Raw genomic sequence first — 72089 nt, 5'->3', positions numbered from 1 at the left:
GAAAGGAAAAGAAAATGAAAGAAAATGCCAATTATGACATCACCATGTTGTCATTATACCATTTCCACCAATCACATTTAACCAAGCCCACTTAAAACAAATAAAAAGAGGTAAAAGGAGGTAAAAATAAACAAAAGCCATCTGTTTCTTCTTCTCAAACCCAGCCAGATGAAACCCTTCTCAAACCCCAACCTCCATGGAAGCTTAATGAAAGCTTCAAACCTCACCTCATCTCACCTTGAAACCACTATCTAGCTTCACAAAAATTGATCTTGCAACTTGAACATCCTCTAGCCAAAAGAGGAAGGAAAAAGGAAGTTTTTTTAGCTTGAAATTCAGCTCCAACAAGGTTAGTGTTCAAACTTTTTCTATTTTTGATTTAATTCATGTTTAATTGCATGAAGTAGGAAATGTAAGAAAACAAAATAAAAATGTGTGTGTATGCACCCTTATAATTTCGACAGCTAGGGTTGGTTAGGATTTGATGATTTTGCTTAATAGCAAAGTGGTTATGAGCTGCCCTTGGTATGAGATGAGTGATTGAATATGTTTGTGTAAGTGAAATGCAAGTGGAATGCATGAAAGAACTTGAAAAAAATGTGGACACTTGAACAACATTAGGGTTTGCTCATGTAATGGTATGTTAACCTTATAATGGTCAATTAGTAACCATTTGAATGTGTGTGAGGAGGAATTGAAGTGAGTAAGGATGTTGGAGTTGACCTTAGGCATGCTGCCATTGGTGACCTGCAGGACTGGGTGTGAGTCCAGCAGGTTTGGGCAGCTATAAATGGAGTTGTATAGGTTCAATTGGTGCAAGGATAATTGGACATGAAACTAGACATATAATGGCACAATTTTGGTGAAGAAACCCTTCCCAGAAAACCAAACCAAGTTGACCTACAAATTGCCCTAATCTGGGTGACTTGCATTCTGCCTGGGCAAAATGACTAAATGAACAGTATTTATTCATTTGGTCATAACTCAATGTAGAAAGGTCCAATTGACCTGAAATTTTACCAGCATACAGTTGAGAAATAGACCTACAACTTTCATGTGGAAACCAAACCCAAATTTTAATCATAACATGTTCAAAACCTAACTTGCAGTCAGTGTAGAAAACACTATAGAATTGGTTCTATCCAGAAAATCTGGAAATTTACAATCCGGCCAGTTATGGAGTTTAGCCCATAACTTGAGCTACAAAGCTCCAAATGGAGCGATTCAAAAAAAGAAATGTAACTAGACACAATAAGGAACAACTTTTATGAAGATAATTTTATCAAATTCCTACTGTGCAAATGACCAATAGAACAGTAAACTTAGTGCTTGAAATCTAAAAATTGTGAATAACTAACACTAAGCTTTGAAATTGTATTGGCAACCAATACTAACAACTTTAGAATGCAAAATATGGTATGTTGGGGATATTAGAACCAATGTACCTATTGTTTATGAAAAATTCAACATTTTAGTTGACTAATGAAATGAATAGTAACAATGAAACTTTAATTTCAAGATTTGTAAAATTTAAAAGTGTAATATGCCCTAGTACACCTAGTAAGATTGGTTTGGATAGGTTAGCATGCCAATAGGGTTCAGTTAGCAGTACTGCACATGGCATTATGCCATTCTATGATTTTATGGCTTTTAGCCATTCTAATATTATGATGATACTTAGCCCTATGCCTAATGTTTATTACAGCTTATCAGCTATTCTGTTACACACCGGGAGATACATATGTGACCGATGGTGTGACGGCCCGAGGTACTTGATACCTAGTGCCAGTTTACCCATTTATCCAGTCCAGTCATCCAGTATATGTTACTTGGGCAACCAAAAATGAAAGTTGATAAATTTAATGAGATAATGAATATAACAAGTACCAAATAAATAAGATTACAAATAATTACCAAAAATTTGTCTGCATGAGACATCAATACGTTCACTGCATATTTATTTCCTTTTAGTTCTTTTTATTTCATTATTGGCACCACTAAGTATTATTGCTTAGCGCGTTGCTTTTTATCACGCGTAGGTTCTAGAGAGACCGACAGAGAACCCAGTAGACCACAGAATGGGCGAGGCCATCCACAGTTCTGTATAGTATCCGTGTCACCTCACTGACTTTAGTGCATTGGTAGGACACTAGGTTTCATTTTGGTTTTTTGTAATTAACTTTTATTTTCTCATGTATAATTGAGACTTATGTAATATATTTTGGTATTAATGTAAATAGTGAAAATTTGTGTTTATAAATGAAAAATTAAGTATTTATTTATGACTTGTATATGAATATCATGTGAAATGAATGAATGAGAAATGAAAGTATTATTGAGAAATATTGAGACTTTGTTGATAAAATGGAGTTTGGAAATGATTGAAAACTTATTGGAAGTGTTTTTCACAGGTTCCGAAGAATTGTTTTCTCCATTTTTAGCGGGTACTCTGCCGGATTTTCTATAAAATTTGCGGAATCTCAAATAAATTTATGATTTCAATAAATGACTTAAATGAATTATACTTCACACATTGTACTTCATAACTATGAAAGAAATAAATAAGGAAGGATAAAAATAATTGAAATAAAATATGGTATTCTGGTACACTGTGTGGCATATCTTACTCGGCTACACTGTAGACGGGTAAGGGGTGTCACTGCAATTGAGTTATAAAAGTTGTAATTATAAATATGTGATATTTTGCTATAGACAGATGAGATTGCATGTGTTGCATAATACTTAGGGTTTAAAATTTTTAAAATTGCTATTTTTGTATCCTTTATGGTGTTTAACTTTCATCAACAAGCATGCAAATTTGAACCTTAATGACCTCAAATACATCCGTTCTTGGCCACTAAAGTATTTACTTACTCACAGCATCTTATGCTTAGCAACCACTTCAAGAAGATCTCTTAGACCAAATACACCATGCCTATGTTACCATAGCTGACAGTGCAAATGTCTAAAACTTCCTAAGTGATTACCTTAGTGGAGAGCCATGATATGGTTTTCAAAACAACACCACTATCAACTTAATTATTTTGGTCAAAAGATTCTTTGGCCGACTTAATTATCATTAGGTCTCACTTTGTATACATGCATATCTCATATATATTTAGTGAACATACATATCTCATACATACATTCATAATAATAATGTAAAAAGGATGATCATGGACTTTTCTATGGAACTCTAATCCCAGCCAAAAGGACTAGAGTTAAGTGCATCTTAAGTTATCATCCATCTAATACATGCACACACAAGTCTTCAAATCTTGATATCTTGTGCCCTTAATGATCTCATCAATGTGTTGGGCCTTCTTTCTTCTTGTAAACCTTGCCAATTTCTTCACATTTAGTATCAATGGCATGCCAAAGCGAGAATTACAAAAAAAAAAAAAAAAAGGTCATAGGCCCAAATAAATAAATATACAAACTAGTATGCGCTGTAGCAATTTATAATACAACCCATGGAAATAATAAATTAATTATTATAACTCCAAATAGAAAATAAGGAGATAAACACAATCGCATTAGTCTCTTAGTGTCCATGATCATACATCATGCATTTGCATACATCCAACAATAGAATGAAGAACTAGCATGGAACAATTCTTAGCATATAAGCATCTCATATTTATAATAAACTTTTGTAATCTCATCCCAAAAATATGTTATTTTTATTGAGAATCTAGTTAACTAATAAAAAAAAAACTTGATCTTAGCATCTTCATGCTGAAGAAAATAGTTACATGACCCCATGTAATTGCACACTTCGTTGCACTGCATTTACATGAGCAGACAACCCTGTTTACCAGGTCATGTAACTCTCTATTTTTAAGCCTCGTGTAACACTTACATGTACTCGTGTAATTGCACACTTCATTGGGTTGCATTCACATGAGCAATTACACGACCCCGTGTACCAGGTCACGTAACTCTTTGTTTTCTCAACACTTGAAATTCAAAATGCAAAACACGTGGGCCATTTCAAGAAAACACATACACAAGCCTGTGTAACATTTACACTAGGGATGTACAAAGAAACCGCTAAAATGATTAACTCGACCAATTCGAATAAATCTAAACCAAAATTAGTAGTTTTATATATTTAAATATTGGTTATGATTTGAAATTAATTATAAACTGCATTTTCGGTTTGGGTTTCGAGTTGACATAGTAAAAACCAAACTCCCATATATATATATATATATATATATATGTATGTATGTATGAGAAATACGTGAATAACTTTTTTTATTTTTTATTCTTATTTATTTTTACTGAATAATACATTATAAATTAATATTTTGTTTTTCAATTAATGTATGATAATATGTATATGGAAAAAGTTTAATAAGTGTTGAATTACAAAAGCCTAAAAAGTATTAAAACAAGTAAAAACTACCCAAATCGTACCCAACCCGACTAATGTGAAAACAGAACTATATGGTTTTGTAATTTAATTTGTTGGTTTCGGTTTGAATCCTATTAAAACTGACTTTTTCGGTTCTCTCCCAAATCGACCCATGTACACCCTTAATTTGCACCACCTCGTTTATTTGCACTTTTCACAATTTTTTGTTTCCAAAACATCACACAACCCGTGCAACTTTTGCACAACCTTGTGTATTTGTAATTTACAATAACATAGTCCCTTGTGTACTTTTTACACTACCTCATGTAATTGCATTTTTTAGTCACATAACTTTGTGTACATTTTACATAGGCATGTGTAATTGCACTTACCAGAAAAGTTACATTTTCAAAACTTGAAAATGCACAAATTTTGGATTCTTAGCCAACAATAAACATGCAACAACACTCCTAATAGCAAAATAGGTGGCTTTAATACCAATTAAAAGTGCAGTAAAAATGCAGGGTTGGGGATTAGGCAATTTTAATTTTAATTAACTTATGTATCATGCATCATATGCAACAATTTTTCATTTCTATGTTAACAATTAACATGCCCAACAAATGGCTACAACTCTTGTAGCCTAATTGGTCTTTTTAACCTATTTTGTCATTAGGAAGCTTAAAAAGAACAATCCTAACTAACTTAAACTTAGTTTTAGAGAATTTATCCAACAGGGCGTTGAATCAAATTCAACCACTAATCCAGGAAGCAGACCTCCAAAATATAGGTCCTCTAGTCCATCCACATGAACCGCCTCCAAATATCACCACCAAGCCATTAAGCCACATTTCTCTCATGGCTTTATAAGCCATGTAACTATATTAATTCTTCCCACATTACAATTTAGGAGAAAGTATAATTTAGTACCCTATGCTTTCGCGCATTTTCAATTCGAGGATTAAACTAAATTTCATTGCAAATTGAGGATTATATTATTGTGCCATTAGCACTTTAGGGATTAAGTGGCTAATAGCGTTAATTGTGGTGACATGGTGCTGATGTTAGCACTACATTTGACGTGGCATGCTAAAGTCAGCGACACATTTGAGGCAGCATGCTGACATCAGTGCCACGTTTGACATGGCATGTTGACGTAAGCACCACATTTGACACGGCATGCTAACGTCAGCATCATGTTTGATGAGGCATGTTGACATTAACGCCACATCCGCATCATATAAGCAAGCCCCTTAATTGCAAAAGGTTAAAAGTATAAGACCCTAACTTGAAAATAAAACAAAGTACTAACCCTAAATGTTGAAAGTGTGAAAATTTCAAAAGTACATGAAAAAATTAAGAAAGGGAGAGGAAATTAAAAAAAAAAGGTCAGGAAAGAAAGGATGGCATGGGGGAAGAGAGAGAGAGAAAGAGAGAGAGAGATACAATGAGTGAGTGAGAGAGAGAGGCATTAGAGAGTCACTCTGTATCTTTCTCCCTCTGCCTCCCTATCTTTCACTTTGTCACTCTCTCCCATGCCTTTTTATTTTCCTATTTACCTCTCTCTCTTTTTCTCCCTTCTCATCAAGTCACTCTATCTTTATCTCTCTTTCTTTCTCACTTTCTCTCCTAATTTTTTTTTATCTCATAATTAGTTGAAGTGAAAGAGAGGGGAGGAAAGTTGGATAAGAATCAATAGATAAAGAGAGAGAGAGAGAGAGAGAGAGAGAGAGAGAGAGGGAGGGAGAGATTAGAGAGAGAAAGAGAGAGAGATTGACTATCTCCCTTGCCTCTCTCCCTTTCTATCTCATTATGTCTCTCTTACTTCATATCTCTCTCAGTCTCTATCTCTCCCCCCCCCCCCAACCCATGCCACCTTCTTTTTCTAATTTTTTTTTTTAATCTCTCCCTCATCCTCCCTCTCTCTCTCTTTCCTAATTTTTTTCATGTAATTTTGAAATTTTTATGCTTTTAACACTCAGGTTAGAGGTTTGTTTTACTTGCAATTTAAAGACTTATACTTTCAACCTTCTGCAATTCAGGGATTGGCTTATGTGTGGCATTGATGTGGCACTACTTGATGATGTGGTGCTGATGTCAACATGCCACATCAGTGCCACGTTATAGCAATTAAAGATTTTACCCAACTTTTCCTCAATTTACTAATGACACGATAGTATAATCCTTGATTTGCAACGAAACTTAGCTCAATCGTGAAATTGAAAATGCGTAAAAGTACAGGCCACTAAAGTGTACTTTCCCCTATAATTTATTTCTAATATAAATTATATCATAATTAAACTCTTTTAATTATAAGCTAACATTTAACAACTAAATCTAAACGAATTTTCTTCTTATTACCCATTTCATTGAATTTAATTTCAAGTCATACTAGGGACTTTACAATCTTATTGCAAACTAAATTCATTAATTTACTTAATCACTTAAACTATCTAATTAATTAGATTAGATTAATATTGTCTTGATCACATTAGTTCTATTGTGTGTGACTTTTTAAGGTTCATGACTAATTGGCAATGAAAATATGATATTAGCTCTTTAATATCACTAAAACTCTTTCCATACCTAGAGTGAAATTTCTTTACTACTCTTAGTTCTTATAAATCATAGTTAACACCTAGTATAGCGTACCATAACTACCCAATTAGTGATGAATGACATTCATCCCATTCCTTAGAGCATTGATCATACATACCATCCACTAAAGTCTCTTCATTACAGAGTCTCAATCCTAGCTAGGATCATGATATATGTCAAACCCTAATTGCTTTGGATCATATGTCATCTTCTAAATTCTGATTCTTAACTAATAATCTCAAATCTAGTGAGCAACATCATGGAAGGGCTCAAATGAGGTCGATAGCATCACCTCAATCAACATGCAACTACAAGTAGAAGCCAAGAGCCTAAGAGCGACATGCATCATGGTAGGACTTAAAAGAGATGAGCGACATGGATCATGGCAAATAGGGAGACCTAGATGGGGAAACCCAAACAAAAATCATTTTTGGTAGACCCAGATGCCATATGGGGAGAAGATTCAACGGGCCTGTGTTTGTGGGGAAGAAGAAGAAGAAGAAGAAGAAGAAGAAGAAAAAGGGAGTGAGACACAAATGCTATTTAGGGAGGAGAGTTTGTGGAGAAGAAGACGAAGAAAAATAAAAAGATTAGAGAAGATTATGCGGTTTTGGTAACCCTAGACAAAGAGAGGACTAGGGAAAGAAGAAGATGGGTAAGGGTAGGAGAGCTAGTCTCGTGAGTGAGACTGAGAAGGTCTAGAGGGAATCGACATAGAACTAGAAAACGAGGAAAAAAAAAAAAGCAAAAAAAAGTATCAAATAAGCCTTTGTACTTTCAGTCAAGGGCTAAACAAGCCCAAAATTAAGTTTTAAGCTAAATAAATCTTTATACTTTCTAATTAGGCCACATAAATTCTCACCTAATAAAATATTATTTTTTTAATTTTAAATATTAAAAAAATTATGTATTATTTTAATTAAAATAAAATTTAAAGTGAAAAATAAATTGAAGAGCATGATGAACAAATTTATTTAATATTAAAATTACTATTTTTAATATTTTATTATTAAAAAATAATATTTTATTAGGTAAGGACTTATTTGGCATTAATTAGAAAATATGTGGGCATATTTGGCCCAAAACTTTATTTTGGGCATATTTGGCCCTTGATTGAAAGTGCAGGAGTTTATTTGATCTTTTTTCCAAAACAAAAAAGATTATATACGTATATACAAGAGTTCAAAATGACACAACATATGTAAGTTTGGTTCGATTCGATTTTTTGTTGATTTTTCGATTAAAAACCTGAACTGAACCACCGAACTTTGCTAAAATCCTACACCGAAATGAACTGATTAACTTAAAAAACCAAATCAAATCAATTTGGTTTGATTTTTTGCTTAATGAACATTGAATGCTCCCTCTAATTAAAAGGATAAATTATAAATTAGTCTTTAAGGTATGTCAAAAATTGCAAGTCAATCTATGCTTTGTTTATAAGTAATAATTTAGTTCCTGAGATTTGATTCCGTTAATATATTAATTCATGCTGTCTAAATTGATTGTTAAGTACATAACTTTTTTTTTTCAATTTGAAATAATTTAGTCCTTGAAGATTTGTTTTATGTCCTTACATCTAAATTTTATATTTAAATAATTATTTATTTAATTCTAAATAATTATATAGTTTTACAAAATTATTAAATATTTCTATAACTATAATTAATAAATAAATAATTAGTTAATAATATGTTTTTCAAAAAGTAATAACAAGTAACATATAAATTCTTAAAAAATTTACTTTTGTAAAAAGGTTATTTTATTTAGAATAATATTTTTCAATAATAAATAATTATTAAATTCATTAAAAATCATAAAAAAAAAATAAATTATCTAATATAATTTATTTTGATAATACATGATCGTTCATGAATCATTTAAAGTTATATTTTCTTTATAAATTATAAATATTTTAAAAAATTATATTTTAAATTAAATTTTCATTTAAAATATTTATAAGAAAAATTAAATAATTTGGTTGAAATGTAAATTTAATTTAAATATTAAAGAATTTTTTATCACAAACATTTGTTTTTGACAGTAGGATTTATTTTTATGTTGCATATTGGAATATTTGTTTTTATATAGAATAAGGATATGAACTACTAACATTGGGATTGTTGGTTGAGCAGAAAAAAACACAATTGAAGAATGTGGATAAAAGCTTGGAAGGTTCTATTATTCTTTTTTTTTTTTTTTTCTTAAGGAAACCTCACTATCCATTGATACTTCTTCTGGAATAAAACCTATTTCATGAATGACATTTTCTTGCTCAAGATAGAGATTCAACATCAGCATATTTAAGGTCTAAATGAGTGCTTTGATGAATTCGTTAAACCAACTTCACTGCTTACATTCATTTAAAAAATGTCTTTTTTTTTTCCACAAATAAAACATATATTAGATTTAGATATTTTTCTCTAAAAAGCTAACTTTTTTCGCTTCATCTTATATTGATGTGCCTCCAACAAGGTCAAGAATTTTCACTAACCCTACAACTTTGAAACAAGTTCATGAAAGTTGTAAGAAGCAAGTTCTCAGCCTAAAACATGGAAATTACAAGTTTAGAAACAATTTGAGCATCATTTACCATAAGCATAAAAGGTGGAAGCAAACATTGAGATCACATGACTTTGGCATGAGGCATACTAGATTTGGCAAGGGGCGTGCAAGAAGCAACATGGGGGATGCTAGGCATGTCATAGGGATTAATTCGGGCTAGGCTTATGCTAAGGAAATAAGCTTATCAGAGTTAAGAGAAAAAAAAAAAAAAAAAAAACTAAAAGAGACCCAATGTGGAGGTCCATGTTTAATTGGCTTGGTGGGCTTTGGAATAAAACATAGGGGACCAAAACTACTTTACTTGGCATGTGGTGTGTTGGTGGGGACAAGGGTGACATTTTTCAAGTTCTTATATACGTGGAAGAATTGAAGCTTAAGTGAGAGACAAATCCAAATTGCACAAGGAGTTGACTATCAACCTAGGTGGTATCTCCTTTCTCATTGACTGCCAAGAAGACCTAGTTTTCCTATTTCAATTATATTTTCTTATGTTTTCCTAGTTAGTTTATGTTTTCCTAATCCTAGTTGGTTTTCTTTGTAAAGCCTATAAATAGGCTTATGTGTTAAACATTGTTCAGATTTTGAGAGATTAATACAATTGAGCTTTGAGCTTGTTTACACTTATCTCTTCTAAGAGTGGCATGTGAGTCTGATCATCCAAGTGGGTATGGTGACAAACTATTGTGTGTTCTTCTTTTTGGTGCTTTGCTTATCAAAGAATAGCATACAAGATCTCATTGTAATCTTGGTGGCATGTGTACCTAGAATTCAAGTTATTTTTTAGTTTATTCTTCCTTTCTTTCCAGTAGATTTCATAGTTCTTTCTTAACCATTCCATTCAGCCAACTTAATCCAAAAACACCAAATTTTTCCATTCTATCCAGATCTTTTCCTAGCCATTATTTTCATCAAAACTAAACTAAAAGTACACCAAATAACTTGCTTTAGCTTCTAGAAACGTTATCTTCCAATCCAAACTCTAGTTTTCCTCAAAACGAATTTTAAGGTTGTTTAGTGAATCTTAACCAAACCTTCCCAGATGTAGCATCCACCATTTTCTGATGTCGAAATTCCTATTGTTAATGGGAAATTCCGGTGAAACTTAGGGTTTCACGAACAGTAGAAGCGACGTATGTGTTTTATGTGCCAAGTGTGAGGCTAGTAAGTCAAATATAAGGTTTTATCTTGGGCAATATAAACTTCAGCAACCGAAGGTTGGACTTTCAACAGCCAAAGGTTAAACTTTTCCAAGGATTTCTTCTGGGCAGTATGGACTCCAGAAACATTCTTTGGCATAATTTCGGCGACACAAAGGAGAGAAAAAGGGATTTTTCTTTTTGATTCCATATTTGTGTTTTTTCTTGGTGTGATTTTGGTCCTGTCAATGTGCTTTCATTAGGCGTTTTATTCTCTACAATTTATGTTGGAATTATCTCCAATCCAAGTACATAAACTGTGAATTTTATGTTTAATTCATAGGTAACATGTGATTAAATATGGACTAGTGATTCCAAATCTATTTAAAACTTTGTCAAATCTTTTCAAACCCTTAGTTTAATCTTTAATATCATTATTTCATTGTTAAATAACCTTAAATTAGCCTTAGACCAATTTCATAATTTGATTTTTATTTCATTTTTTTGTTTTCTTTTCCTTTCTTCTTTCTTTACTCATTTTTAATTAATTTTTTATCAATATTTATTCACATTTTAGGTTATATAATTCACGTACTTAAATGGATATGTCGGTCAAAAATCATCTCTGAAGGCAAAATTACAAAAATGCCCTTCATTTGGCTTAACGAGCTAAAATCATATGTACCGATTGATAAAATTTTTTTAAGTATTTTCTTGGCATTCTAATGCCATCAAAACCTCAGTAACTACTCTCTGGAATCCCAAAAATTATTTCACGGAATTTCCCTCGGGTTTATGGCTATTAGCTGTGAAAACAATAACTTCCTGTTAGGTTACCCATCACCAAGACACCGGCTCATTTAACTTTATTGTATTTCATAGCTTAAATTTTTCTAAATTTTTCCTTATCATTATTTAGTTTATTTATGACTCCTCACTCTAGTTTACATATAGTTCCAGACATTCCGACTGTCCGGACTGACATTAATCATCGGAACAGTCGAATGCATAGAATAGCTAAATTGAGGGTGTTAAAATTCTTTCCCTCTAACAAAAATTTCGCCCCCGAAATTTACCTAGTGTAAATAGTAGAGGAGCTGCTACCTCCTTATTTCTTCACCTTACCAAAGAAAACAGATATGCAATAGTGTCACCTCGACTCATATGAATGCAATGCATGTTATGCACATAATTGTATTCTATCTATCGATGCCTAGGAACGCCTAAACCATGCTCTGATACCACTAAATGTGACACCCCTTACCTAACTACAGTGTAGCCGAGCAAAGCGTGTCACACTCGGTGCCGGAGCACCCTATTTTGTCTTACTTTATTCCTTTAAAAATTTTGTTCTCGCTATATTTTAATATCAATTATTTTTCTATGGAGAATCCAATAGAGTTTTTCCTATTTTATATAGCGTATTTTACTATTCACCTGCTTGAAATTTTCAATAATATTTTACAATAAAAATCTCATCCATTATTCTCATAATCATCTCATATTTCAAATATCATCCATTTATTTTAATTTCATATTCATTTTCATGCATTTCCATTTATGTACAATTTATATATATAAATTCTCAAGTTTCATTAATTTACATGATTTACAGACTGATTATATAAATTCATAATTTACATCAGGTGCATATTATATACAATTTTCTAATTTTCATTACAACATAATAAATAATTATAATTTACAAATTACATAATACGACTAATGTGAGCCCTATCTACATGCATTGCTGAGAAGGTGACAACCATAAGCACTTCTGACATTTATACAGATCTGGACTCCAAAAATCCTAGTCAATATCTACTGGGCTTTATCTTCAGTACCTACGCGAGAAAACAAATCCATCGCGCTAAGCATTGCTGCCTAGTGGTGCGATAATATAACAAAGAAAATAATATACAAATAAAGAAAGAAATGGATTATACTTTGAATATTCTAGAATTTAATCTAATTTAATATAATACTTCTAGTATCAGCTATCTTTCGTTCTAATTTATTTCTCTTAAGAAGCAATTTATTCCTAAATTCACAATAGTAATATACTTATATCTCTTTTTCAAATCTTTTTATAATTTCATTCAATACTTTTTAGGTTATCGCAGATTATTTCATAATAATTAAATTTTAATATCATTCTAATTCATTTCAATTCTTTCTACTAAATAATTAATCTAATTTATTTTAAATATTCTTACTCATTTATTTAATTGCTAATATTTTCAGTTGCTAATATTCTTAACTCATTTCGATAAATTTCACTGCTCAAGTAACCTATGACAGGCTAACTAAACTGGATAATGGGTCGTTAGCACTAGACACCGCGGTGCCTCGGGCCGTCATACCATGGGACGCGGAACGTCAACCACGTATGCAATCAGTATGGCTAAAAAGCGATAATAACATATAATTAGGCATAAAAGCCATGAGTGCGAGCATAAAGCCTTACGCAATACTGCTAAAATAATACCCTATTGGCATGCCAATCTATCCAATCTAACACATGTGTCTAGGCAATATATGGGCACATAGTACCATTAAATGTTAATACATTACGTTTTATGACTTCATTATTTCATGACAAATTCCAATTATAATTTATACATTCATTTGATCATTTATATGATCGTAATTCACATCAATTATCTTTCTATACCATTGTACTCAAAGTATTAGTCCTTTTCACAATAATGAGAACTAATGTCTCATCATACATTAATATGATTCATTTATTCATTCATTATGTCATTCATATGATCACAATTTATAACAATTATTTCATTATATATTCCATTATATATATTTGTTGTAACATTCTAAACTTTATTTCGTAGTAGAAATGCAATATCTAGACTCATTTTCATCTAATGTATATATTCATGAATATCATTTATATAATTCACAATTTATTAATTATATCCTATATTTTTCCTTTCTAATTCTTTATCTAATTTATTATATCATTTTACATGTCCCTAGGTTCAACATTTTCATTTATGTTGATTTCCAAACCACATTTCAAAATATATTAACAATGTCTCCTAAGTTCTATTTGTGATGAGAATACAATTCACATCTACCTATTCTCATAATTTAGGTATATATTAAGTCCTTTAAGTGGGGTACCATTGATCCCATTAGCAACTTATGTTTTTGGTAGTTACTATTCACTTGACCATTTCCCTTTAAAGGTTGACTTTTTAATTCATAATATGTACACAAATGTGTGATACATATTTATACCACATTTTGGGTTCTAAGTTTGTTGGCATTGATTGCCAATTGCAATTCAAAGCCTCCTAAAAGTATTTTCAAAAATTCAGTTTTTGTGTCCTATGTTTACTATTTCATTGGTCTAATCTACAGTGAGAATTTGACAAACGTTTCTTCATCAAAGTTGTTCCTTTGTGTGTCTTATTTAATTCCCTTTTTGAATCACTCCATTTGGAGTTTTTTAGCTCAAGTTATGGACATTTTACCATAACTGGCCGGATTGACCTGTACCCAGAATTTCTGGGCAATTTGGTTCTGCTAGATTTGGTGTCCTAACTTGAACTAGCAATTTGAATTGGTTAGCTTTAGAATTTGAGTTTGTGTTCCACATGAAGGTTCTTTTAAATTGTCTAAGCTTTCCATTGATATAAATTTCAGGTCAATTGGACATTTTTATACTGAGTTATGAGCAAATGAACAAACACTGTTCATTTAGCCACTTTTACCAGGTCCAAAATTAGTTACCCAGATTTTGCCAATTTTTAGGTCATTCTAATTTTGTTTTCTGGGCAAGGTTGCTTCATCAAAGTTGTGTCAAATTTTCTTAGGTTTCATCTCCAATTGGTTTCACACCAATTGGAGTAACACAACTCTACTTATGGCCCAAAAACCATACTAGACTCAAGGTCCAGAAAATCCTGCATAAACACAACACTCCCAATACCACTATTCTACACTACTACCAACCTCAAATCACATTCCATGCACTTCAAATAGTCCATAATTGATCTCAACAACATAAATTTTTTAACATATCATCAAATTCCCAATTTCCATACTAAACCCTAACTTATAACTTTTGTAAATCTCATGCAACACATATACAACATCATCTAACTCAATATACACATCAATTAACATTAATCTATAAATTTAATTGAAACTAAACCTTCAAAACCCTAACCCTCTCATGGCTGCCAAAAATGGGGAGTAGCCCTAATATGCACATATTTGTTCAATTTCTCAATTTCCTAGCATAATTCATGATACTAACGCAAAATCTAAAGAAAAGAAGAAGGATTAGACACTAACCCTTGTGTGAGCAGAATTTTTCCTCATCCAATCTTAAATTTTCCTTCACTTTCTTGGCTTTTCTTGGCTGCCAAACACCTTCCCAAGATGAGTGGACAAGTTTTAATGAAGAGAAGAAGCGATTTTATGGTGGGGAGTGAAGGGAATCAAGCTTGAGACAAGAGCTTCAATGGGGGATTCTAGAGAGAGGATTCGGCCTAATGGAAAAGAGGAAGAAGATGAAAAATTCTAATTTAATTTAAGGTCTTTTGGCTTTTATTTTTATGCTTGGTTAAATATGATTGGTTGATATTGTGTTAATTACATCATCCGATGTCATAATTTGATTTTTATTTCATTTTTTTGTTTTCTTTTCCTTTCTTCTTTCTTTACTCATTTTTAATTAATTTTTTATCAATATTTATTCACATTTTAGGTTATATAATTCACGTACTTAAATGGACATGTCGGTCAAAAATCATCTCTGAAGGCAAAATTACCAAAATGTCCTTCGTTTGGCTTAATGAGCTAAAATCATCTGTACCGATTGATAAAATTTTGTAAGCATTTTCTTGGCATTCTAATGCCATCGAAACCTCAGTAACTACTCTTTGGAATCGCAAAAATTATTTCACGGAATTTTCCTAGGGTTTAGGGCTATTAGCTGTGAAAACAATAACTTCCCGTTAGGTCACCCATCACCGGGACACCGGCTCATTTAACTTTATTATATTTCATAGCTTAAATTTTTCTAAATTTTTCCTTATCATTATTTAGTTTATTTATGACTCCTCACTCTAGTTTATATATAGTTCCAGACATTCCGACTGTCCGGACTGATATTAATCACCAGAACAGTCGAATGCATGGACTAGCTAAAGTAAGGGTGTTACAATTCTTCCCCTCTAACAAAAATTTCGTCCCTGAAATTTACCCCGTGTAAATAGTAGAGGAGCTGCTACCTCCTTATTTCTTCACCTTACCAAAGAAAACAGATCTGCATTAGTGTTACCTCGACTCATATGAATGCAATGCATGTTATGCACACAATCGTATTCTATCTATCGATGCCTACGAACGCCTAAATCGTGCTCTGATACCACTAAATGTGACACCCCTCACCCGACTACAGTGTATCCGAGCAAGGCATGTCACGCTCGGTGCCGGAGCATCCTATTTTATCTTACTTTATTCCTTTAAAAATTTTGTTCTCATTATATTTTAATATCAATTATTTTTCTACGGAGAAACTAGCGAAGTTTTCCCTATTTTATATGACGTATTTTACTATTCACCTGCTTGAAATTTTCAATAATATTTTACAACAAAAATCTCATCCATTATTCTCATAATCATCTCATATTTCAAATATCATCCATGTATTTCAATTTCATATTCATTTTCATGCATTTCTATTTTTGCACAATTTATATATATAAATTCTCAAGTTTCATTAATTTACATGATTTACAGACTAATTATATAAATTCATAATTTACATCAGTGCATATTATATACAATTCCTTAATTTTCATTACAACATAATAAATAATTATAATTCACAAATTAAATAATACGACTAATGTGAGCCCTATCTACATGCATTGCTGAGGAGGTGACAACCTTGAGCACTTCCGACACTTCTACAGATCTGGACTCCAAAAATCCCAGCCAATATCCACTGGGTTTTATCTTCAGTACTTACGCGAGGAAACAAATCCATCGCGCTAAGCATTGCTGCTTAGTGGTGCGATAATATAACAAAGAAAATAATATACAAATAAAGAAAGAAATGGATTATACTTTGGATATTCTGGAATTTAATCTAATTTAATATAATACTTCTAGTATCAGCTATCTTTCATTCCAATTTATTCCTCTTAAGAAGCAATTTATTCCTAAATTCATAATAATAATATACTTATATCTCTTTTGCAAATCTTTTTATAATTTCATTCAATACTTTCTAGGTTATCGCAGATTATTTCATAATAATTAAATTTTAATATCGTTCCAACTCATTTCAATTCTTTCTACTAAATAACTAATCTAATTTATTTTAAATATTCTTACTCATTTATTTAATTGCTAATATTTTCAGTTGCTAATATTCTTAACTCATTTCGATAAATTTCACTGCCCAAGTAACCTATGACAGGCTGACTAAACTGGATAACGGATCGTTAACACTGGACACCGCGATGCCTCGGGCCGTCATACCATGGGACGCGGAACGTCAACCACATATGCAGTCAGTATGGCTAAAATATAACACCCCTAAGTTCGGTAGTGTGTTCTACTGTTCCGGTAACCAGTGTTGTCCGGACAGCTAGAATGCCTAGAACTACACTTCGATATGAGTGAGGAGACATTAAATAATGAAATATAAGAAAAGAAAATACAAGAAAAATAAAGGAAAAATAATAGTAAAGAAATGCAACTAAGTTAAGCGAGCCGAGAACCCTAGCGATGGTGATCGCCAGGAAGTCACGGCGTGGACCGTTGACTAGCTCTCGGACCATGGGAACCACGAAAAATATTTTAGGACTATAATAAATATTTATTGAAGTATAAATATCATTAGAAATATCAAAGAAAAATTAAATAATTAGTACAAAGAAAAGTGAGAAATCGAAAAACGGACAAAACCCGGTGTTACCGAAAAATCGGCAATGCAACCCGAACAGGGGCATTGTGGTCATTTGACATCCCGAATTGTCTTTTGACCTAAATTTCCATTAAAAATAAATGATATTACACTTGGAAAATATAATGAAAAATTAATTTAGGGGTACCTAATGTAAATAGCAAAAATGGAGAGTAAATGGTGTAATTATCAATTAAAACATATAATATAGTTTAATTAAGGTGAGTGGACCACTATGGATTAAATTAAATACTCAATGGGCAGGTGTAAATCCACTAACCAATCTGCAAGTCATCTTCTTCAATTTAAAAGTTCCATTACCGCATGAAAGCTTTCAAACCCTCCCATGGCCACCCACCTTCAAACCATAACAACTCCATGATCAAGCCATCTTTTCCCACACTTGTCTTCATTAAAGTTTATCCCCACATTAGAAGGAAGAGTTTGATACCAAAATCAAGAAGTTTAGTGAAGATTTGAGAAGTCTCATCCATAAGTAAGTTTGAGTTTTTGAATATTGCTTTGTTAAAGTTTGTAAGCATGTTATGGGTGTTTGATTTATGAAGGAATTTTTGAGTTTTGATGTTGAATGGGAATGTGCACTTTTGGCAGCCATGGAAGCATCTTGAAGGCAGTTTAATTGTGCTTGTAAATGGTGAATTAAATGATTGATTAAATGTATATTGTGTAGGAAATTGTTTAGGTGATGTATACTTAGTATATGTAAAGGTAAAATGAAATTTAAAGCTTGGAAAGTAATGGAATGTAAGTGTACCATTGTGGCAGTTTGCTAACCCTTGAAGAATGCTGGAATTCATGCTTGGTTTATGGAATAATGATGTTAAAATGTGTTGGTTGTTATGGCAGTTTGAGTATGTGTAAGATGGTGTGAAGTGGGACATGTAAATGAGCATAAAATGGTGATTGAATTGTTGTAAATTGGATTGAAAAATTCTGCACTTGTTGTTGTATGTTGAATGTAATTGTAAGCTGCCAAAATGACCTATAATGTGTTGTGAATTATGTTTAGGTTGTGGTACAACCAGAATTGGTTTGAATGTTAAGTTTGGTGAGTGTTAAAAGTGATGCTTGATGTGTATGCAAGAATTTCAATAAGGCAGTTTGAGTTTTAGGCCTATAACTTTAAGTGTGTGGCTCCAATTGGTATGAGACCAATTGGAGGTGAAACTAGGCACAAAATGTGCTAACTTTTATGAAGGAAGCTTGCCAAAATTCTGTTTGCAAGGTAGCTTGAAAAATGACCAAATCTGGATTAAGTGCAAATGAGACCTGAAAATTGACCATTTGGGCAGCAGTTAGTGTTTAGGTCATAACTCACTCAAAACAGGTCCAATTGACCTGAAATTTTAACCATGAATAGTTACAACCCATATCTACAAGTCTTATGAAGACACCAAAGCCCAGAAATGACCATAAGTAAGTCAAACAGCTTGCACAAGTTCGGGTCCAAAAACTGGCCAAACCTAAAGTGACCTAAAGTGACCAATTTTGGTGCAATTTGACCAGCAATAGTAAAATGACCATAACTTGGTCTACATAACTCAGAATGACCTGAAATTTTGCCACGCGTGCAATAAGACATAGATCTACAAGTTTGTAGTTTTGACCGAAACCTGAAAACCGAGGGAACTAGGTGGTCCGGCTAAGTCAAACTAGTATCCCAGAATCCAGCAAATCGCAAGAAAATGCAGTATACACGGAAATGAATTTGGTAACATGTACCAACCCTAAAAGACTATCGAATGTGACATATTAATGATATTAAAACCTAAATTACCTAGAATGTACCAAGGGTCGACATAGTAGGTTGACTAAGCGAATAAATGAATTCAGTGAATTAATTATCAAGCATTATCGTTAGAGACAGTTTAAATGAGTACTGAAACACTTCAAATTGTGTTTCTCAGTTAGCAAAGACTCAGGGAGGGGAAGGAAACACTGAGTCAGAGCCAAGAGACAGTTATCAGAGGTTTGTGCACAATAAGTATTTCTTTTGAATTTTTCAATTGAAATAAATTACGATTATTTATATGTTATTGTTTTAAATTGTGTTTGTGCACAATATTTATTTCTTTTGAATTTTTCAATTGAAATAAATTATGATTATTTGTACGTTATTGTTTTAAATTGTGTTTGTGCATAATATTTATTTCTTTTGAATTTTTCAATTGAAATAAATTATGATTATTTGTACGTTATTGTTTTAAATTGTGTTTGTGCACAATAAGTTTGACTTCTCATTTTCTACTTAAAAATGAGTTATGAATAATTTTTTATTGCTTTGGTTTTGGGAATATTATTTGGAAATTATTGTGTTGCCAACTTTGCAAATGGAAATTTTGAGATAAAATGTGATTTATAGTTTGTATGAAATATTATGATTTGAAATTGTTTTAATTCACACTTGGCATGACACTATTACTATGTTCCTCCTCCATTTATGGGGTGAGTGTGATATATTCCTCCCTCTTTGACTTATCAGTCTGGGGTGAGTGTGATTATGTTCCTCCCTCTTTGACTTCCCAGTCTGAGGTGAGTGTGGATGAGTACTCATTATTCAGCTAGCTTCCTCCCTCATTGATTTTGATTATTGGGGTGAGTGTGTCTTGTCGTGGTGTACAACACGGCATGTGTGGAAAAAATTGTGTCATGGCCTAAATTATGTTATCGATTGGCAACATTGTGTTACTCAGTTATTTGATCAAATTTGTGTTAGATGAATTTTGTAAATTGTAAAATGGAATTGTGAATCATTTGATTTGTGAACTGCCAATAAAAGATTTATATATCGCATTTCAAATTGTTATTGTGCACCACTGAGTAAATTTTACTCAGCGATAGCTTTTCATTGTTGTCGCAGGTAGACAGACTGACAGGGCAGCAGACTAGGCTGCTAGTACTACATTGAGAGATCATCGGGTATATTGAGTATATCATATTCTGCATTTTATATTGTAATGTATGTTCACTGTATGTATATAGTGTTCTTGGTTTTGAGCAGTTGTAAATTAAAATTGTACATTAAAGTTGTAAAGTAAATTATGAGTTATTTTGACTTGTAAAAAAAATTGTATTATATTTCTTGTATCTCAGTCTTTGAAAAATTACTATGGATTTGAGTTGAGAAAAATATTGTGTTGAGAAACATGTTGGAGTTGAGATTTGGAAATATATATTGAAGTTCTTTTTACAGGTTTTTCTGAAGAACTGTTTTATCCAAAATATAAATGGCACTCTGCCAAAATTTTTATAGAAATTCCAAATAATTCAAATGTGTTAGTTCTGTCACTTCAGTTTAAAAAGGTTTTTAACACCTGTAAATAGTGCTCACCACTGTAAAAGAAGTAAGAAAAGTTTTTAAAATCCCTTGTAGTGTATTTAATGGGTTATCAGTAGACGGAGTTGGTAATTCATTAGGTACACTACGGGATCATGTTATGCCTTACAGAGGGGTAGGGTGTGACATAAAAAGTGATGATAATACATAATTAGGCATAAAAGCCATGAGTGCAGGCATAAAGCGATGAATACAGGCATAAAGCCTTACGCAGTACTGCTAAAACAATACCCTATTGACATGCCAAGCTATCCAATCTGACACACGTGTCTAAGCAATACATGGACACATAGTACCATTAAATGTTAATACATTATGTTTTATGACTTTATTATTTCATGACTAATTTCAATTATAATTTATACATTCATTTGATCATTCATATGATCGCAATTCACATCAATTATCCTTCTATACCATTGTACTCAAAGTATTAGTCCTTTTCACAATAATGAGAACTAATATCTTATTCATACATTAATATGATTCATTTATTCATTCATTATGTCATTCATATGATCACAATTTATAACAATTATTTCACTATATATTCTATTATATATATATTTGTTGTAACATTCTAAACTTTATTTCCTAGTGAAAATACAATATCTAGACTCATTTTGATCTAATGCATATATTTATGAATATCATTTATATAATTTACAATTTATCAATTATATCCTCTATTTTTCCTTTCTAATTCCTTATCTAATTTATTACATCATTTTACATGTCCCTAGGTTCAACATTTTCATTTATGTTGATTTCCAAACCACATTTCAAAATATATTAACAATGTCTCCTAAGTTCTATTTATGATGAGAATACAATTTCCATCCACCTATTCTCATAATTTAGGTATACATTAAGTCTTTTAAGTAGGGTACCATTGACCCCATTAGCAACTTAAGTTTTTGGTAGTTACTATTCACTTGACCATTTCCCTTTAAAGGTTGACTTTTTAATTCATAATACGTACACAAATGTTTGATACATATTTATACCACATTTTGGATTCTAAGTTTGTTGGCATTGATTGTCAATTGCAATTCAAAGACTCCCGAAAGTATTTTCAAAAATTCAGCTTTTGTGTCCTATGTTTACTATTCCATTGGTCTAAGCTACAGTGAGAATTTGGCAAACTTTTCTTCACCAAAGTTGTTCCTTTATGTGTCTTCTTTAATTCCCTTTATGAATCACTCCATTTGGAGTTTAGTAACTCAAGTTATGGCCATTTTACCATAACTGGCCGGATTAACCTGCACCAAAATTCCTGGGCAATTTTGTTCTGCCAGATTTGGTGTCCTAACTTGAACTAGCAATTTGAATTGGTTAGCTTCAGAATTTGAGTTTGTGTTCTACATGAAGGTTGTTCTAAATTGTCTAAGCTTTCCATTGATATAAATTTTAGGTCAATTGGACATTTCTACAGTGAGTTATGAGCAAATTCATTTGGTCATTTTTACCAAGTCCTGAATTGGTTATCCGGATTTTGTCAATTTTTAGGTCATCCTAAGTTTGTTTTTTGGGTAAGGTTGCTTCATCAAAGTTGTGTCAAATTGTCTTAGGTTTCATCTTCAATTGGTCTCACACCAATTGGAGTAACAAAACTCTACTTATGGCCCAAAAACCACACTGGACTCAAGGTCCAGAAAATCCAGCATAAACACAACACTCCCAATACCACAATTCCACACTACTACCAACCTCAAATCACATTCTATGCACTTCAAATAGTTCATAATTGATCTCAGCAACATCAATTTATTAACATATCATCAAATTCTCAATTTTCATACTAAACCCTAACTTATAACTTTTGTAAATCCCATGCAACACATACACATCAATTAACATTAATCTACAAATTTAATTGAAACTAAACCTTTAAAACCCTAACCCTCTCATGGCTGCCAAAAATGGAGAGTTGCCCTAACATGCACATATTTGTTCAATTTCTCAATTCTCTAGCACAATTCATGAGACTAACACAAAATCTAAAGAAAAGAAGGATTAGGCACCTACCCTTGTGTGAGCAGAATTTTCCCTCATCCAATCTTAAATTTTCCTTCACTTTCTTGGCTTTTTTTGGCTTCCAAACATCTTTCTAAGATGAGTGGACAAGTTTTAATGAAGAGAAGAAGGGATTTTATGGTGGGGAGTGAAGGGAATCAAGTTTGAGACAAGAGCTTCAATGAGGGATTCTCTAGAGAGGATTCGGCCTAATGGAAATGAGGAAGAAGATAAAAAAATTCTGATTTAATTTAAGCTCTTTTGGCTTTTACTTTTATGCTTGGTTAAATATGATTGGTTGATATTGTGTTAATTACATCATCCTATGTCATAATTTAATTTTTATTTCATTTTTTGTTTTATTTTCCTTTCTTCACTCATTTTTAATTAATGTTTTATTAATATTTATTTACATTTTGGGTTATATAATTCACGTACTTAAATGGACATGTCGGTCAAAAATCATCTCTAAAAGCAAAATGACCAAAATGCCCTTCGTTTGGCTTAACGAACTAAAATCATCTGTACCGATTGATAAAATTTTATATGCATTTTCTTGGCATTCTGATGCCATCGAGTTTAGGGCTATTAGTTGTGAAGACAACAACTTCCCGTTAGGTCACCCATCACTGGGGCACCGGCTCATTTAACTTTATTGTATTTCATAACTTAAATTTTTTTAAATTTTTTCTTATCATTATTTGGTTTATTTATGACTCCTCACTCTAGTTTACATATAGTTCCAGACATTCCGACTGTCCGGAGCGATATTAATCACCGAAACAGTCGAATGCACGGATTAGCTAAAGTGAAGGTGTTACCCCTTCTAAACGTGTCATAGGGATTATTTTGGGCTAAGCTTATGCTAAGGAAATAAACTTATTCAAATTTGAAAGAATAAGACCTAAAAGAGGCCCAATGTAGAGGTCCATGTTTAGTTAGCTTAGTGGGCATTGGAATAATAAATGGGGCCCAAAACTATTTTAATTGGTGTGTGGTATGTTGGTGGAGATAAGGGTGATGTTTTGCAAGTCCTAATACAATTGGGAGAATTGAAGCTTATGTGAGAGACAAATTCAAGTTGCGCATGGAGTTGACTATTCAACCTGGGTGGTGCTCCTTTCTCATTAAATACCAAAAAGACTTAGTTTTCCTATTTCAATTATATTTTCTTATGTTTTCCTAGTTAATTTATGTTTTCCTAGTTAGCTTATGTTTTCCTAATTCTAGTTGGTTTTCTCTGTAAAGCCTATAAATAGGTCTTTGTGTTAAATATGTAACACCCCTATTTGTATAGCTTGGTATATTTTACTATTTCGGTGACCGGTGTCGATCCAAAAAATTAAGGGGATTAGAACCACATCTAAGACAACTAGATAAGCTCTGAGAACAAATAATTAGTTAACTATAAATAAGAAAAACAGAACATAAGAGGTTAAATAAGCCGAGAGTGACAGCGATGGATGACCTTCTCGGGAAGGATTGTGAAGTCGATTTAAATTCAAATTTTGAACTGTAAAATGTGACACCGCGGTCCTTAGGACTATTGCGAACACAGTGAAAAAGAGAAAATCATGAAAAAGAAATGTTAAGCCAATCAAATAATTAGGTCAGGGATCCATAAGAAATATTGAATTAATTACAAACCAGGTAGAACCAGCGAGGGGCAATTTGGTCAATTGACCCCTGGATCTGACTCCTGACATAACTGTCAAATAAAATCGGAGAAAAGAAAATTTCAGAGTCGGGAATTAAATTAAAGAACTAATGGAAAAATACATAGAAAAAAAAAAAGAAAAAGAAAAAGTGGAAAGTGATGACATCATGCATGACATCATGCATGATGCAATAAATATTATAATTAAAAAAATTAATTTTGGATAATTGTGGCTTCCATAAGGATAAAAATTCATAAAAGAAAGAAAAAAAAAACAAACAAAAAGCCATCTTCTTCATCTTGTTGCCGTGACTTCTCTCTCTCACCCTCTCTCTCACCCTCACCAAAACTCCATTAAAGCTCACTTTTGAGCTTAAAGAACTAAAAACCTCACCATAGAAAATTGTCCTACCATGGTTTAATTTTGTTTGGGCAACTAGAAGAGAAGATTCAAGGGAAAGAAAGAAGAAAAAAATTGAAGGAAGGAAGAAAGAAAATTCTGCATAAGGTTAGTAATTCAAACTTCAAACTTTTAGTTTAATTATGTATTTATAGCTTAATGAACTTAGAAATATGCTTAAAATGAAATGAAAATATCTTTGGAAGACTAGGTATGGATTTTGGCCAGTTAGGGTTTGAGTGGAAAATGCATGTGTTTTCATTGAATTAAAAGTGTATGTGAACTTGAATGAGTTAAGAAATGGTGATAGTATGCTTTGAATTAGTTAAATGTAACAAAAATGTTAATTAGGGTTTGGACCTAGGGTTTTGGAAGACAAAACTTTGAGAATTGGTCAAAGGGTGTGTTTGACCTTGTTTGAGCTGAAAAATGATCATTTGTGACCAAGTGTCATATGTTGGAAGTGTTGGAATTGAGTGGAGATTCGGATTGGATGTGGGCAATATGCAAGCAGCAGGGCCAAGGTCCCTTTCAGAGACCAAAACTAAAAATTTACAAGTCCAATTGGTGTGAGGCCAATTAGGAATGAAACTAGACACAAAATGACACATTTTTCATTTAGGAATTATGCCCAAAAAGTGACCATAGCATTGTGAACAAATTGGCCAAATCCGGATGTGAGTGTTCTGTCCTGTACAAAAATGACCATTTATTCATTTGGCCATAACTTGGGCTAGGCACGTCTAAATGACCTGAAATTTTATCAGTAGAAAGCTGAGATATAAACCTAAAACTTTCATGAAGAACACAAACCCAAATTATGCCCTTAACCAAGTCATTTAGCCACCCAAAGTTGATAACCTAAAACTGCCAGAACCAGTTTTGGTGCCCAGAAAATCTGAGTTAGACCAGTCTGGCAGCCATGATTCAAATGGCTATAACTTGAGCTACAAAACTCCAATTGGAGTGATTCAAAAAGGAGAATAAAGTTAAGACAATAAGAAACAATTTCTATGAAGAAAACTTAGCCAAATTCTAACAGCAACATGACCAATGGAAGAGTGCAACATAGGACACCAAAACTGAAAATTTGAAATTTTGCCTAAAAGACTTAAGTTTTGAGAAAACAACCAAAACCAACAAATTAGGTAACCAAAATGTGGTATGTGGGTGAAATTAGAATTCTCATACCTATTAAGCATTAGAAAGTCAACAAACTAACTTAAATAGTATAGTGAATAGTAACTCCGAAACACAAATTTTAAAGAACGCCAAGTTTAGCATATTAAAGCTAGGTAAAAGTAAATTTGAATTTATTTTTGGATTTATAATAAGTTATGATGCTGAAACACTATAAAACTATGTGTTTTAATTGAAAAGAATACCGGAAAAGAGCCCAAGGGATCGAGTCAAGGCCAAGAGGCGACTCGTATAAGGTTTATGCACAACATAGAATTTCTGTAAATTGTCTTCTGCACATCATTTTGAATGAATTGAAATATTGAATTGTGATATCATTGTCTTGAAATGTTTATTATGCTTTTAATTTAAATTGTTGAAAGTTTAATTGTATATATTTGAAATGACATCAAATGTTTAGTAAATTGTTATGATAGTTTTGAAACCACAGTGTCATGACCATATATTTGAATACCTCACTAGCATGACTAGTGGGGGAAATCAGTTTCGAATTTTGATTCCTTCTCTGGCTGAAGTGTCGAGGTGTGTGCCAGTAGTAGAAGAAAAAGAATGGGTTCCCATATATTTGAGCTAGCTAGTCTTGTGATGTGACTTCTCCTTAGCCTCTGGCTATTGAGATGATATTTGTTTCGAATGGCATGATATAACTGTGTGTTTTTATGAAATGTGTTTTGAGACTTATGAAATAAAATTGTTTGGATTAAAATTTTATAAGTCATGTTTTGAATATATTGCTCATGTTCAATTTAAATTTTGAATAAATATGATTTAAATTCCGCATAAAGTTTATTTTAGTATGTTGTACACCATTGAGTCCTAGTACTTATCGATGGCTGTTATTGCTGTCGCAGATATAGAGACTAGAGGAGCAGCAGAGTGAGCTACTGAAGATTGTGGAGCAACCTTCCCTGAAGTTTATCAGGTATATATTATACCCTGATTGTAAAAATTAATTTGATGTATGTAATATATGTAAATATAGAAAATGGTCATGAGCAGTTGTATAGAGTTATATAAAGCTTGTAATAAATTTTGGTTTGGATTTTTCTTAATGTAAATCTTTGTAATGGTGTATATAAATTATTTTATCTTTAATGAAATATAAATGGAAATATTTGTTTTAATTAGAATAAAATTGGATTTTAGTATTTTGATAATGTTGAATTTTGAAAATTGAGAAATGATATTGAAATTGGTTGGGATGGATGTTGAATTGAAGAAGTTGTTGAGATAAATCTTTGGAAGTGCTTTTTACAGGTATTTGAAGAACTGTTTTTTCAAAATACAGACGACACTCTGACGAAATTTTTATAAAATTTACAGAAAATAAAATGGGACAAAAATCTTAACTAGTTTTCAAATTCTAATTAAATGTTTTAATACCTATTAGAAAATGCTCACCACTTATAAATAGTAAGAAAATGATTTTAAAATCCCTTGTAGGGTACTTAATGAGTTATCGGTAGGTGAAGTTTGATAGTTTATTAGGTATTCTATGGGATCATGTTATGCCTTATAGAGGGGTAAGGTGTGACATGTTTTAGTGGTATCAGAGTAAATTTTTAAAGTATGTTTTAACTTGTGAATTTATGTTTTTTCTTTGATAAGTACAACTGCTCAATGTCCTTATTTGTTACATACAGTGCATTACATCATAAATATGAACTAACGGAGGGAAATCTCCTTGTGTTATTTGTTCAGGAGATATCCTAACTTCATACTGAAATGGAAGAAGGGGATCGCTTAGTTGAGCAATCTGTTGAAGCTGAGGCACAAGGGGAAGACCCAGCTCTACAAAATGTCAGTGGGTCAGTGGCACCAGCCTCACAAATGCCGCAGTTTCCTGCACAGTTCGCACAGCAGATGGCGGCAATGTTTCAACAGATGGTTGGGGGTATGCCTGCTCAAACTCCGCCCCAGGCTTCTATGGTGCAACCCCAAGCTCCAGTCAGACAATATGATAAGTTATTGAAGTATGGGGCCACGGAATTTAAGGGCATAGTAGACCCACTAGAGGCAGAGTAATGGCTAGAGAGAATGGACAAAGTGTTCAAGAAGCTACACTGCCCTGATGAGCTGAAATTTGAATACTCAGTATTGCTACTGCAAGGGGATGCGTATGATTGGTGGAAGACCATCCCCCATAGCTTAGTTGAACCACCAGTACTGACCTAGGATGAATTCATCAAAGAATTCCAACAGAAATACGTCCGAGATGCATATGTTGATCAGAAACTACAAAAATTTTTGAGTTTGAAACAATACAACAGAAAAGTGGCAGAATATGAGAGAGAGTTCTCCCGCTTAAGCCACTATGCTTGGAGTCTCCTTTCTACCAGCAAGGAAAGGCGCAAGAGATTTGAGATTAGTTTGAAGCCCAGTTTGAGGATGCAAGTAGTGGGATTCAGACACAGTAATTTTTCAGAGCTCATTTCTCAAGCACTTGAGTTGGAAAGAATTGAATCAAAAGCGACCCCAGCAAAAGAAAAATTAGAGAAAGTTGAGAAATCAGAGAAATATAAAGGGGAAAAATCAGTTGAACAAAGTCCTAGTGGTACTTCTAGCAAGAAGAAGAAATTTGGTGGATCTAGCAGAGGTTGAGGTGGAAGGTTTGGAAGGGGCAGATTCTCTGGACAAAGACCCCCTAGGTCTGGTCAGCAGTCGAGCGAGGGTTCACAACCTCCCCGCCCCTGTGAGACTTGTGGCAAGATTCATGGGAGAAAATGCTATTGGGCAACAGGAGCCGGAGGCAAGGGTCATATTGCAAAAGATTGTATTAGTGCTTCTAGATTCGGTCCAGCTCCTACTATTGCAGAAGGATCTATTCAGAGTCCTGCTCCCAGAGGTTCAGAACCGGTTGGCAGAGGAAGAGGCAGAGGTAGAGGCAATGCTTCAGGCAATCAGGGTACTATTGGTCAGTCAGCACAAGGAAGTGCTTCAGCCAGAGTTTACACGATGAGACAGTGAGAAGAGGCTGAGACTTCCGATGTGGTAGCCAGTACATTCTCTATCTTTGATCAAGAAGTATTTGTGTTGTTTGATTCAGGTTCAACCCACTCGTATGTTAGTGCTAGCATAGTCAGTTCACTTGCTATTCCGTGTGTCCAAATGGGTTTTGAAGTACTAGTAACTAGTCCATTAGGACAAGAGGTTCAGGTTAACAAAATCTATAGAGACTGTCCTTTGGTGATCCAAGGACATATTTTTCTGTCAGATTTGATTGAAATGCCCTTCAGAGATTATGATATCATCTTGGGCATGGATTGGTTAGCCAGGCATCACGCCATGAATAACTGTAGACTGAAGACAGTCACTTTTGGTCTCCCTCTGTACGGTGATGTGGTAACACATGGGGAGAGGCATTTACAGCCATCAAATATCATTTCGACTGCACTAGCCAGAAGGATGATCAGAAAGAGGTGTGAAGCATACTTAGCACATGTGATAGACACCCAAGTGGGGAGTCCAGCACTAAGGGACATCCCTACGATATGTGACTTTCCGGATGTGTTTCCTAATGAATTACTAGGATTACCTCCTGAAAGAGAAGTGCAGTTTGAGATTGATGTTATGCCTGGTGTGGACCCGATCTCTATAACACCATATAGAATGGCACCTGCAGAATTGAAGGAATTGAAAGTGCAGTTGCAAGAGCTACTTGACAAGGGCTTTATCCGCCCTTAAGAAGAAGGATGGCACTGTCCGCTTATGTATTGATTATCGGCAGTTGAATAAGGTGACAATAAAGAATAGATATCCATTGCCCTGCATTGATGACTTGTTTGATCAGTTGAGGGGTGCGGCTGTGTTCTCCAAAATTGACCTGAGATCAGGTTATTATCAGCTGAAAGTACAAGAGCAGAGTATTTCTAAAACTGCCTTTAGAACCCGTTATGGCCATTATGAGTTCTTGGTCATGCCATTCGGGTTAACTAATGCTCCGGCTGCTTTTATGGATCTGATGAACACTATCTTCATATCATACCTCGATCAGTTTGTTGTGGTATTTATAGATGATATATTGGTCTATTCGAGGAGTGCAGAAGAGCATGATAGACATCTGCGGATTGTACTGCAGACTTTGAGGGAAAAAACAGCTATACGCCAAATTGTCGAAGTGTGAATTTTGGCTAAAGGAAATATCCTTCTTGGGGCATGTAGTATCAATAGAGGGCATTAAGGTAGATCCAAGTAAGATAGAAGCTGTCCTTAATTGGAGGCCACCCAGAATATCACGGAGATTCGCAGTTTTCTGGGTTTAGCTGGATACTACCGTCGATTTGTGAAGGGATTCTCCATGTTGGCATCTCCATTGACCAAATTACTTCAAAAAGATGTGAAATTTCAGTGGACCGACAAATGCCAGCAGAGTTTTGATGAATTGAAGAAATGTTTGACTGAAGCTCCAGTTCTTACTTTACCTACCCCGGGTAAAGAGTATACTGTTTACAGTGATGCTTCTCATAATGGGTTAGGCTGTGTATTGATGCAAGATTGAAATGTCATTGCCTATGCATGCATGAGAGGAATTATCCAACACATGACTTAGAGCTTGCAGCTATTGTGGTCGCTCTTAAGATCTGGAGACATTATTTGTATGGGGAAAAATGTTACATCTACACAGATCATAAGAGTTTGAAGTATCTATGCACTCAGAAAGAGTTGAATTTGAGATAGAAGAGATGGTTAGAGTTGATAAAAGACTATGATTGTCTGATAGACTATCAGCCAGGGAAAGTTAATGTAGTGGTTGACGCCTTAAGTCGCAAGACTATGGCAAGTCTACGGGTTACTCCTTTGTCTATGGTACATGAGTTGAGATCATTACATGCCAGCTTAGAGATTGATAATGAGGGGCAGACAGCAGTTGCATGGCATGTACAGCCAGTGTTGATTGATCATATCAGAATGGCTACTCAAAATGATCAGAAGTATCAGAAGCTGTTGGAAGAAGTCCGGCAGGGCAAAAAACCAGAATTCTTAATTAGAGATAATGGTCTACTGCTACACCAGGGCAGAATGTGTATTCCTAATGATGTTGATTTGAGAAAGATCATTTTGAAGGAAGCACATGAGTCTTCTTTTGCCATGCACCCTGGTGGCACAAAAATGTATAGAGGGCTAAAGGAGCATTACTGGTGGATGAGTATGAAAAGAGATATGGCAAAATTTGTTTTCAAATGCCTAACTTGTCAGCAAGTGAAGGCAGAGCATCAAGTACCCGCTGAGTTGTTACATCCACTACCAGTACCGGAATGAAAATGGGAGAGAATAACTATGGATTTTGTGATGAGACTTCCGAGGATACAGAAGAATCATGATGCAGTTTGGGTCATTGTTGACTGATTAAACAAGTCTGCTCATTTTTTACTAGTTCAGATGGACTACAGTTTAAAAAGATTGGCCAATTTGTACATTGATGAGATAGTAAGACTGCATGGAGTGCCAGTATCTATCGTATCTGACAGATATCCTAGGTTCACTTCTAGATTCTGGGGTAGCCTTCAGAGAGCCCTAGGAACTAGATTGAACTTTAGCACGGCATTCCACCCACAGACAGATGGTCAGTCTGAAAGGGTAATTCAGATCTTGGAGGACATGCTACGGGCTTGTGTGATCAAGTTTGAGGGGCAGTTGGGACATACACTTGCCTTTGATTGAGTTTGCTTACAACAAGAGCTACCAATCAAGCATTGGGATGCCTCCATATGAAGCTTTGTATGGGAGAAAATGTAGAACCCCATTGTGTTGGGATAAGGTAGTTGAAAGAAAGATGATTGGGCCAGAAATTGTTCAGCAAACCAAGGAGAAGATCAGGGTGATTAGAGATTGACTTAAGACTGCATCAGACCATCTGAAGTCCTATATTGATTTAAAGAGAAGAGATATTGAGAATACAGTGGATGAGAAAGTATTCCTCAAGTTTTCCCCTTAGAAGAAAATTATGAGATTCGGCAGAAAGGGGAAACTGGGTCCTCGTTTCATCGGGCCATACGAGGTTCTGGAAAGAGTAGGTCCTTTGGCATATCATTTGGCACTACCTCCAGAATTAGAGAAGATACATAATGTCTTCCATGTGTCCATGTTGAGGAGGTATCGATCAGACCCATCTCATGGTAGCTACCAGTAGAAGAAATTGAAGTGAATCAAGACCTCACATATGAGGAAGAACCCATAGAGTTTTTGGCTTATTAGGTAAAGCAGCTACGGAATAAGCAGATACCGTTAGTGAAAGTGCTATGGAACCATCATTCAAGCCAAGAAGCTACTTGGGAACGAGAGGAGGACATGAGGAGACAGCACCCACAGCTATTTAGAGACTAATTACCAGGTAAAATTTCGAGACGAAATTTATTTTAAGGGGGGGAGAATTGTAACACCCCTATTTGTATAGCCTGTTATATTTTACTATTTCGGTGACCGGTGTCGGTCCGAAAAATTAAGGGGATTAGAATCACATCTAAGACAACTAGATAAGCTCTGAAAACAAATAATTAGTAATTGTCAATTAATTAAGTATAAATAAGAAAAACAGAACATAAGAGGTTAAATGAGCCGAGAGTCATAGCGATAGGTGACCTTCTCGGGAAGGATTGCTAAGTCGATTTAAACTCAAATTTCGAACCGTAAAATATAACGCCGCAGTCCTTAGGACTATTGCGAACACAGTGGAAAAGAGAAAATCACGAAAAAGAAATGTTAAGCTGGTCAAATAATTAGGTCAATGATCCAAAAGAAATATTAAATTAATTGTAAACCGGGTCAAACCGGCGAGGGGCAATTTTGTCAATTGACCCCTAGAGCTGACTCCTAATCTAACTGTCAAATAAAATCAGAGAAAAGAAAATTTCAGGGTCGGGAATTAAATTAAAGAACTAATGGAAAAATAAATAGAAAAAAAAAAAGAAAAAGAAAAAGTGAAAAGTGATGACATCATGCATAACATCATGCATGATGTAATAAATATTATAATTAAAAAATTAATTTTGGATAATTGTTGTCTTCCATAAGGATAAAAATTCATAAAAGAAAGAAAAAACAAATAAACAAAAAGTCATCTTCTTCATCTTGTTGCCGTGACTTCTCTCTCTCACCCTCTCCCTCACCAAAACTCCATTAAAGCTCACTTTTGAGCTTAAAGAACCAAAACCTCACCAGAAGAGAAGATTCAAGGGAAAGAAAGAAGAAAAAAATTGAAGGAAGGAAGAAAGAAAATTCTGCATAAGGTTAGTAATTCAAACTTCAAACTTTTAGTTTAATTATTGTATTTATAGCTTAATGAACTTAGAAATATGCTTAAAATAAAATGAAAACATCTTTGGAAGACTAGGTATGGATTTCGGCCAGCTAGGGTTTGAGTGGAAAATGCATGCGTTTTGATTGAATTAAAAATATATGTGAACTTGAATGAGTTAAGAAATGGTGATGGTATGCTTTGAATTAGTTAAATGCAACAAAAATGGGAATTAGGGTTTGGACCTAGGGTTTTGAAAGACAAAACTTTGAGAATTGGTCAAATGGTGTGTTTGATCTTGTTTGAGTTGAAAAATGGTCATTTGTGATCAAGTGTGGTATGTTGGAAGTGTTGGAATTGAGTGGAGATTCGGATTGGATGTGGGCAGTATGCAGGCAGCAGGACCAAGGTCCCTTTCAAGGACCAAAACTGAAAATTTACAAGCCCAATTGGTGTGAGATCAATTGGGAATGAAACTAGACACAAAATGACACATTTTTCATTTAGGAATCATGCCCAAAAAGTGACCATAGCATAGTGAACAAATTGACCAAATCCGAATGTGATTGTTCTGCCCTGTACAAAAATGACCAAATGAACAGTGTTCGTTCATTTGGCCATAACTTGGGCTAGACAGGTCTAAATGACCTGAAATTTTACTAGTTGAAAGCTGAGATATAAACCTAAAACTTTCATGAAGAACACAAACTCAAATTATGCCCTTAACCAAGTTATTTAGCCACCCAAATTTTGTGACCTAAAACTGTCATAACCAATTTTGGTGCCCAGAAAATCTGGGTTAGACCAATCCGGCAGCCATGATTCAAATGGCTATAACTTGAGCTACAAAACTCCAATTGGAGTGATTCAAAAAGAAGAATAAAGTTAAGATAATAAGGAACAATTTTTATGAAGAAAACTTAGTCAAATTCTAACAGTAACATGACTAATGGAACAGTGCAACATAGGACACCAAAACTGAAAATTTGAAATTTTGCCTAAAGGACTTAAGTTTTGAGAAAATAACCAAAACCAACAAATTAGGTAACCAAAATGTGGTATGTGGATAAAATACCTATTAAGCATTAGAAAGTCAACAAATTGACTTAAATAGTGTAGTAAATAGTAACCCCGAAACACAAATTTTAAAGAACGCCAAGTTTAGCATATTAAAGCTAGGTAAAAGTAAATTTGAATTTATTTTTGGATTTATGATAAGTTATGATATGGAAACACTGTGAAACTGTATGTTTCAGTTGAAAAGAATACCGGAAAAGAACCCGAGGGATCGAGTCAAGGCCAAGAGATGACTCGTATAAGGTTTGTGCACAACATAGAATTTATGTAAATTGTCTTCTGCACATCGTTTTGAATGAATTGAAATATTGAATTGAGATATTATTGTCTTGAAATGTTTATTATGCTTTTAATTTAAATTGTTGAAAGTTTAATTGTATATATTTGAAATGGCATCAAATATTTAGTAAATTATTAAGATAGTTTTGAAACCACAGCGTTGTGACCATATATTTGAATACCTCACTAGCATGACTAGTGGGGGAAATCAGTTTCGAATTTTGATTCCTTCTCTGGCTGAAGTGTTGAGGTGTGTGCCAGTAGAAGAAGAAAAATAATGGATTCCCATATATTTGAGCTAGCTAGCCTTGTGCTAGCTAGCCTTGTGATGTGACTTCTCCTTAGCCTCTAGCTATTGAGATGATATTTGTTTCGAATGGCATGATATAACTGTGTGTTTTTATGAAATGTGTTTTGAGACTTATGAAATTGTTTTGATTAAAATTTTATAAGTCATGTTTTGAATGTATTGCTCATGTTCAATTTAAATTTTGAATAAATATGATTTAAATTCCGCATAAAGTTTATTTTAGTATGTTGTGCACCACTCAGTGATGGTTGTTATTGCTGTCGCAGATATAGAGACTAGAGGAGCAGCAAAGTGAGCTACTGAGGATTGTGGAGCGACCTTCCCTGAAGTTTATCAGGTATATTTTATACCCTAATTATAAAAATTAATTTGATGTATATAATGTATGTAAATATAAAAAATGGTTATGAGTAGTTGTATAGAGTTGTATAAAGCTTCTAATAAATTTTGGTTTGGATTTTTCTTAATGTAAATCTTTGTAATGATGTATATAAATTGTTTTATCTTTAATGAAATATGAATAGAAGTATTTGTTTTAATTTGAATAAAATTGAATTTTAGTATTTTGATGATGTTGAATTTTGGAAATTGAGAAATGATGTTGAAATTGGTTGGGATAGATGTTGAATTGAAGAAGTTGTTGAGATAAATCTTTGGAAGTGCTTTTTACAAGTATTTGAAGAACTGTTTTCTCAAAATACAGACGCACTCTGCCGAAATTTTTATAAAATTTGGGGAAAAATAAAATGAGACAAAAATCTTAACTAGTTTTCAAACTCTAATTAAATGTTTTAATACCTATTAGAAAATGCTCATCACTTATAAATAGTAAGAAAATGATTTTAAAATCCCTTGTAGGGTACTTAATGAGTTATCAGTAGGTGAAGTTCGATAGTTCATTAGGTATTCTACGGGATCATGTTATACCTTACAGAGAGGTAAGGTATGACAAAATATAATTCAGATTTTGGGAGATTAATACAAATAACCTTTAAGCTTGTTTTCTTTTACACTTATCTCTTCTAAGAGTGGCATGTGAGTCTAATCATCCTTATAGGTGTGGCAACAAACTATTGTGTGTTCTTATTTTTGGTGCTTTGCTTATTAAAGAATAGCATACAAGATCTTTGTTGTGTTCTTTCAATGTGCATACTTATCTAAGAAGACTTCAAGTTATTTTTCTGTTAATTCTACAATTCTTTTCATCAAATTTCATAGTTCTTTCTTAACAATTCCATTCTACTTGGTCCAAAAAACCAAAATTTTCCATTCTGCCTAAATCTTTTCCTAACCATTATTCTCATCAAAACCAATCTTAAAGTACTCCAAATAACTTGTTTTAACTTCTGGAAATATGACCTCAAATCCAAATCATAGTTTTCCTCAAAACGTATTTTAAGTGTCGTTTTAGTGAACATTAACCAAACATGCCCAGAATTTATTCTAGCTTTAGGATCACCTTAGATACATCCCATATAGACCCCATATTAAATTTCATGTTAAAATTATATCATTTTCCAGCTGATCTAAAATCTCACCTCAAATCATCCCAATTGAAACTCTAATACCAAATTTGTTTAAAATTTTGTCAAATCTTTCCAAACCCTTGGTTTAATCTTTAATATCATTATTTTATTGTTAAATAATCCTAAATTAACCTTAGACGATTTCATCCTTCATTGGTGGTTTGCTTCCAAAGCGGTCCATCTTTTATGTTCCTTTAGAAACATCATAAATTTGCCATTCTTGAGCTTGTTTTGCTTCTTGCGGAACTTCTTTTTATTACAACATGTGCAACTTTGATCCACATTTGATAGTGAGATAAGAACTCTTTTTTTTTTTTTTTGCAAATTTTGTAAATATTTAGTGTTGTCCATCATGTCTTTGAAGAATTTTCGTTGATTACAAAGTTTGTCTAGAGTTATAAGAGTCATCTAATAAATTTCTCCTAAAGAAATTTGTGATATATCTTTTAGCATTGCCTAAATAGCCTTTTGCAATTCATGTTGCAGTTGTTTAAGAAGATCTGAGATATAAGTGTAACTCATTTTCTAGTCATTATAATAGTTGAGAATATAATACCTTCAAGACATCCTTTGATAGTGAAATTATGTCTTTCCTCTTTTATGAGCAACATTTTATATTGAAATACTCGTCTCATTGTTTGTCAATGAGAGAAAGATTACTAATGAACTCAATTTGAATTATTTCAAAGATAATGCTAGCTCATGCACTTGAGAGAATTGAATTCTTACATTTTACAAACTTTAGAACCATTCTTAAGCACATATGTGATATCTACAAAATTCTTTTCAAAATCATAGTTGAATGAAAATTATTCCTCATTTGAAGATCCATGTTCCAATTGCCTAGCATGGGTAGCCATTTATTATGAAGGTGGGTTTAAGGTGTACAAGATTGTTTGTCCTTTTTAGGTTTTGGTAAATATTTTTTCTCTTCCATGAATTCGAAGGATAAAATACTTTTGGTTGGCTAAGTTTTTTATGGAAGAGGTTGTGACTTTATTTTGGGTTATTCTTGGAAAATCTCATGAACCATCTTGAATTGGTCATAAGATGGAGATTTGGTTGTCTGAAGTGATGGCTGGTAAAAAGGTTTATAAGTGAAAAAGGGAGAAAAAGAATGAAACATGTTTTCTTCTAGTACTGTTTGTATTTGGGAGTTAAGTTTGCTTCAATTTAACAATCTGATATTTCAATCTTTTTATCTTTGATTCCTTTTGTTGAAATTCCTAACCAAACTTTTTTTATGAATTAAAGCTTTGAGATTTATATCAAGATGAGTGATTCTTAATTAAAGATCTTGATAGAGATTATGGATTTGGCCAAACAAGGCATCAACCTTTGTTACCGTAAGCTCAGCCTAGTAAGCTATTCTATAAATTTCAGAATCTATTTCTTCTAGAATACTATTTTGAGCTATGGCATTTTGTATCTACCAATTGAAAACTTCCTCAACCTGGCTTAAGGTTTTGGATTGTCCTTCTTGTCCAATCATGGATGGTTGGATAAAAGGCTAAAAAATGACTTTGAGGATAGGATAAATGTTATGTCTGAATGCATGAAATTCATCTTCATGAGTATCCTAAAAAGGAGAGAACATCATGCATGGAGCTACCAAAAGCAAAAATAAAGGAGGGGATAGTTTGGACTCGTTTACTTGTTCACATCTTAAGATTTTTAAAGCCCTTCCATAAAGTGGCAAGGGCTTTTTCACTTAAAACCATTTATGAATATCACTCCAAGGACTATAGTATCGTGAAGAACCTTGTCTCAGAACGTAGCTATTGCATAGACTTATTCTTCATTGTGCTCTTTGATCTATGGCTGAAACTTCATCAAAGTCACTATCTTTTTCATCTTCACAATTACACCTTTGATCACACATGGGCGATCCTAGATCATCCCAAATAAAGTGACCATTGACCTTATTTGTGTAGATGTGAATGCATAAACTAGAATATTCTTTTCTCTTTTCATTGAGACGAGCAATCACGCACGAGTTGAAGATAGCTATCTGGGAAAAGCTTTCGAGATTCTTAAATACCGTTCTGATGGTTCCATCAAACAATTTATGGAAAGTGGGATATGTTACTTGAATTAGATGTGTGGTGCTGTGAAGCTTCTCATAGTTAGTTAGCTATTCTATGGGGACAAATTTTACGAACTCTTCCCTGGATAATTGTCTAGGAATCTGGACAATTGTTAAGAGTTCTCTACTTATCAAAAGATGTATAAAGCATTAAAAGATACTCCAAGTTAAGTTATATCAACAATATAATCATGTAGCTTGTAGATGATCTAATGGTGTAAAATTACTGCTATGGATGTCACTGTCTATTCAACACCTACAAGTTGGACTTGTACCTTTAATTTTATTGGAAGATAAGGATCTTGGAGAGAAGTGTGGTAACTAAGGAAAAAAAAAGTGAGAACTACACTTCTAGCATGAAGTGTAGTTAAGGTAATTCCTATTATAACATATTCATGCTAAAGGAATCTTATGTCAAGTAAAGAGAGTTTGGCAGTCACTGAAAATCGTCTTCCATGAAGTGTTAGAACCAATCGAACAACTCCAAAAAAAGTATATATGTGTATCCCTATCTTTTCTATTAAGAATTAGAATGAATTTCATGAGTCACATATGCATTGATCTCATCGAGTTTGCACATATTCCTTAATAATTCATCTTATGAAAGAAATAAGAGAGCAATTGCTTCTAGTGATGGATCCAAATCGTCTATAAATATTGTACGGGCTTAGAGGTCAAAGAATTGATTCTTCTAGTTAAGTACCTTCAACCACTTGAGAAATTTCTACAGTATTGTTTATTTTTGAAGCTATGATTTTTCTATATAAAGGAGGAAGAGATAAAGGAAGATAGATTAACAAAGCTTGATGAAGCCGAGAATGAGGATGAAGTTGGAGGAGTGAGAATGCTCATGTTGAAAATGGTTTCTTTAGTTTTAACCTTAATTAAATAATGATCAAAATCACAAAAACACCATTAAGACAATATTGTAAAAGTCGAAGAAAGGCGTCGAGCTAGGCAAGGCGAGCCATCGGAGAAGAGTTAGCCACCCCATACTAGCGAGGGGCATTGAGGCACCGCCTTGTCAAACTAACAGAAAATTTTTTATTTTAATTTTTTCTTAACAGCATAAAACAAAAAGAACCCTAAACTATCTCAACTTAATGCCACCAACAGAGCAAATTGTAAGGAGAAACAAAGCAGTTCTTCCTTCTTCTTCTTCTTCTTCTTCTTCTTCTTCTTCTTCTCTCTCTCTCTCTCTCTCTCTCATCTTCACATTCTTTCCCCTCTCTCTCCTTTAATCTTCTTCTACCTTCTTCTCCTCTCACTCTCACACTATGCAACCTGTGACCCAGATCCAGAAATTTTTTTTATATATATTTTTTTTTCTTTTGTCTCCTCCTCTTATTCTGTTGAATCTATTCACGGCTTCATCACGTTGCACAACCAACCATTACTAGTCCAGCACTTTATTTTTTTTTGTTAAATTTGTTAAATATTTAGTGTGATATATTTTTGTTATTAAATGGGTATTGTTGTGATATGTTTTTTTATTAAATGGGTACAGTGTTTGTGATATGCTTTTGTTATTAAATGGGCATTGTTGTGATATGGGTATCATGATTGTGATATATTTTTATTAAATGGGTATTAATGCTCTTGCTATGATGTGTAAATTGTAATTGAGCAAATTATTGAAAAAAATATGTTGTTTAATAATTTAATTTCTTATTTGCTTGAATTGGAAGTCTAGAGGACATGGACCTGGACCACCCTCAAAAGAGAGATGGTGGTAGAATGAGAAAGTACAAAAGGTAGTGAAGAGAAAGAGGGAATGATATAAGAAATTACCTAAGTGTGATAATAATGAGGCATATGAACAATACAAAATAGCAAAGAAAAAGACAAAAAAGGCAGTTAGTCAAGTAAGAGCGCAGGCCCTTGAAAAGTTGTATGAAAAACTTGGAACTAAAGAAAAGTTAGCCATCCCATACAAGCGAAGGGCGTTGAGGTACCGCCTCGTCAAACTAATGGAAACTTTTTTATTTTAATTTTTTCTTAACAGCATAAAACAAAAAGAACCCTAAACTATCTCAACTTAACGCCACCAACAGAGAAAATTGTAAGGAGAAACAAAGCAGTTCTTCCTTCTTCTCTCTCTCTCTCTCTCTCTCTCTCTCTCTCTCACATCTTCACATTCTTTCCCCTCTCTCTCCTTTAATCTTCTTCTACCTTCTTCTCCTCTCACTCTCACACTGCACAACCTGCAACCCAGATCCAGCGATTTTTTTATTTTTTTTTTCTTTTGTTTCCTCCTCTTCTTTTTCTGTTGAATCTATTCACGGCTTCATAACGTTGCACAACCAACCACTACTAGTCCAACACTTTTTTTTTAATTTTTTTGTTGAATTTGTTAAATATTTAGTGTGATGTATTATTTTTATTAAATGGGTATTGTTGTAATATACTTTTATTAAATGGGTATTGTGTTTGTGATATGCTTTTCTTATTAAATGCGCATTGTTGTGATATGTTTTTTATTAAATGGGTATCATGATTGTGATATATTTTTATTAAATGGGTCTTGATACTCTTGCTATGATGTGTAAATTGTAATTGAGCAAATTATTGAAAAAAATACTTTGTTTAATAATTTAATTTCTTATTTGCTTGAATTGGAAGTCTAGAGGACATAGACCTGGACCACCCTCAAAAGAGATATGATGGTGGAATGAGAAAATACAAAAGGCAATGAAGAGAAAGAGGAAATGGTATAAGAAATTATCTAAGTGTGATAATAATGAGGCATATGAACAGTACAAGATAGCAAAGAAATGGGCAAAAAAGGCAGTTAGTCAAGCAAGAGCGTACCCTTTTGAAAAGTTACATGACAAACTTGAAACTAAAGAAGAGTTAGCCACCCCATACTAGCAAGGGGCATTGAGGCACCGCCTCGTCAAACTAACGAAAACTTTTTTATTTTAATTTTTTCTTAACGGCATAAAACAAAAAGAACCCTAAACTATCTCAACTTAACGCCACCAAAAAAGCAAATTGTAAGGAGAAACAAAGTAGTTCTTCCTTCTTCTTCTTCTTCTTCTTCTCTCTCTCTCTCTCTCTCTCTCTCTCACACACACACACACACACACATCTTCACATTCTTTCCCCTCTCTCTCCTTTAATCTTCTTCTACCTTCTTCTCCTCTCACTCTCACACTGCGTGATTTTTTTTTATATATATTTTTTCTTTTGTCTCCTCCTCCTCTTATTCTGTTGAATCTATTCAGGGCTTCATCACGTTGCACAATCAACCACTAATAGTCTAGCACTTTTTTTTTTAATTTTTTTGTTAAATTTGTTAAATATTTAGTGTGATGTATTTTTGTTATTAAATGGGTATTGTTGTGATATGCTTTTCATTAAATGGGTATTGTGTTTGTGATATGCTTTTTATTAAATGGATATCATGATTGTGATATATTTTTATTAAATGGGTATTGATGCTCTTGCTATGATGTGTAAATTGTAATTGAGCAAATTATTAAAAAAAATATGTTGTTTAATAATTTAATTTCTTATTTGCTTGAATTGGAAGTCTAGAGGACATAGACTTGGACCACCCTCAAAAGAGAGATGGTGGTGAAATGAGAAAGCACAAAGGCAATGAAGAAAAAGAGAGAATAGTATAAGAAATTACCTAAGTGTGATAAACAGTACAAGATAGCAAAGAAAGAGGTAAAAAAAATAATTAGTCAAGTAAGAGCGCAGGCCTTTGAAAAGTTATATGAGAAACTTGAAACTAAAGAAGGAGAGAGAGATATTTATAGATTAGCAAGGAGGAGAGAAAAAAATGTAAAGATCTCAATCAAGTTAGGTGCATTAAGGATAAAAAAGGAAAAGTGTTGGTGAAAAATGAAGACATTAAAGAAAGATGGAGAAATTATTTTGATGATCTCTTTAATAATAGTCAAAGTGATAATTGCGTAAATATAGACTACAGAGCAATAGAAAAGAATATGAATTATACTAGAAGGATTAGATCTTTAGAAGTAAAGAAAGTACTTAAAAGAATGAAAGTGGATAAAGCCTGTGGACCCGATGGAATACCAATTGAAGTGTGAAAATGTTTAGGAGATATGGGAGTGGCATGGTTAACTAAATTGTTTAATAAGATTTTAAACTCAAGATTTTCCTATCTCGATTGGATTACACCAAGGTTCAACTGTAAGCCCTTACCTTTTTACATTAGTTTTAAATGAACTGACGAAACATATACAAGAGAGTATCTCTTGGTGCATGATGTTCGCGGATGATATAATTCTGGTAGATGAAACAAGAGAAGGAGTCAATAGAAAGCTAGAACTTTAGAGAAGTACTCTAGAGTCAAAGGGCTTTAAGTTAAGTAGAACAAAGACAGAATACATGGATTGCAAGTTCAGTGAAGGCCGAACTAGTAATAGGAAAGGAGTTAGTTTGGATGGAGTAGTACTGCCCCAAAGTAATCACTTTAAATATCTTGACTCAATCCTTCAAGTAGATGGGGGATGTGAGGAGGATGTAGCCATAGGATTAAAGCCGGATGGTTGAACTAGAGACATGCCACGGGAGTTTATGTGATCGCAAGATTCCCAAAGTTAAAAGGAAAATTTTACCATACAGTCATACGACCGGCCATGTTATATGGTAGTGAGTACTGGGCACTGAAAGAGTCATATGTGTCTAAGATAAAAGTTGTAGAGATGAGAATATTAAGGTGGATGAGTGACCATACTAGACTAGATAAAGTCTGTAACGAGAGTATTAAAGAAAAGGTAAGAGTGGTGCCAATTGAGGATAAGTTGAAAAATGAAAATTGAGGTGATTTAATCATATGAAGCGTAAACATATGGAGGCTCCAGTTAGACAAGTAGAGCACATTAGGTTAGAGGATAGAAAAAAAAAAAAACGGGTAGGCCTAAACTAACTTGAAGGAGAGTAATACAACATGACCTAGAAGCATTACACTTTTCCGAGGTTTTAACCCAAAATCGTTTAGAGTGGAGAAAGAGAGTCTATATAGCTGACCCCAAATTTTTTGGATAAAGGCTTAGTTGAATTGAGTTGAGTTGTATAATTTTCTTCTATATGTTGCATTGTTGCTAGTATTGTAAATGCTTTCTAAATACACCATAATGCATAATTGTGCAAATTAATGAAAAAAAATAATTGTTTAATACTTTAATTTATTATTTGCTTGAATTGATAGTTGTTGCTTTAATTTTTTATTTTCTTATATTTGTTGCTTTTGTTGCTACTATTAAATCGAGATAGCACAACCTTTATAGTATTGCTTTTTTGCTTTCTAATTATGTTGCTTTTTTTTTTTTGTTAGATTGTGATAAGTGTAATACAGCTGAATCTTTTACAAGCAGTGGAAGAACGAACCCAGGATGGACATATGTGATTCAAGTAAATGAAAATAATAGCAATAATCTTCAATGCAGCTATTGTATAAGAGTTCATAAAAGGGGAGTTAATAGAATCAAGTAACGCCTTGTTGGAGTTACAAAAATGTGGTTCGCTGTCCAAAATATCCAGAAGATGTAAGGAGTCAAATTCAAAAATTTATTAGTAAAAAAAAAGAGAGCAAAAATTAGTTATGAATATGGAAAGACTGCTTGAATTTGAGGATATTGAAACACTAAGAATTGATGAAAATGAGGAAGATGATATGATCGAGAAACTGACAGTGGAAAATGAAGGGAAGCAATTCATGGTAATGATACTAGTGTTTCCATATAACCAAAAGTTCCACAACCATAAAGCAGTAGAGGGCTTATTGATACTTATTTTTCTCCTAAACTGACTGTTATGAGAAAAAAGTATGAGGCAACTTCTATTGATGAAAATAGTCCAAATAAGAAGGAGTTTGCCATAGCACGGTGGATGTATGATGCAGGAATAGCTTTTAATGTTGTAAATTCTGATAGTTTTAGGGAAATGATTAGAAAAATTGGAAATTATGGGAGGGAAATGAAATCTTCGTGTTATCATGAGGTTAGATACTAAATAAGGAAGTGCAGATCACAAATAATCTTCTTGAGTCTCATAAAGAAGAATGGGCAAATTATGAATATACATTGATGTGTGATGGATAGACGAATAGAAAAGGGAGAATCTTGATTAATTTCTTGGTTAATAGCTCAAAGGGAAGCGTGTTTATTAAATTAGTTGATGCAAGTGATGAATAAAAAATAGTTGCATTGTTGACTAGTTTAATTGAGAAAGAATTAATGCAAATTAGTCCTGAAAAAGTTGTTCAAATGGTTGCAGATAATGCATCAAATAGTAATGGAGCAAGTAAAGTTTTATTTAACATTTTCTATTAATGAAATATAATTAAAAAGAAAAAATTATTTGTTTATTTATTTTTATTATTAATGAAATGAATTATCTATTTTTTATGACAAGAAGAATGTTGGAAGTATATTTTCTTCATCTATACTGAACTCTATGTGCAGCCCATTGTATAGATTTGATGTGGAAGGTGTTTTTAAGATAAGGATTTTCAAAGAAACATTCTGCAAAGCTATTGAGCTTACTGGTTTCACATATGGCTCTTTAGGAGTTTGATTATGTTGCGGAAGTTTATTAAAAGAGTAGAATTGCTAAGGTCAAGGCAAACTAGATTTGTTATTGCTTTCATTACATTGAGAATGATTCATCTTCAAAAGGCCAATATTAGAAAAATGTTTACTTCGAAAAGCTGTACAACTAATAAATGGGCTAAAGAAGTGAAAGACAAAAAATGTGAAAGAACGATTTTAAGTTCTGCCTTCTAGAATCATGTTATCTATACTTTTAAAATTTCTAGTCCTCTTGTTCGTGACTAGTTAATAATGAAAAAAAAGTCAAGGGATATATTTATGAAGCTATGAATAGAGCCAAAGAAATCATTGTAGAAATCATTGTCAACTAATCTCGTTATGAATCAAGATTGGTTGCAAAATCAACACCAATTGAAACTCCATCATTTTGAGGGTCTCGTTCAATGAGAGGTGCATCCTCTTTGCAAGTTGATAATAATGAAGAGGAGGAAGAATTTGTGATAGAGGCTATTGAAAATGAAAATAATTTTTGAAATCTTAATGATAAGTATTCTTAATTTTAAGTTTTTTTTTTTATGCATTTGTTGCATTTGGATTGTTATGACTTATTTCTATTTATTAAAATTTGAACTTTTAAAATTTATATATGCTATTCAATGATTTAACAACTCTATTATTATTAGTATTGTTACTTATGCTATGAATTCTAATTTTATAGCCTCAATTGTACTTAAGTTAAAAATGCAAGTGTGCACTATATATATATATATATATATATATATATATATATATATATATATATATATATATATATATATTATTACTTATGTTATAAATTTTAATTTTATAGTCTTACTTTTATCTTCTACTTAAGTTGAAAATGTAAGTATGATATAATATATATAATTTTTTTTCTTTTTTATATGTAATTTTTTATTTATCAAACTAGTTAAAAGTATAAAATTTTATATTAAAGTACACACACACATATACGCGCACACCCCCACATATACAACACATACACATACACATACAATTTAGATTATGACACGTTACTTTAAAAAAGTTTTCGCCTCATCTCGCCTCTCATCTCTCATCTAACCATAAGTTTTCATATCATCTTAATATCGCCTTTCGCCTTGATAACACTTCCCACACTTCCCTCAGGTTAGGATATATTTATTACAAGATCCTTATCATCTAAATTCGTAATTATTAAATCTTTAAATTTTAAAAATGATTTATAAATTTCATTGATATATTATATTATATTAAACATATACACATAAATAAAAAATATCATATTGTATAATTTATTAATTTAATTAGCATAATATTTATTAGTAATATTTTATTATAAACTATAAAAATTTCATAATAAAATTATTTTTAACTCTAATTGTAAATATATCTGATCATATTCACATATGTTTTGGGTCTATAAATCGATACGAGAACAAAATACATTTTCAACACGATAAAGATATTTAAACACAATTATTCTTAAATTTTAAAACACGTCATATAGATAATATATTAATAAAAAAACATATTTACTATAATTTTAATATATAAAATATAATAATTTAAATATAATCACTTAATTATTTCAAATGGCGAGAAAACAAAAATCTGAAACTGAAAAAACTTATGATTTTTAATATACCTGCCAATTAACTTATAAGTTAACATAGTTGAGTAATTATTAGAATCCTTACCCACGGATTACTCTAAATCAATTGAACCAAATTCAATTTTATTTAATTAAGAATTGGTAGTACAAATGATTCCAATTAAAGCTACGTTTTTATAGTCCATGATATGCATCGGCCAAACCATTGCAATATCTTCTCTGAAGTCTGAACTCATCATCAAAAATATGCAACTCTTCCATTTGGGGAAAAATATATCTACTCACATGGGATCTATAATTTCCATTAAGGTTGATAGTATGAAATTAACTATCTCATATTTAAAATTAATTTCTTGAAAAATCTAAAACCGATTTGATTTGAAATTATAATATAAACTTTTATTTTAATACATTACAGCCACAAAAATTATAGATAATAATGTAGCAAAAGAAAAAATCATTGGCATTACGCTGCTGAATTCATTTGTAAGAGTAATTAGTTTCCCCACTTACATATTAATTGTACATGTAATTAAATGAATTTAGATAACTAATTATTCATTAAAAACTTCAAGGAATGCAGAGAATTTTGCAGCATAAGATTTTTAAAAATAGCAAGGAATCAACAGAGATAACAGCTTTATGCTTTATAAACTACAACCACCATTAGAACAATCAGTGCACTGTTAACAAATACAAGGAGGATTCTCTAATCCCTGTGCAAATCAAAGGAATAAAACCGATATTTTCGATATGTCAATGAGAAATCGAGAAGATAAAATTGAAGGAAAACACCAACCTGGAAATGAAACTTTCCAAGAGACAACAGCTAGGTCTTGTATCTGTTTCACAGATGAAATTGGTGTCAACAAACTGCGCATTACCAAACTATGAAGAATAATATGAAGAGAAACAAACCATCTATCTTCATCCATAAGCATTACAAGACAGCAGTTCTGAAAACTGACATTTACTTGACTTAGTGACATGTAAACTTTTGCAAGACAAAACAATATATATATATATATATATATATATATATATATATATATATATATACACATTTCCAGTCATAATTCATTCAATGATGCTTAACAAACTAAACAATTTTTTATGAAAACTCAAAATGGGCAAAACCTAGGTACAATAACACCGTACATTTATGTTCATAATATTATAGAAACTTTCAACAGCCAACATATAGTATCTATCCACAAGATAGTCATGTTATATTCAAAAAGAGAAATTGGAGACTTTTAAGAATTGGCCCTTGCAGGGAACCCCCTTTTTGTGCTTCTTAAATCTTTTGCATCAAGGGCTTCTAGAAAGTTAACTGTAGCTGCAATCTATACAATTGAAGGGCTTCACTTTGTTAATTTTATAATATTCATATCCTTCTCATCCTTGCATATATGCACATGTGAGCACATGCACTCGTGTCAAATAATAATAAATAAAAATCCGTTAGTATTATGCCATCATCAGGACCCATACTAAGCCCTTGCTAGAAATTCTCATGTTAAGGACCTATGTAGTAATTTCTACAATAACATTTTTCACTTTCTTCCTTGACAAGTAACACTGCTGTACTTCATTCCAAAACCTAAAAAGATTTCCATGTACGAGATGTGAAATGAATGCGCAAAAAGATTACTTCAATGAAACAAGAAAAACAACCAAGTTGGTTGCGTCCAAGGCTAGAGGCAGGCAACGAGAAAAGGAATGCCAAAGGCCAAACTGACTTAAGGTAACATTGGTGAATGGGCAGCTCAATTACTAAACAATCTAATCTAGTCTACTTCAATATGCATGCAAGCACTTGTGAGCTTAGTCTTGAGAAAAACATGTTTAGAACTAAAGAAAAAAGAGGAATAGAAAACTAATGCAAGTCTCTATCAAAAATATTCAGAGAAAGCCAACTATTCTCAAGAGAAAACCACCCAGCAGTTGACTCGAGGAATTACATGGGAAACAGAATAATATATAAAAGACTACAAATTACATATTTAGCACAAATGAGCCACTCCAGTGTAACACACAGCATCCCCGATAGGTAGTTACATGCTCCACACATTTATCTTCCCATAACATTACATGCATATCAATAAATAGTACATCATATATACCCGTACACACTCTTGGTACTACTACTCATTTCAATACCTATTCCACCGGCTTAAAACATCTAAGTTTACCATATTAAATAGCTTCTCATCATTTCTTCTTATTTTATTTGCGGACAACAAGAGCTCAAACTAAAACCCAGAAGGAAATCTTGAACTGCAACCATTCTACTTCACACAGCAGAGTGAAGCGTCACCTTGTCATAACAATTAGATTCCTCATCTTCTCTTTCATCAAGATTTCTCTTCATCTCATGAGTTGCCTCATTATAACTATTTCTCAAATTCTCATGAACTTCTCTCAAGTCTTCAAGATCATATTTCATTTCCTAAAAAGCTCGAATCCTTCATCATTCAAATCTTTGATGACAACATCATCAAAACCTTTTAAGTGCCCAAGTAATCACAAAGCAACTTTATTTTCTGCATCCTTCCTATAGGCTTTAAATATTATATTACGTTTTCTGTCCAAATCATGTATATTATAAAATTGGGAAAAGAATTATTTGCGTTAAATTTTTCACGAGTAAATTGTCAGCAACAAATTTGGTTTTTAACTAACTCCTTGAGAATCATGAATAGAATCGTCACAACAATTGGCGCTACACCTATGGTCTTCAAAACACTTGGTTGTTATTGACGCCTTTGTGTCTCTTGATAGGAAGTTTTCTACACAATCTCAATTTATCAAAGCACTTGGCCTTTTTTGCCATCTTCAAAAGACCTCTCATCCATTCATCAATCTCTATATAGTCTCACACCTTAGGACTTACACCTTTCCAATGGGTTTTCTACTCTTCCATGGATGTAAAGAATTCTCACACGTAGGATATAAAGCTGTTTTGAAGGAAACTCTCTTTTGGTGGGGAATTTAAGGATATTAAACTCAAAAGTAGAGAAAGTAACATTAATAAAATATATAAATAAATAAATAAAAACTGTTTGTATATTATATAAAGTGATATTAGAGCAATAGAGCTTAAATTTTTCAACCAACTGATATCAGAGTGTAACTCAATCATAAAGGCACCTTTTTAATGAAACTCTCTGTTTACAGTGATTTTGCATGTTTGTAGAAGGAACCCATTGAGAGGGTTATTTGAAATCAAATCAAGAGCACAAAGAATCTTACAACAGGTCTGTTGAGAAGATGAGTCCTAAACTGAAACTCAACAAGGAGAAGAGTAGCATAGACAAGATTTTCTAAGAAAGTGAAAAAGGTGAAGTCAAAAGTGCCTTGACAAAGTGCGGTTCTGCAGAAAATCTGCAACACTAATAGAGAGGCGCAAAGGTGTTAGCAACAACAAAGTATTTGAAGACTATGGACAGTATTCCATCAATGGTAGTGAGGATTCCATTCAAGATGGTTGTCAAAAAGCTAACACTAGGAGGAAAAAAAAAAACAACAACAACTAATTTTTCCAACCAGTAGCTTACTCATGCGTGAAATCCAGTCCATATCATTTTCTAAATACTATATAGCATGTATAAACTTTGAACATATATTTGGAAGGAAAACATAGAATGGGTTTAAAGCGTATACAAACAAGGCAATAGAAAATGAAACTGCTTTGAAAAAGTGATTAGGTTAGGCACTTGAAAAGTCTTTATGCTATTGTCATCAAAGATGTGAATAATGGAGATTATGTGAAGTTGAGTACAATCTTCAAGACTTAAGAACAGATCATGAGAATTTGAGAAACAACTATGATGAGGCAATTCATATGTTGAAGGGAAACTTGGGGAGAGAGAGTGCTACATATCAGACCTGCACAATTACTGAAATAGAGAAATAGGGAGAGAGAGATAGAAAAGGACTAGGTGAGCAGAGAAATAGACTGGGTGAGAAGAGAATAGAAAGGGATGAGATTAGAATTAGAGAAGAAGAGAGAAAGAAGAATTCTGCATTTGTTATTGATGATAGAATGCCCAATTACAACTATTCTTCCCCTATTTATTCTAACCCCTACAAAATACCAGAATTTTGCCTGGTATATTACATACAGTCCACCAGCCCACCTAAGTCAACTTAACCAGCCCAGTCAACTCATCTAGCTCATCCCATCCCTTGGTCATTACAGAGAGGCCGAGGAATTTGGCAATAATGATGGGATGATGCAAACCTAGCCTGTTTGAACGAAAATGATTGCAGTTGACGGTTTTGATGAAACCACAGTGACAAAATCAAAGAACTGCAATAGTTAAAAGCTGCTTAGTCAACTTATTATTAATTATATTTTATTAATAATTTAGACTTACAAGGACTTCACAATAACTTACAGAACAAAGACACGGCAATTCAACGTCATGAGGAAAAACCATAGTCCATTTATCATTGACCCACACGCCATTCCCTATTGGTAATAACCAATAAACACATGAAAACTAACAATTTGATATATAATGTCATCATACAACAACAAGTGCTAAATACAGAATGCAATGTCGCCATCAATCAATAAGTCTTCAGTGCTTTAGAAAGCGTTAAATCTAAAACTCAGTGAATACAACTAAAACGCAGTACTTCTCCGAAAATAGCTAAATTTGAATACTTAACATCAAAGAGTCCCCATACTTGTATCAAAGATTACATATGTAGAAACTTACAAATGATGCCATTTCTTCATCATTTGGCGCCCCTTAGTCATCCAAGTTCTCCATCTGAATGCTGCTTTTCAAAGGGACATATTCTCCAAGGTAGCCACCAAGATGATCATGTAAAACACTCTTATCGATTCCTTGGTGGTGATAGCTCTTGCAAACATAGTAAAAAACACTCTGCACCAACAAACCCACCAGATTTACAATCACCAACACCCCCACGAAAAACCCACCAACAACAATTCTCGTAAAAACACCATATTTGTCTCCTCCATGCACCACCACAGACCCAAAAATCCCTCCAATGACCCCACAAATTGCCAAATACCCAAACACAAGCACCGCAGCCATACGAGCCCTTCCCTTTAGCAACTCATAGCTCTTCTTCATTGCGGCAATCCCATAAATGGGCTCAAGCACAGAAACCACACTAGCCAAGTGCCATAAAGCAGTTATATACACATGGACAACCAAGAAGAACACGAAAATCACCACCAGAGATAAAAAGAGCAAAACGACGTTCTGGGTATCGACGGCAATAACGAAAATGACCAAGAAGATAAGGATTACAGAGTTATAAAGCAACATCAACAAAGACACCCACAAAAACGTAATAAACAAGCGCTTGAAAACCCTGGGTATAGCAGAAATGGTAGAAGAGAAAGTCACAGGCTTGGATGTGTAAAGAGAGGCAACAGTGAAAACAACAGCAGCTGTTGAGAGCAGAGAGAAAGCAAAAAGAAAGATTAGATAACAGAACTGGAAGATCATGAGAAGGGTCCATTCATGGCGGGTTTGATTGGGATCAGCTGATGGGTGGTCTTCAAGTTGAGCCAAGAGAGGGTGAGTAAAGAGAGAATGGGCTAAGATGGCAAAAGAAAGAGGGAAAATTAGGGTTAGGGTTATGAGGTAGAAGGTTTTTGGAGAACGTTTGGGGATTGCAATTGATTCCCTCAAAATTTCTGGTATGGTTAAGAATTGGAGCTCTTCCGGTTCAAGATCCATGGCGTGAAAGGGTGTTCTGGCTGGAAAACAGAATGCAAGAAAAGTCGGTGGAGTGAGAAGCGATTTTATCAAGATTCTGGAGAGAAATAGATAGATCAGTGACCCAATGAATAAGGTAAGAACTGACAAGGGACAAAGAAGATAGAATGGAAGGCTAGTAAAGAGTTTGGGCTTTTTATTCTGTCTTTTGGGCCGGTTTTTCTTTCAATTATAAGGATTTTCTAATTAGCCCAAATTAAAAAACAAATTAAACTACTTTAATTACTTATATCAATTTTTTATTAAATCTTATCATAATTAATAAATTCTATAATAATAAATACAAATAAATTTAAATAATTATTCCGTGATTAATTCCTTGAAGACATTCATTAGAAATAATAATTAAAATTTTAATGCTATTTTTTGCTATTATTTTTTTAAAAATTTTTTTAATATTATACTATATTATCATAATATTATAAATATTATGTTTAATTATTTAAATTAAAATATTAATTTTAATGTCATTTTAATTAATTATATAAATAAAATATTTATTAATTTAAAATTATTTTTTATTTGATTATATTTTCATGAAAGCTATATGCTATGCTATTAATATATAATATTAACTTAATTATAAAATTAAATGTAATATAATAAAAAAATATTTAATAACAATTTTTAAAAATATAAATTAAATACAAAGAGTTAATTTATATTTATTATTAATTTTTAAATATTTGCATATATTTTATTTTAATTTTTTTTATAATTTATAATAATGTAAACTTGCATAATGAAATTGCATATCTAGGTTAATGTGAAAGAAAATTATTTGTAAAACTAAAAAAAAAAGGAATAATTTGAAACAAATTTTGGCTATTTAGTACATTATCATTATAAAATTTTTATTTTTATTATAATGATATCTTGAAATTTGATATTGTCATCTTATTTAATAAAAAAAATTTTAAAATTTATTTAATATATTAATTATTTAATATATTTAGTAAGTATTTCTATTTTTTAAATTATAAATTATATTATAGATGTTATAAATACATTATTAATTAAAATATAAATATAAAATGTATCATGCATGTTATAATTAATATATATATAGAGAGAGAGAGAGAAGAGAGAGAGAGAGGGAGAGGGGTAGGCTTCTAATTCAAAATTAAAAATTATAACAAAATTTTTGTAAAATAATTTTTAAAAAATAAAATTTATAAAAAGAAAAATATAAATTTATACTATTAGTATTTATAAGAATATTTTTATTAGTTTGTTTAAATTTTAATTATATTAAAATTATATTTCAAAAAAATAAAAAATATATATATTTTTATAAAATTAATTTCAATGTTAATTATTTCTTTATTTGATATTTAGTATAACTAATATGATTATCAATTCAGTTATTAATAAAAAATTTGAACTATATCAATATAATAAAATAAATATTCGACAATACAGTTTGATTTTTACAATTTTTTTTATTTAAAAGAATGAAAACTATAAATACTACTATTTTCAATACCAAAAAGAATAAAAATAAAAAAATATTAATAAATATAATAATACAAATATAAATTTAATTAATTAATATATTATTAATATTACTCTTTTATTTATTATTAATGCAAGAGATAATATTTTATAAATAATATAACGCTAGCTCTTAATAATAATTTTTAAGAAATCATAATAATAATTTTTAAGAAATCATACTTATAATAATATAAATATACATAAAAATAAATTAATTAGATTTAAATTTAATTGTTTTTAATGATTTTTTTTTGTTAGTATTGATCTTTAATTAAAAATAAATAAAATCCCTCTTAAGTTATTGGTTTAACAAATTTTAAAATTAATAATAATCTTGTAATTTTTTTATATTTTTTTATATTTTTATTTTTAGAAATTATAGTTATTAAAATATTTAATTTTAATTAACATTCATAATTTTATAAATATTAATATATTATTTTATTGCAATAAAAAAATCTTAGATGAAAATTAACTTAAAAAATAATATGTAATAAATAAAATATTTTTAAATATATATAATAAATAATTAATTGTAAATATAAATTTAAAAAACTAAAAACTAATAAAGTATTTTATTTAATATTATAATACGATTAAATTATATTTTTATTTTTTATTTGTTAATTTTTTATTTTAATTAATTAGTTCTAGTAAAATTTTATATTTAATTGAAATTAGATGTAAGTAAGATTAAAAATTTTAAATTTATATAAATTTTAAAATTAATTTAAATAATAATTAATTTTAAAAATATAGAACAATTTAGATAATTCAATACTCTCCTCTTTTATACATTTATATATATCAACTATGGAAAATCACTCAATATAAAAGACTGAATAAGAAAATGAACTATGGAAGGCCATCTTAATTAGCTGATGAACTAACATATTAGCATCCTCCCTATCAAAATGAAAGAAGATGTTTGAGAAGCCTAAAGTTTTAATTTAATATCGTAAGCAGTTAAGCTCAGAGAACCCAAAGCCGAGCACTCCGACGTCATTGCCACGATCAATCCAGAAGAATAGAATATTCAAAAATCACGATCACTAGCAACACCCAAACCATACTATAATGCCATTACTTCTGTTGCAATTGTCTGCTGGGTCTAACAATTTCTTCACAGTAACAACCATAACTTCTTCTAATGTGTCTTGTAGAATTAGAATTGCCAACATCCACATGGAAATTATGGGGGACCACTGGGCCTGTGGCTCTCCATTTGTTGAGTAACTGGGTACTGACATTTATTAAAAAGTCAAATCACAACTTAAGAAAGTGTGATTCAAATTAAACTTTTAATATATATATATATATATATATATATATATATATATATATTGCATTATATTCATAGAGAAATATATATACTACCTATTTAATATTATATTTGGGACAAAAATTATTTTTTTAAATAAAAGTATCATTTTAAATATTATTAAAAAAAAAAATTTAAAAAAATTTATTTTATTATTCTTATGATTAAAATTTATCAAATTTAATTTTAAATTACTTTTTAATACTATCTAATTATTATACTTAAAAAAAATAATTTTCTTAATAGCAAGTTCAATAGTAATATGAAACAAGTCCATAGTTAATAAAATTTATCTACAGGATTGAACAGGTTGAACTAGGTATTCTTTATATTGTATTTAGAGGCAAGGGTTATTATTTAATGCACAGTAGTTTATTTGAATATGAATAAGTATTGGATAATAGATTTGTGAATATTTGTTCAATTGAAGACGTGGGTTTTTATTGAATACTAATGTCTTGGAATGTTTTGCTACTCTTCATACAGTAATTCTTGTTAATTTAAAGGAGAGGTTCTATCCAAAATTGTTTTTTAATTTGTTTTGCCTGAAAGACAAACAAACCGTAGTTAAGTTTTGGGGGCATTTAATGGGATGAAAGCTCAATTATTTATTGTAGAAGTTTAATTTTATTTATTTTTAATTTTTTTATTTAATTTAATTTAAATTTAATTTAATTAAAAAATAAAGAAAATAAAAAAATTTGAGTTTCTTAATTTTGGGTTCATATTAACAAATCAAGAAATTAAGTTTAAAAATCAAAAAATTTAGTCCATAAATTTTAAATTTTTGGCTGAATTAAGTTTAAATTAAAATTTTTTTACTAAATTAGACAAAAAGTTGAAAAATAGTTAAATTAAACTTCTTTAATAAGTATAGATGGTAAATTAAATATTTTACCATATTTATTTAATATGTTAATAAAATTGATAATTTTTTGTGTTAATTTGTTTTTAAGTAAGAGTTTCGAATTTTGATAAGTTGTTTCACAGTATGCATAAATTATTATAAAAAATATATAAATAAATTGTTTGATATTTTTATAAAAAAGTAATTATCAATTAGTGATTTATAAATGTAACACCCTCACTGTAACAATTCTGCACATTCTACTATTTCGGTGACCAGTGTGGGTCCGGACAGTTAGAACGTCCGGAAAAATATTTAAACTAAAGTGAGGAACTATAATTAACTCAAATATTAATAAGAAAAATTTAGGAAAAATTTTAAAAATAAAATACAACCAAGTTAAATGAGCCAGTGCCCTAGCGATGGGTAACCTAGTGGGAAGTTACAGTTCTCGCAACTAGGAGCCCTAGACATGGGGAAAAATTCATAAAATAATTTTTGGGACTCCAAAGAAGAGTCATTGAGATTTCTATAGCATTAGAATGCCAAGAAAATGTTTAGAAAAATTTTTTCAATCGGTACAGACAATTTTAGTCTGTTAAGCCAAACGGAGGGCATTTTGGTTATTTCGTTTTCGGAGATGATTTTTGACAAACTTGTCCAATTAAGTAAATAATTATTATGACATAAAATAGAAATAAATATTGATGAAAATTAAATTAAAAATGAGTAAAAGAAAGAAGAAAGAAAGATAAACCGACAACTCGGTAAGAGTAAAATTTGGTCAATTAAATTTGAGGGTCCAATATTGACCAAAAGTGATGATTATTAATTTAATGAAGCTAAATTAATTTAATTAATTGAAATTATGAAAATTAAAAATAATTATTGAAAAGTCAAATTATAATGATTATAAACTTCAAAATAATTTCAAATTTGCCATTCTACTTATTTACCATATTGCCATTAAATATTTAATTATTATATAGGTTAATTATTGAACAAAAAATCTGCATTTTTTCCCTTCTTCTTCCCGTCCACTTGCCTTCTTCCCTTCTTCTCTAAAATTTTCCATTAAAACCTAAAATCCAAAGCTTAAAACCCTAAGTCACAACCAAATTTTTTCTTGGAAAAATTATAGCCCACCCTAAACTAAAGCCTAATTAGTAGAAAGCACTCAAGAAAACCAAAAAAAAAATGAGTTTGGGGCAAGAGGAATTTCAGCCAAGGTGGACCAAGAAGGAGCTTCAAGTTTTTGATTGATTAGAAGGTTGAATTGAAGTTGAGTGAAGCTAAGGAATAAGGTTAGTGCTAGAAATTCTCTTGGAACTTCAAATTTATGCAAGTTGATTTAGGGTTTGCTCAAATATGGAATTTTGTGTTGTGACTTGAATTTGATGATGTTGAGGTTGATTATTGACTATTAGAAGTGTTATAAATATGAATTGAAGTTTGGAAGTTGGGTGAAATTGAAAATTGGGAGTGCTTCTCTTATGCAGGAAATTTGGACGTATGAGTCCAGGGTATTGTTTGACCTATAACTGAGGTTGTGTGACTCCAATTGGTATGAGGCCAATTGGAGGTGAAACTAGACACATAATGGCACAACTTTGGTGAAGAAACCATGCCCAGAAAACCAAACCAACTTGACCAAAAGTTTTCCCTAATCCGGGTGACCTGCAATCTGCCTAGGCAAAATGACCAAATGAACAGTATTTGGTTATTTGGCCATAACTCAATGTAAAAAGGTCCAATTGACCTGAAATTTTACCAACAATAAGCTGAGATATATACCAACAACTTTCATGAAGAAACCTAACCCAAATTATGACCATAACCTAGTCAAATTGCCAACCAAACTTAGGTCACTAAATCTGGCAGAACCAAATTGCCCAGAAAATCTGGGTGCAGGTCACTCCAACTAGTTATGGTAAAATGACTATAACTTGAGCTACGAAACTCCAAATGGAGTGATTCAAAAAGGGATTAAAGAAGACGCAATAAGGAACAACTTTGATGAAGAAAGGTTAGCCCATTTTCCACTCTAAAATTGTCCAATGGAACAGTAAACGTAGGTAGTAAAAACTAAAAATTTAGAAATGCATGTAGGGGACTTTAAATTGCAATTGGCAATTAATACTAGCAAATGTAAAACTCAAAATGTGGGATCTTGGTGTTATTAGAATTAATATATCCATTAAGTATAAAAAAGTCAACATTTTAGTTGACTAGTAAGGTAAATAGTAATTAAAATGATTAGTAAATTAAGATGAAGACCTAGAACCAATTCTAAGCTTAAATGCTTAGAATTGTATGACAAATGTGGACTATGCATCCTAGTCAAAATTGTTAAAAAGAAATTAAGGCCATAAATTTGAAATCCATGAAATATTCATGGATTACTTGAAACATGAAAAATAAGTCACCTAATTGATGTGAATAGATAGTTAGGGCTTATATGCCCATCACAAATGGAATTCATAAAATATTAGTAACTCAACTTGAAATATAAAATTTGTAATTACATAAGTAGATTCTTGAATGTATATATGAGAAAGGAAAAATGTTTTGAATACAATGGTACATGTGAACCATTGTTTAGAATTGTGATCAATATGAATAACATAATGAATGAATAAATAAACCATATTAATGTATGAATAAGAAATTAGTTCTCATTATTGTAGAGAGGAGAAGTATTTTGAGTACAATGGTATAAAAGGATAATTGATGTGAATTGTGATCATATAAATAATCAAATGAATGTAAGAATTATAATTGAAATTTATCATGAAATAATGAAGTCATAAAACACAATATATTAATATTTGATGATATTATGTGCCCTTGTATTGCCTAGACACGTATGTCAGATTGGATAGATTGGCATGCCAATAGGGTATTGTTTTAGCAGTACTGCGAAAGGCTTTATGCCCGTATTCATGGCTTTTATGCCCGTATTCATGGCTTTTATGCCCGATTATGTCATATCATGGCTTTTTAGCCATACTGACTGCATACATGGTTGACGTTCTGCGTCCCATGGTATGACTGCCCGAGGCACCTCGGTGTCCAGTGCCAACGACCCGTTATCCAGTTTAGTCAGTCTATCATAGGTTACTTGGGCAGTGAAATTTATTGAAATAAGTTAAGAATATTAGTAATAAAAAAAATTAGAAATTAAATAAATGAGTAAGATGACCTAAAATAAATTAGAATAGTTATTTATTAGAAAGAATCGAAATAAACTGGACCGATATCAAAATTTACTTATTATGAAATAATCTGAGACAACCTAGAAAGTATTGAGAAAATGCTAAAAGATTAGCAAAGAAAATTATAACACACATAAATATTACAAATGTGACTTACATGATAATATAAGCATAAATTTATTATTTTCAGATCATTTTTCTTTGTACATTATTACTGTACATTGGCGAAATAAACACTTTCAAAGAAGACTAAATTAGGATAAAACATATTAAATTTTAGAAACCGCATGTGAAGTATAAATAAATCTTAATTATTTGAATTATGTTTTATTTCTATCTTTATTTGCATATTATTTCCTTGTTATATTATTGCACCACTAAGCAGCAATGCTTAGCGCGATGGAATTGTTTCCTTCGCGCAGGTACTGAAGCTAGAACCCAATGGACGTTTGACTGGGAACTTTAGGAGTTTTGATCTGTAGAGTGTCAAAGTTTGTTACCTCCTCAGCAATGCATGTAGATAGGGCCCATATAGATCATATTTTGTATTTTGTATAAAATACTAGATATTGTATTATAATGTAGATTATGAACAGGTAATTAATAGGAATGCGATGTAAATTAATTAATTAGCTTTTTCATATGTAATTAATTTATATATTATGTAAATTATGAAATTTTGTAATTATTTTATAAATTATGTAAATTAAGGAAATTTGAAAATTTTGCTTATGTAATTTGAGAATGTTTACATATGAATTGAGTATGAATGGAAATGTATGGAAATGATTATGAAATTGAAATGTATGGATGAGATTTGAAATATGAGAAAATTATGAGAATGATTGATGAGATAATTATGATTAGCATGGATGAGATTTTTTTTATTTAAAAATATTGTTGAATTTCAAACAGGTGAATATTGAAATACGCCAAACGATAATAAAATAAGGGAAACTCCACTGGTTTCTCCGTCGAAAAATAATTAATATTAAATTAAACGAGTTCAAAATTATTAAAAAAATAAAGTAAAATAAGTTAGGGTGCTTCGGCACCGATTGTAGCACGCCTTGCTCGGCTACACTGTATTCGGGTGAGGGGTGTTACAATAAACGTGTAGTTTTAATTTTATTTATCTTATTTTTAATAAATGTATATTATCAAAACTCAATGTATTATGAAATTAGGAATAAAAGATAAACATTTTCTATTAGATACAAGTATTTATACGTATATTAAGTAAAAAATGTATACATTCAAATGGTGATGTATATTATATTTTTTTTTTTGGTGCACACAGAGATTGGCACAATAGCTGTAACACCCTAAATTTTTAAATAATTTTTGTATGTGTAGTATATGAGTTTTGACTAGTTTGAAGAGCCTAAGAACGGCCAGATGATGTTGTAGAGATGTGAATTTGAGACTTGTGATTTTAAAAGTGTGATTTAAGCTACTTTACAGGTTGGGTAGGTCCTAGGTACAGGGAAAACTTTGCCGGATTTCCAGTATAAGTTAGGCTGTCTTTTGATTCTTTGAAGTCTTATTTTGAGTTAATTCTGATAACTTTGTAATATAATTATTTAGGTGATCAGGGTCAGCCATCCTCCTCCACTCAGCCACCACAGTGATTCCCGATGTACTATGAGTAGATATTCATTTTATTTACAATTTTAATATTATTATACATACAAGGCATGCTCATGCATTCACTTATAATTATATGTATATAACTATTATAGGCATGCTTTGTGTTGTATTATTATTTGATGAAATTGATGTGGGTGTCACTTTAGGGTAAATTGAAACTGTGTGCGTGTGTCGGTGTGCATGAGGTGTGGTACTAAATATGGGTAAAACAATAGATCAACTTAAGCTAGTCTCGCTTAGGGCCTGATCCTTTTTGTGATAAGTCGGGATGAGCACAGCTTTGAGTCTCGCTAACCCCTGTATTTGGATTATTAAAAGAAAATCTTACTCGAGTTGCTCTCACCAATAGAAGTTGGAATTAAGAGAGTTGTGTAGGGAATCAGCTCCCATATATTTATATATTTGATTGATGTGACACACGGGTGTGTGAGTGCTCCAAATTATTCTTTGTGTGAATATTATTTGAACTTGGTTGAATGTATTGATATATGCTACATTTCATCCTCAGGGATGCATTAGTCCTAGATAGTTATAGAAATTATATTTAAAATCAATATCTTACTCTATGAGTTGAACGCTCACTCCTATTCACCATATTTTTTTCCAAGTTATAGGAGTTTCTCTTTCTTTGTGATTAACCTGCTTCTTTCCTCACAGGTATACAACTCAACTCAACTCAACTCAACTAAGCCTTTATCCCAAAAATTTGGGGTCGGCTATATGGATTCGCTTTTTCCACTCTGAACGATTTTGGGTTAAATCCTCAGAAATGTGTAATGCTTCTAAGTCATGTTGTACTACTCTCCTCTAAGTCAATTTAGGTCTACCCCTTTTTTTCTTTCTATCCTCTAACCTAATGTGCTCTACTTGTCTAACTGGAGCCTCCGTATGTCTACGCTTCACATGACCAAACCACCTTAATCTCCCTTCTCTCAACTTATCTTCAATTGGCACCATTCCTACCTTTTCTCTAATACTTTCATTACGGACTTTATCTAGTCTAGTATGGCCACTCATCCACCTTAACATTCTCATCTCTGCAACTCTTATCTTAGATGCATACGACTCTTTCAAAGGCCCAACACTCACTACCATATAACATAGCCTGGTCGTATGGTCAGACGGTAAAATTTTCCTTTTAATTTATTGGGAATCTTACGATCACATAAAACTCCCGTAGCACGTCTCCACTTTAACCATCCGGCTTTAATCCTATGACTAACATCCTCCTCACATCCCCCATCTACTTGAAGGACTGAGCCTAGATATTTAAAGTGATTACTTTGGGATAGTACCACTCCATTCAAACTAACTCCTTCCCTATCACCAGTTTGGCCTTCACTGAACTTGCAATGCATGTATTACATCTTCGTTCTACTTAACTTAAAACCCTTTGACTCTAGAGTACTTCTCCAAAGTTCTATTTTCCTATTGACTCTTTCTCGTGTCTCATCTATCAGAACAATATCATCCGCAAACATCATGCACCAAGGAATACTCTCTTGTATATGTTTCAGTTCATCTAAAACTAATGTAAAAGGTAAGGGCTTATGGTGATCCTTGGTGTAATCCAATTGAGATCGGAAAATCTCTTGTGTCCCCTCCCACTGCACAATAGTAGTTGCTCCTTCATACATATCTTTCAATACTTGTATGTACCTAATAGATACCCTCTTTTGTTCTAACACATTCCATAAGACTTCTCTTGGAACACTATCATAAGCCTTCTCCAAATCAATAAAAACCATGTGTAGATCTTTCTTCACATCTCTATATTTCTCCATCAAGCTTCTAATGAGAAAGATCGCTTCCATAGTTGAACGACCAGGCATGAAACCAAATTGATTGAGAGAGATAGAAGTATCATGACGTAGTCGATGCTCCACAACTCTCTCCCACAACTTCATAGTATGGCTCATGAGTTTAATTCCCCTATAGTTTGAGCAACTCTGTATGTCTCCCTTATTTTTAAAAATAGGTACTAAAATACTCTTCCTCCATTCATCAGGCATTTTCTTTGAGTTTAGAATCTTATTAAATAATTTAGTTAACCATGCCACTCCCATATCTCCCAAATACTTCCACACTTCAATTGGTATTTCATCGGGTCCACAGGCTTTACCCACTTTCATTCTCTTAAGTGCTTCCTTTACTTCTAAAGATCTAATCCTTCTAGTATAATTTACATTCTTTTCTATTGTTCTATAGTCTATATTCACGCTATTTCCATTTTGACTATTATTAAAGAGATCATTAAAATAATTTCTCCATCTTTCTTTAATGTCCTCATCTTTCCTCACAGGTATACTGGCAGTAAATATCATTATTTCATAGTATTGATTAAAAATTTAGACTTTGCATGTGCTAGGAATATTATCTTTGGCATGGGACTATAAAAGATTATTTGCTTTGAAATTGTAAATCTATATTTATGCGTGTGTGGTTGAATGGGATGAATATATATCTTGGATGAGGGAGCTGAGCTCTCATTTAATAATATAATTGTTATGTTGAGGATTGCGAGGGTGAGCAGAGCTCCCTAAATTTATATATTTTGTGATCACAAGTAGGGTGAGCTAAAACTCCCTATTGGGTTTTCTGGTTTATGGTCAGACTCTGTCCTGTTGATTTCTTAAAAATGGGCTCTAGATATGGGCTTTATGGTTGGGCTAAAATCAGTTAGGCTTACTATGGGCTTTGGGAGTCTTATATTGACCCAAGTCCTAGTGCTAGTCTAACCCATTATTTGGGTCATAACAAAGTTAGTATCAGAGATTAGGCTCTATATTCATGGGAAATGTTGTCTTAGGTTTGTCACATGCAGAGTATAGGATCCTATTTATCTTTTTTATAATTTCTTACTTCTAGTTTTTGCATTTTCCTTTGTAGTATTTCTTGGTATGTGTCCAATGTATCGGTTCTCATGGGACTACAAGTGATATAATTGGAGTTAGCAGAAATGCCGATATCTGCCATAGTGATAAGTGTCCAAAGAGATGATGTGATTAGTCAGTATATGGCCATGTGGCATGTCTAATTAATGTAAGGCACGAGTAGATAGAATGAGTCATGATAGTGTAGTTGCCATAAATGAGGCTGTGGGTACCACTGTGAACTGCCTAGTTAGGGTAAGTTTATGGTATTAATTGAGTGTTCTATCAGGATAGTTTTCCATATGATTTTTATGGAGGTGTAAGGCTTTAGAGATAACAGTTTGTTGGGATATACCACAGTAACCTATGCAGTGCTCTCATTGTTTGTGTTATAAGCTGTAGATTACAATATGGATATAAGACTATTGTGTAGAGCTGTGTATATCCCCATGGTGTTTTATGATAAGATTTTGTAAACAAATTCTTTTTGGTATAGTTGTGCCATAACGAAATTCTATTCTTGTAGAGGAGTTAGGAAACTCCTAATTATGGTCTAAAACCCTTTGGATAAAGTATCAGTTATTACTTTTAGGTGATAACCAGAGTTAGTGACTTGGTTATCCTAACTTAAGCACAACGTTATAGCTTGAGTTACCACGAGATTAAAAGTTTTAGTATAGTTGCAGTATAATGGACCATCTAGTTTCTTGTACGGGATCTCAGATAGTTTTGGCATTATGATGGATGTTTTGCTTAGAGTTTATTGAGGTAGCATCTCCTTGGTGGGGCAGCGAGGTGTAGAGCACGACTTTACTCCCTAAAGGAGACCCAAGGTTATGAATAATGTTCATAGCCTATGAAATGACTTTTTAGAAAAGTTTGCAGTATGAGAAGAGAGTAGATGGCCTTGCATAATTATGGCAATATGATAAATATAATACCTCTATTGTAGTCAGTTATGCTGCAGAATGTGGTAATGTCTTTTTAAGAGAGACAAAAGGTTACTATTAGTGTAGTGACCTATGGAATGATGTCCCGAATGGGACTATAGTATGATAAAAAGTTGTTAGCTCAAGTATCTTGGAGAGGGTAAAAGTTCCATTGTAGAAATCATAAGTGATCAGATCATGATAGATGTAAAGCCTTTGAATTGATGTATCCAATATCTTAAGTTTTGGCTAATTGAGTGGATATGTAAAAATAGAATCCCTGCAGATCCCCTCCTTAAGGTAGTAGGGGTAAGTATGTAGTCTAAAGGATAGGAATAGAGATCGCACAGTAAATGAATTGCTGCAATTCTCTGAGTTCCTTTTTAATTTATTATTACTCAAGAAAACATTATACCCCAAACAGAATAATGTTAAGGGCAATAAGTCAGCAAAGGCAGATTATAGAATGCTAGTAAATATAGGAAGTGTAGAAATAAAAATTTTGACAGTTGGTTGCAGATGCAGCATAACTCGAATGCTAGTAAAAGTACTAGCTAGAATGGTCAAAGGACTAATTCTGACTAACATCGAGGTGTAGATGACTTGGTAAAGATAGTGGAAAGGTACAAGTTTTTGATATGACAATCAGGTCAAGAAAGAGAATAGAGCTAAAGAATAAAATAGTCAAAGTTCGAATTTGGCTAAGGTAAAGGAGTTAGCTAAAGAATAAATTAAAAGGCCCAAATTAGGATAAGATTAGGAAGAGTAGAGTCAAGATATAGAGGAAGCAAATGCGATTCTAAGAAAGGTAAATATAGATAGAAAAGTAAGGATAGAGAGCTTACAAAAGAATAATATTAGGGAGAACGTTTGTCAAGGTATGGAACCCAGAAATGTGGAGCTCAGAGCAGGTTATAATTGATGCAGTGTTAGGAGCCTGAACCTAGAGCAAGATCTAGGTTAGACTTTGTCTATTTTCTATCCCCAAGGTAGAATAAGGGGGCAATGGGATAAGAACCCTTTAGATTGTTGACAGTATGAGGAAAGTTAGGTGAGGTATGCGACCAAAGTAGGTAGTAACCAGGGGGTGTGCAATGGTAACTCAAACTATCTTATTAAACAAAGAAGCAAAGTCAGTAGATAGTAAAGTTGAATAAAATTCAACCTAATGGATTCAAATATGTCACACCTTACCCCTTTGTAAGGCATAACATGATCCCGTAGAATACCTAATGAACTACCAAACTTCACCTACCGATAACTCATTAAGTACCATGTAAGGGATTTTAAAACAATTTTCTTACTTTATAAGTGGTGAGCATTTTCTAATAGGTATTAAAACATTTAATTAGAGTTTGAAAACTAGTTAATATTTTTGTCCTATTTTATTTTTCCGCAAATTTTATAAAAATTTCAATAGAATGCTGTCTGTAGTTTGAGAAAACAATTCTTCAAATATCTGTAAAAAGCAGTTCCAAAGATTTATCTCAACAACTTCTTCAATTCAACATCCATCCCAACCAATTTCAACATCATTTCTCAATTTCCAAAATTCAACATCATCAAAATACTATAATTCAATTTCATTCAAATTAAAACAAAATATTTCCGTTCATATTTCAATAAAGATAAAACAATGTATATACATCTTTCCAAAAATTTACATTAGGAAAAATCCAAACCAAAATTTATTACAAGCTTTATACAACTGCTAATGACCAGTTTTACATGTCCATACATTTATATATATCAAAATAATTTTTACAATTAGGGTATAAAATATACCCGATAAACTTCGAAGTAGGTAGCTCCTCAATCCTCAGCAGCTCACTCTACTGCTCCTCTAGTCTCTATATCTGCGACAGCAATAACAGCCATCACTGAGTACTAGGACTCAGTGGTGCACAACATACTAAAATAATTTTTATGCGAAATTTAAATCATATTTATTCAAAAATTAAATTGAACATGAGCAATACATTCAAAACATTACTTATAAAATTTTAATCCAAATAATTTCATTTCAAAAGTCTCAAAATAAATTTCATAAAAACACACAGTTATATCATGCCATTCGAAACAAATATCATCTCAATAGCCAGAGGCTAAGGAGAAGTCACATTACAAGGCTAGCTAGCTCAAATCTATGGAAACCCATTCTTTTTCTTCTTCTACTGGCACACACCTCAACACTTCAGCCAGAGAAGGAATCAAAATTCGAAACTGATTTCCCCCCACTAGTCATGCTAGTGAGGCATTCAAATATATGGTCATGACACTGTGGTTTCAAAACTACCTTAACAATTTATCAAACATTTATTGTCAAATCAAACACATACAATTAAACTTTACAACAATTTAGGTCAACACAATTTGTTCATTTCAATCACAAAGTTGCAATCAAAATAAATCACAATTCATTTTATACAATTGCAAAAGAAATTTAAAGACAAATTTCATGTTGTGCACAAACCTTATACGAGTCGCCTCTTGGCCTTGACTTAATCCCTCAGGTTCTTTCCCAGTATTCTTTTCCACTAAACACACAGTTTTACAGTGTTTTAGTATCATAACTTATCAAAATTCCAAAAATAAATTCAAATCTACTTATACCTAGCTTTAATATTCACTATACTATTCAAGTTAACTTGTTGACTTTCTAATGCTTAATAGGTATGAGAATTCCAATTTCACCCACATATCACATTTTGGTTACCTAATTTATTGGTTTTGGTTGTTTACTCAAATTTTAAGTCTTTTAGGCAAATTTGCAAATTTTCAGTTTTGGTGTCCAATGTTGCACTGTTCTATTGGTCATGTTTCTGTTAGAATTTGTCTAAGTTTTCTTCATAGAAATTGTTCCTTATTGTCTTAACTTTATTCTCCTTTTTGAATCACCCCATTTGGAGTTTTTCAGCTCAAGTTATAGCCATTTGAACATGGCTGCCGGATTGGCCTAACCCAGATTTTCTGGGCACCAAAACTGGTTCTGGCAGTTTTAAGTCACCAAATTTGGGTGGTTAAATGACTAGGTTAAGAGCATAATTTGAGTTTGTATTCTCATGAAAGTTTTAGGTCTATATCTCAGCTTTCCACTAGTAAAATTTTAGGTCATTTAGATCTGCCTAGCCCAAGTTATGGCTAAATGAATAAATACTATTCATTTGGTCATTTTTATACAGGGTAGAACACTCACTTTCGGATTTGGCCAATTTGTTCACTATGCTATGGTCACTTTTTGGGCATGATTCCTCAATGAAAAATGTGTCATTTTGTGTCTAGTTTCATTCCCAATTGGCCTCAAACTAATTTGGGCTTGTAAAATTTCAGTTTTGATCCCTGAAAGGAACCTAGGTCATGCTGCCTGCATACTGCCCACATCCAATCAGAATCTCCACTCACTTCCAACACTTCCAACATACCCCAATTGGTCACAAATGACCATTTCTCACCTCAAACAAGGTCAAACACACCATTTGACCACTTCTCTAAATTTTTATCTTCCAAACCCTAGGTGCCAAAACCCTAACTACACTAATTGTTACATTTAACTAATTTAAAGCATACTAACATTACTCCATCACTCAATTAAGCTTTCTAACATAATTAATTCAATCAAAAAACAAACATTTCCATCACAAACCCTAGCTGGCCAAAATTTACTCTTGTCCCCCAAGGATGTTTTCATTTCATTTTAAGCATATTTATAAGTTCTTTATGCTATAAATACTTTAATTAAACTAAAAATTTGAAGTAAACTTACTAACCTTGAACGCAGAATTTTCTTCTTCCTTTCCTTCAAGTTTTCTTTTCTTATTTTTTTTTTCCTTGCACCTTCCTTTCTAATTGCCCAAACAAGTTTTATCTATGGTAGGTTACTTTTCTATGGTGGAATTTTGTTATTTTCGAGCTCACAAAAGAGCTCTAATTGAGGTTTATGGGTGAGGGAGAGAGTGAGAGAGAGAGGGACAGCAAATGAAGAAGACTCTCCTTTTTTTTTTTTTTCTTTTCTTTTCTTTTTCTTTTATGTATTTATCCTTATGGAAGACCACTAATTCTCCAATTTTTTTTGTAATTAGTGTTTATTGCATCATGCATGATGTCATATATGATGTCATCACTTTTCACTTTTCCTTTTTCTTTTTTTTTTTCTATTTATTTTTTCCATTAGTTCTTTAATTTAATTTCCGATTCCGAAATTTTTTTTTCTCCCATTTTATTTGACAGTTAGGTCAGGAGTTAGCTTTTGGGGTCAATTGACCAAATTGCCCCTCACCGGTTCTACCCGGTTTGCAAATAATTCAATATTTATTCCAGATTGCTGACCTAATTATTTGACTGGCTTAACAATTCTTTTTCATGATTTTCTCTTTTCCACTGTGTTCGCAATAGTCCTAAGGACTGCGGCGTCACATTTTACTGTTTGAAATTCGAGTTTAAATCAACCTCGCAGTCCTTCTTGAGAAGGTTACCCATCATTGTGACTCTCAACTCATTTAACTTCTTGTGTTCTGTTTTTCTTATTTATACTTAACTAATTGACAATTACTAATTATTTGTGTCAGGGCTTATCTAGTTATCTTAAGTGTGGTTCTAATCCCCTTAATTGTCCAGACTGACACCGATCACCTGAATAGTGAAATATACCAGGCTATACAAATAGGGGTGTTACAAAATATGTTTGATGAGAGAAAAGAATGAGGGATAATGGCACAGAGATTTGATGTTACAATTTAGAATGGTGAGACCTAGAGTCTGTAATTAGGAGTTAGGCAAGTATTTTCAGTATGACCAACCGGGGTAACTTTGTGAGGAAACATGAGTGACAGTTTGATAATAGGTAACAAAACAATAGTAGAGGACAAGACAAATATAAATGTTACTCACAAGTTATTAAGAAGTATAAATATTAAAGTAATGAATGTAAGACTAGAGATAGTTCTGGAAGGATTTGATAGTGAGAGGTATCTTCCAGAATACCGCAGAAGACAGGGACATAAGATAATAATGCTAGGTATGAAATACAAATGGAGTGTAAACAGATATAGTATATTATGAGGTTATATGCCAGGCAGAGCAGTGGTACAATAAGGAGTTGGTGCAGTGCAATCCTGTAGGTAGAGCACAATAATTACGAAGAGATGATGAAAATTAAACAGGAGGATCAAGAGATATAGGTAAATTTGAGGTTGAAGTTTGGAAAGCTGTAGGCAATAAATGTACCTAAATCAAAAAGAATGAATATGTAAAGTTTCTTATCTGGGATTATGGTACAACACCCATTTCTCACTACCATGATAGTTCCGGTAGAAATTATAGGTTCAAGGATACCTATCTAACCATGATGAGCAATTCCCTAAAAAGGGTAGTAGGAAACGATAATGTTTTGATGGTCATGTTAAGAAGGAGATATAGGAAGAATCATCCATGGTGAATGGCCTATGTTCCATAAAATGAGTAGTAGGTTAGTACTATAGTATGATACTTGTCGCAAGGGTTTTGCGGTCGCCTGGACGAACACTCACCGAAGTGGGAAAAGTGAGGAGTCGCCACTTTAATTTTGAGGGAAATTAAAGAAAATCGTTTGTGAAAGTAAATTAAAATGAAACCACTTCAAAAACAGAGATTCTAGGTTCGGGGTCCGTAAACGGGTGGGGAAGGTGTTAGGCACCCCACCTCGTCCCTCAAAGAGGGTAAGTAGATTTAACTTTACGTCCTTTATAAATTAGAATTGATAGTTAGGAGGGTTTGAATGGAAATGTTAATCCTTTTGACAAAAGGAATATTTGATATTTCACTAATCCGGATTACTCAGATACATAAGTAAATGAGACAACCTTAGTGAGTGGCTATTGCGTATTGGTTTTATTTTGGGGATTATTGTGCGTATAAATAATTCGGTTTGAGAATCGGATAATAACTCTCCTCCGACCTCTTTCACATATTCATTAAAGATCTTGATTAAGAATCGGATAAGAATTCTCCTCCGATCTCTTTTAGATTAAAAAAATTGATTGAGGATCAGATAAGAACTCTCTTCTGATCTCCTTTTAAATATTTATTAAAATTTAGATTGAGAATCGGATAAAAACTCTCCTCCGATCTCTTTTAAATATTTTTTTTTTTTAATTTTAGATAGAGAACCGGATAAGAACTCTCCTCCGATCTCCTTTTAAATATTTATTAAAATTTTAGATTGAAAACCTGATAAGAACTCTCCTCCGATCTCTTTTTAAATATTTATTAAAATTTTAAATTGAGAACCGGATAAGAACTCTCCTCCGATCTCTTTTAAATATTTTTTAAAATTTTAAATTGAGAATCGGATAAGAACTCTCTTCCGATCTCTTTTATTCTAATAGGAGTCAGATAAGGACTTTTTCGATCTCTCGAAATTTGATCACAGCTACCCGTCACGAAATCCTAGAACTAGGGGTTCTGGCATTCAAAGATGCCGGGGCTCGGAATAAGGCTTCTTTTAACTCATTGGTACCTTGTGACTAGTCAGGGGATACCAAACTGAATTTTCTGACCTTCCTATGTGGTCGCCTTACCAGTACCTTTTGATACCCGATCTATCCCATTTATCTATCCTAAGGTTCCGGTTTACTCTGCCTTATGACGTCTTACTCAATTGTCTTTTGTGTTATTCTAGTTATTCGGCCTTACTATTTTCCCGACTTATCATTCAAATCTTTCATTATTTTAAAGAGACCCTTAAGATACAGTTACCTACATTTTATCCAACCACTTATACGCTACTCGGGACTAGAGGACTTACATTCAGGAATAACAAAGATTAACAAAAAGAATGGACTGGTCAACAAGGAAGTAAACTCGAGAAAAACCTTCTTCGTGTTCTTTAGCGCAATATAAATTTGGAGAAAATTATATATATATAAAGAACAAAGGAAATACGTAAAATAAGAACGAGCACTTAATAAAAAGCAATATAAGCACTCACCTGTAGGGAGTCGGATCTATTGAACTAACTACGGGATCACAGAACGTAATGGGGCCGCGGGTTAGTAACCTGAAGACTAAGATTTGCCTTGAAATGAAGAATACCTTGTTAAAA

The 72089-nt window shown here is 32.3% G+C and overlaps 1 protein-coding gene across 3 annotated transcripts; it reads right to left on the bottom strand.

The window, feature by feature from the left end:
- Positions 1–24557: 24557 nt before the first annotated feature.
- Positions 24558–52786, bottom strand: LOC110638308 (uncharacterized). 3 transcript variants are annotated; one of them, XR_009141395.1, is made up of 3 exons: positions 51642–52786; positions 47711–47753; positions 24558–24690 (listed from the first exon to the last, which is right to left on the bottom strand). XR_009141395.1 is itself a non-coding variant. In XM_021788821.2 (2 exons), exon 1 carries the CDS (start codon positions 52638–52640, stop codon positions 51675–51677), a length of 966 nt encoding a protein of 321 aa, XP_021644513.2. In that variant the 5' UTR covers positions 52641–52786; the 3' UTR covers positions 47534–47753; positions 51642–51674. The 3 variants fall into 3 exon arrangements, 1 of the variants encoding a protein (XP_021644513.2); XR_002491658.2 differs by lacking the exon at positions 24558–24690 and adding an exon at positions 47534–47627; XM_021788821.2 differs by lacking the exon at positions 24558–24690 and having other exon boundaries at positions 47534–47753.
- Positions 52787–72089: the final 19303 nt, after the last annotated feature.

The sequence above is a fragment of the Hevea brasiliensis genome, chromosome 11 (assembly GCF_030052815.1).
Source record: "Hevea brasiliensis isolate MT/VB/25A 57/8 chromosome 11, ASM3005281v1, whole genome shotgun sequence".
In the NCBI taxonomy this organism is placed as follows: Eukaryota; Viridiplantae; Streptophyta; class Magnoliopsida; order Malpighiales; family Euphorbiaceae; genus Hevea; species Hevea brasiliensis.
This window is presented reverse-complemented; position numbering and strand designations above follow the sequence as displayed.

Excerpts from the sequence above, each read along its gene's own strand:
- LOC110638308 (XM_021788821.2), bottom strand. The coding sequence starts at position 52,640 with ATGGATCTTGAACCGGAAGAGCTCCAATTCTTAACCATACCAGAAATT.